The sequence below is a fragment of the Adiantum capillus-veneris genome, chromosome 29 (genome assembly GCF_014529385.1).
Source record: "Adiantum capillus-veneris isolate H3 chromosome 29, ASM1452938v2, whole genome shotgun sequence".
In the NCBI taxonomy this organism is placed as follows: Eukaryota; Viridiplantae; Streptophyta; class Polypodiopsida; order Polypodiales; family Pteridaceae; genus Adiantum; species Adiantum capillus-veneris.
In genome coordinates, this window is record NC_140959.1 from 28,555,992 (window position 1) to 28,628,080 (window position 72,089).

The window sequence follows — 72,089 nt, forward strand, 5'->3', positions numbered from 1 at the left end:
GAGCTTCAAGCATGAGCTACAAGGGGGGGTCGACCAAAGCAAGCTAGGGGGCTGCTTAGGGGGTATACTCTCCCACACACACTCACACACACTATCATTGTGCATTGTAAAAAGTGCAAGAGCTACCTCTCCTTCTCCAAGCAATTAGAGGTTGAGAGCCTACATCAACACTCTTGGCTATGGAGTGAAAATCTGACCAAGAGCCATGCTTCAATGCTTAAGCTTGCCATCTTCTCCATATTCATTGCTATCCTATTATGTATGCTAGCAAGAAGAGTTATGATAAGTGAGAAGCTAATTCTTTCTCCTATGAAATGTTTCTTCTTCCTCTTCCCTACCCTCATTCCTTGCTAGCTCTCTCCACCTTCGAAGGTGTTTGAGGTCTTGGGACTGAGGCTTGGGATAGTTAAAGCTTTCTTCAAAGTTTATGTTATGCTTGTGATGCATGAAGCTTTGCATCTTCATTGCATCACCTAGGTCACAAGGAACACAAAGATTGTATTGTAACAAGTCTCTCTTAATGGGAGAAATCATAATACAAATGCCTATTGGAGGGAGGACCGGCTCCACATAAATCCGCTCCTCAATTGTTGTCATGTTCTCTAAATTCTCTCTCTTGCAAAAGTATTGCTCATGCCAAGTTAACTAAATGCTATGTTAATGTTGCTAATATCAATTATGTTCACCCGCTATGCTCACAAAGTAATTTCTCAGAAGTACTCTCATTAATCTCCGCTACTCTTATGTTAATAGGCCAATTCCATTACATTGGTATAAGAGCATTTGGTTTCTCTTTTCTTGATTAAGAAGAGAGGTCCTTAAGAAGCCTATAAATGGTTGCTGTTGTTAATTATATTAGGGCAAGTGGAACTGGGATCTATTATCGGTTTTGTTGAGCCCGCTATGTGGGATATGGTGCACACCTCGGGAGCTTTGGACTTAATAATGGAGTCTTTTTAGACTTGCCTACGGCTTTACCATTATTGAGCCATAAGAAGTTCGAAAGGAGCTAGCCCTCGGCAAACTGTGCTATGTTAGACCTACTCCACTACTTTCTATTATTAACCACTTCGAGCCGTGGGTGTAGATACTAAGAGCCGGTTTTCAAAGGCTAAGAGGAGTGGCAACTAAGGTTTTGAGTTTCCAAAGCATACACTAAGTACGTACTCAAATTTTGTTAACATGACCGACAATAATCAAGAGAGTAGAATGAAAATTGATAGCTTTGATTTTGCACATGAAGGTGCTAATGATGATGCCCCCATGTTTGTCAATCATCTTGTTACTAGGTTGCAGCAAGCTATGGGCAACCCTGCTTTGCAAGCCGAACTTACACAAAAACTTCGCGATTATGGGATTTCCCTTCCTCTCCAAGAGGAGAGAGAGCTTAGGAGGCCTCTTGAAGAGACTCCCAAAAGAAGACTCTCTCCCATACGAGAGGAGGAATCCAAAGAGCAAGAAAGCAATGAAACTTTAAGTTCCTCTGAAGATGTGGCTCCATGAAGACAGTGGTCTAGACGATCCCCCATTCCTACCAAGAGGAAAAAATCAACACATAGTCCTTCTCCTTGTCATTCCGAATGGGAAGAGAGGAAACAAAGGAAGAAAAGGGCTAGAAAGAGGTCACCCTCTTCTCCTTCTTCTTCACCTTCCTCCTCTTCCAATGAAAGCTATGGCTATTCTCCTAGAGAATACAAGAGGGGAGGACATCGCAAATCATACCCTGCATGGTGAAGGTCACAAAAGCTAAAGAAGTTCAAGGAGGGAGGAAAAAGTATCTCTTTTCTCACCTATGATGGCATCTTTGGTGCTACCGACAAAGTGTTGGCCTTCATCCAACAATTTGATGCGGCCTTTGGAGATGAGGGCTTCACGGAGTCCTCCAAGCTACTCCATGTAGCTATGCACTTCCAAAAATCAGCTCGTCAATGGTGGGTTAGCCTTTGTGGCAACGATGGAGCCCCTAAGACATGGAAAACTCTACGAGTTTCCATCATGAAGCAATTCCTTGCAAGTGATGCAAAGGACAAAGTGCTTACCGAATGGCACATCTTGAAGCTTCTCTCTCATGAGTCTATCCACAAGTATGTAGACAAGTTTTGGCATTTACATCTCAAGGCTACTGTCTTTTAAAAGATAGACTTTGTCGAGAAAAAGTAGCAATTTTCTACGGGATTACCTGAAGAGATGGCTGAATATATCAAATCTTAACAAAGGCCTGGTTCTATCACCGAAGTAATCCATCACACCATGTTTGATTCATGCATCAATTTCCATCAAGGGGCTAGACGAAATGTCAAGCCCATGGAAAACAAAGACAAAAATGATGCAAAGGGGCAAACCAATGCTCAAAATTCTTCCCAAGGCACTTCCAACAACAACAACAACAATTGGTCCAAGGAGAAGGGAGTTTACAAAGGCAAAAAGAAACTCTCTCCTGAAGAGCTTGAAGCTTTTCGCAAGGACCATAAGTGTTTCAAGTGTGGGGAGCAAGGACATGGCTATTGTCCTTGCCCCAAGAAGAATGTTTGCAATGAGACTCCTAGGGCTTCCACCATTCAAGCTTCAAAAGAGGATGTTCATTGTAAAGGATCATCACTTTCCTATGCTTGGGAAACGTAAGAGAGCATGATGCCTTCATCTCGTTGACCTTGGCTCTACTCATAACTTCATATCAATGGAGTTGGCCACCAAGTTGGGCATTCAAGCTTTTGAGATGGGAGATAGGGTAACGGCGGCTGGCACATCGTTCAAGGGACAAAAAGACTCCGTTACTCCCTTGATTGGGAAGTTGAGGCTTCATGTCCAAAGCTATGTCGACAAAGAATACTTTTTCATCTCTCCTCTCCAACATGAGGATGCTATCCTAGGGGCGCCATGGTTTGATCACATGGCTGCCAATATGAAGTTCCTTGAAAGGAGAATCTATTTCACCTACAGGGGAAAGATCATGTATATAGATGCTAGTGAGCGTGATCGCACTATTCCACTTGTAAATCCTCCTACTTTTGATACATCAACGAAGAGCTTAGTTTCTGCGTATATGATTTTTGTGAAAGAGTCTCTAAAAGGTCCTAATGTTTCATCAATTGTAAATGGTAGAAGAATTAGACTTTTCTAATTTTCTAAAAGGATTTCAAGATGTGTTCATCGATGATATCCCTATGGACTTACCTCCATAATGATGGGGCGATGACCATCGCATTCAGCTCCTTCTAGGAAGCTCACGGCCTAACAAGCCTCCTTATCGAGTTTCTCAAGCTCAACAGGAGGAGATAATGAGGCAAGTACTGGAATTGGTGGACAAAGGTATGGTGAGGCCTAGCTCCTCTCCCTTTTGTTCTCCAGTCCTTTTAGTGCAAAAGAAAGATGGTACATACTGTATTTGTGTGGACTATCGAGCACTAAACCATATCACTATCAAAAACAAATTTCCCGTGCCTCGGATAGAAGATCCATTTGATAAGCTACAAGGCCCTACCTACTTCAATAGGATTGGCCTCAAAAGTGGCTATAATCAAATAAGGATAGTGGATGAAGATATCCTAAAGACCGCGTTTTGCACAATGTTTGGTCTTTATGAATATCTAGTCGTGCCTTTTGGTTTGACTAATGCACCAGCTACGTTCAATCATCTAATGGAGAAAATTTTTAGACCTTAGCGCAAATTTAGTGGAGTGTTCTTTGATGATATCATCATCTATTCGATGTCTTTGGAGGAACATAAGCAACATCTCAAAGTGATTTTTCAAGCATTGAGGGAGAACAAGCTTTTTCTCAACCAAAAGAAAAGCGAATTTTTTCTTCAAGAGATTCAAACCTAGGTCATATTATCTCTCAAGATGGTATCTATATGGATCCATCAAAGTTAGAGGTAATAAAAGCATTTACTAATCCAAGGAATCTACATGAGCTAAGAAGCTTTATTGGTATGTGCGCTTACTATAGATGGTGCATAGCAAAATTCTCTCAGGAAGCAGGACCACTACACAACTTGACTAAGAAGAACGTTAAGAATGTATGGACTACTAAGGAGAAAAATGCTTTTGATAAGCTCAAAGAAAAGCTTACCTTCCAACCAGTCCTCAAGCTTCCGAATCTCTCGAAGCCATATGAGGTCCAATATGATGCTTGTGGTGATTGCCTTGGAGCAATTTTGCTTTAAGAAGGGCATGCCACAACATATGAGAGCCGAAGACTCAATACCAATGAACACGTCTTGGGCATTTATGAGAAAAAGCTTTTAGATATTCTACATGCCCTAAACACATGGAAGCACTATTTATTGGGGACTCCATTTATTCTACAAACCGACCACCAAAGTCTCAAGTATTTCATGACGCAAACCAAGATTTCCGACAAACAAATGAGGTAAGTAAATTTTCTTTCGCAATTTAATTTCCATATTGCTCACATTGCTGATAAGCACAATAAGGTAGACGATACACTTTCAGGACAATCAAAAGTCATTGTGGTGTCTATAGCTACTCATAATGATCAATCCTCTATGATAGATAAGTATGCTACTGACCGTGACTTTAGAGACATAATGTCAGCCCTTGCTTTGGGGAAGAAAGAGGAACCATTCACCTTGCAAAATGGGTATTTTCTCTACGGCAATAGGCTATGTGTTACTACATTCCCTTCGTGAGAAAGTTATGTATGAATCCCATGCTCCTCGCTATGCGGGGAATAGAGGTATTCAACATAATGTTCGAGGAGTAGAGATGTATTTCTATTGGCCTACCATGAAAGTGGACATACAAGAGTATGTTTCAAAATGCGAAGTCTGCCAAAAGACCAAATATGATAGAGGGAAGCAACCTGGATTACTCCAGCCATTGCCTATTCCAAATTCACCATGGGAGAGTGTATTCATGGATTTCATCTTTGGATTGCCCAAGTGTATCCATGGGTATACGGGAATATGGACCATAGTCGACAGGTTTAGCAACCAAGCACACTATATTCCTATTAAAAAGACTATTAAGGCACACCAAATGGCAACTCTCTTCATATCACATATTTTCAAACACCATGGCTTACCAACATCCATCTTGTCACATAGAGATCCTAGAATGACCAGTAATTTTTGGAAAGGTCTCTTTAAAAATCTAGGAACAAGATTGAATTTCTCTTTGGCCTATCACCCACAAACGGATGGCCAAAGTGAGATGGCCAATCTTACGATACTCGATCTACTCAGGACTTATGTTATCGAAGTAGATCAACGATCACAATGGGAAAAGTACTTACACAAAATGATAAAATTGCATGTGCAGACATGGCTATAGCGGATACGGGGGCCAAAATGAGCCCAAACAAAAAATTTGAGCAGACTAAGCTCTTCGACCTTTCTCAAAATATTTGTCGACTTGCAAACGCTCGCCAAACCTCACTGAAATCGGAGAAGGTGAGCAGGTGTGTGCTGTAGCTGCTGGCGACTAAGCCCGAGAGGACGCAACCTGGTACCAATTGTTGGAATTAGGGTTGCAGAGAAACGCACACAGCTTGGAGAAGACAAAGGAATCTCAAGGCACACAACTGAGAGTGTATTACTTAGTGTGCAACGGAAAGATAGATAGCCCTAGAATGAGTGGGCGTATATACAATGCACGGAGGAAAAAATCTCCTAAAGAGGAAAAAAATGCACCGGCGGTCCTAGTGTGTTCACACACATCACTACCACACGTATATGGTAACAAGAATGAGATTCCAAAGATTCAATTAGTCACAAGCCAACCATCTACGCAAAGGTATGAGAGCTGGACAACAAATATTTGTGGTCAAGCTGAACAAGATCGACCCAAAATCAAGCATTACGAAACCCTCTTGGTTTCCAACCAAGAGCCATGCTTCAATGCTTAAGCTTGCCATCTTCTCCATCTTCATTAGTATATAGTTAAAGCTCTCTTCAAACTTTATGTTATGCTTGTGATGCATGAAGCTTTCCATCTTCATTGCATCACCTAGGTCACAAGGAACACAAAGATTGTATTGCAACAAGTCTCTCTTAATGGGAGAAATCATAATACAAATACTTATTGGAGGGGGACCGGCTCCACATAAATCCAGTCCTAACTTGTTATCATGTTCTCTAAATTCTCTCTGTGCAAAAGTATTGTTCATGCCAAGTTAACTAAATGCTATGTTAATGTTGCTACTATCAATTATGTTCACCCGCTATGCTCACAAAGTAATTTCTCAAAAGTACTCTCATTAATCTTCACTACTCTCAAGTTAATAGGCCAATTCCATTACACTAAGAAACATGGACTAATGACTAGGTTTTATCTTCTCTACCTCATAGTCGAGGAAGACTATGATTTCAAGAAAGAGGTAATGTCATAAAATATAATATATAACTTTACCAAATGATTTTCTCATATTAAACTGATCATTTAATATGGGAAATAAAAGGGGAACAAGAGTTAGGATATAGATATGTGCTTCTATACCTAGTATCTCAACAGGGGACCAAAAGGAGAAATGGTTGCATCTCAATAGGGGTCCAAAAGGAGACGGTCTACCAAAGAGCAATGTGCAATAAGTGCTTTTAGATTTATCTCAGCAAGGGACCAAGAGGAGAGATGGTTACATCTCAATAAGGGTACAAAAGGAGGTAGTCTATCAAAGAGCAATGTGCCTCTAATGGAGCTTAAGAGACCTTTAGGTTAGCTTCATTAAAGACCTCCAAAAGTTAGCGTTGAAAAGTCCTTTGACCTTAGGCAAGCTAGAGCTGAGTTTGAGGTGATGAGTTTGAGGTGAGAATCCTACCCAAGCATGAGGTGCTTGTCGGCTTCCTAACTAAAGTGCTTAAAGTGTTTGTGGGAATCTTGCCCAAAGCTTGATGTGATTTTTATGCTTAAATGACTAAGGTTCTGAAAGTGTTCAATTCAAAGATAAACTCTCAAGAGGCATAAATTGTTTCCATGCTTAAAAGATTAGGTGTTTGAAGTGTTCAATTCAAACAAAAGGACTTAAGAAGCATAAAAGACACATGTTAATATTTCCCCCATTTGTGCCCTCATGATGTGCTTTAATCCTATTGGTTGGATAGGCTTTAGAGGGTTCCAATGAGAATTTAGATAATAAAAGTAAATAATTAAGTTCTTTTTCTCAAAGAGGAAAAAGAGGACACATGTCCAAATTATATAATTAAGTAATACGAGAACGAGAGAGAGAGAGAGAGAGAGAGAGAGAGAGAGAGAGAGAGAGAGAGAGAGAGAGAGAGGGGGGGGGAGAGGGGGAGAGGTGGACCAAGCTTGAGAGGGGGTATACTCTCCCACACACACACATATTCTCTCATTGTGTGAAGTGCAAAGTGCAAGAGCTCCATCTCCTTCTCCAAGATTGTTGAGAAGTTAAGAGCCTACACCAAACACTCTTGGATATCGAATGCAAATCCAACCAAGAGCCATGCTTCAATGCTTAAGCTTTCCATGTTCTTCATCTTCATTACTATGCTATTATGCTATGCTAAGCAAGAAGAGTGATGATAAGTGATGAACTATTTCTTTCTTCTATGAATGATTCTTCTTCTCCCTACCCTCATTCCCCGCTAGCTCTCTCCACCTTTGAAGGTGTTTGAGGCCTTGGGACTGAAGCTTGGGATATTTATTGATTTTTGCAAAGTTTATGTTATGCTCGTGGCATGAAGCTTTCCATCTTCATAGCATCACCAAGGTCACAAGGAACACAAAGATTATTGTACCAAGTCTCTCTTGATGGGAGAATCTATAATACAAACACCTTTTAGAGGGGGGACCGCCGGCTCCAAGTAAATCCGGTCCTCAACTATCGTCATGCTCTCTAATACTCTCTCTCTTGCATAAGTATTGTTCATGCCAATTTAATTAAGTACTATGTTTATGTTGCTACCATCAATTAAGTTCACCCTCTATGTTCTCAAAGTGATCTCACAAAAATGCTCACTTTAATTCTCTCAATTCCGCTATTCTCAAAGTTGGGTGCTACCATTTAACGAGCCTTGAAAAGCGAGCGGGGGATACAAAGAGAGCGAGACAAATGAGTTGGAGATATCTTGTAGCTGAAATCCTAGTAATAATTGATTACGCTTAACTTTATTTTTATCATTCCTCAACATTAGGTAGGGAATTTACTGAGCATTTTTAATTCTAGAATAAATTTATCTCCATTTTCTCCTTAAGTTAGTACTTACCATATGTTTAGTACTTACCATGCTTGCCATATGTTTAAGGCATAAATATCCATGATTTTTTTGTCATTAAACCATAAACAAAAATATTTCAGACGTGAGGAGGATTATAATTACAATCTTCTACAGAGACACACAAATAATCCGCTCATACTTCTCATATGTAGATCATGACTAGAGAGTGTGTGTGTAACAAACAAACTAAACAACAAAGAGAAACTGATGAAAAACCAAAGAGATTAGAATAGAAAGCATGATTCTAATGTAAAAAAAAACACAAAGATTTAAGACCAAAGAGACCATACTATGGAAAAGACACCAAAGTAGACGTATTGCTTGAGAAGGACATATTAACAACCACACTCTACATATTAACAACCACACTTTACATAAATTGCTTTATCCACAAACACATGGTTACCATTCATAAGAGACAACAATTGGTTTTTCAAAATCGATAAACACCTGACATATCCCTTAAAATCAAAGCATAATTAGCGAGCACTACAATAAGATGCTATCAAAGTAAACATCCAGATAAATGTTTTCAAGTTGTACAATTATTTATCCTCCTCACACTCATCATCAACAAAATCACACTTTCTTCTTTCCCTCCTTGGAGTAGCAACAAAATCATCATCAAATGAGTCATTTTCCGCCATTCTTTGTGCCTCTAGCTTTGCATAAAAAGGAAGCGTACTGGGAAAGTGTTCCCACCAATAACAATCAATGTTATATCCACAATGATACCTATCTTGAAGCTTAACAAAGGCACAAAGAAAAAAGTAATTTTTCATGATATACACATTGATAAACAAACATACATAGAGAAAGAGCATTGACTGAAAATCAATCTTATTTATACTATAGCTACTAACTACATTATAAAAGGACTAGCTAACTTCAAAAGAAGGCCACAAAGAACATCATCATGTCTATGGCACACAATCCACCATCTCAAGACTAAAAACTAAATAAAGAAAGTACCAAGAGGTTACTTATAAGTCAAATATCCATGCAAGTAAGCATCCAAAGTAAGCAGCATAGGTCTAAGAGACACCCAATGCAAAACTTACTAGTCATCCATCAAAAAAGAATTTCCAAGCGGTTTGACCACAAACTCCTCCACTCCTCTTGTATGTTCTTTTTCCTTTGATGAAATTGGCCTCTTCTCACTTGATAGCTTAATAGGTTCCACCAAATCCTTGATGATTGATGTAAGGTCTCTACTTTCGAATTTCACACACGTTCTATTACGCATTTGAAAATTTTTTAACCATCACTCATTATTTAAGATATTCAAGTTCAAATTATGAATCGTAAGTTGAGAAAACCTAGAATTTAAAATTTACGCTACAAAATTCTGACATGTTTAGCTATATGAATCACTAACTAACTTATTGCAAGACTTATTTACTGATTGTAGAATTTTCTTTTACTGTTGTAAAGTTAATATAAGACTGTAAAGTTTAACTTAAAAATGTAAAGTAAATTATCATTAAAGAAATAGATAAAATAATTATAAAGACAAAAGAATACACAGGGATGACAAATGAAGGCACATGGACTCACTTGGACTCACATAGGAGGGGACAATGTGGGACACACTGTCACATGAAAAGGAGAGGCTAGTCTTGACTAACCTTAATGAGGGGGGGCTGTGTGGCCTTATCTTTTGATGATAATGACAAAGTGGTCAAACTGATGGGTACCACAAGGGTACCAAAAACGCGGGTATGATTTTGGGAAAAAAATAATAATTATTTTTTAAAAAAAATAAAAAAATAATTATTTTTTGGAAAAAAAAGTTGGACGTTTTCTTTTCTGCTATAAATAGAGCATCCATTCTCACACTTTAGACATAGAGATTGCCTCTATAGCGCTCACGAAGTGCTGCCACTTCTCTTAGAGAGAAAGCGTCCACAAACCACTAAGAGAGCAAAAACTCTAGTGGACTAATAAGGTGCGTATTAATTGAACATTCAATTAACTTTAGGAATGATGTATGTGTGCTATCTCCTACTCTAATCTCTCTAATAGATTAGTAAGATTCAATTAGCTATGTGTGTGTGTGTGATATCTCTTACTCTAATCTCTCTAATAGATTAGTAAGATTCAATTAGTTTTAAGAAGGATATGTGTGTGTGCGTTCTATCTCTTACTCTAATCTCTCTAATAGATTAGTAAGATTCAATTAGCTATGTGTGTGTGCATGCTATCTCTTACTCTAATTTCTTTAATAGATTAGTAAGATTTAATTAGCTATGTGTGTGTGTGCGCTATCTCTTACTCTAATCTCTCTAATAGATTAGTAAGATTCAATAAGTTTTAAAAAGGATATGTGTGTGTGTGTGTGTGCTATCTCTTACTCTAATCTCTCTAATAGATTAGTAAGATTCAATTAGCTTAAAGAAGGATATGTGTGTGTGCGCTATCTCTTACTCTAATTTCTCTAATAGATTAGTAAGATTCAATTAGCTTTAAGAAGGATATGTGTGTGTGTGTGTGCTATCTTTTACTCTAATCTCTCTAATAGATTAGTAAGATTCAATTTAAGAAAGATATGTGTGTGTGCGTGCTATCTCTTACTGTAATCTCTTTAATAGATTAGTAGGATTCAATTAACTTTAGGAATTATGTGTGTGTATGTTTTCTCTTACTCTAATCTCTCTAATAGATTAGTAAGATTCAATTAGCTTTAGAAAAGGATGTGTGTATGTTCTCTTTTACTCTAATCTTCTAATGGATTAGTAAGATTCAATTAACTTTAGAAAAGATGTGTGTGTATGTTTTCTCTTACTCTAATCTCTCTAAGTATACCTACTCTCTCTAGTTAGTACATCTTTACTATTAACTTATGCATAGTTAATTGAAAGTTAATACATAAGAGAACTCATTATATTCTTATTATACATGATGAAATTCTCATTCACCAATTTTATTGTCAATTAGATTAAGTAGAATTTTGAATAATACTAAAAATTGATTTAGTTGAAGTATAGAAATTGAAGTTAGAATTGGATTAGAAATGTGAAGCATAAAAGTAATGCATTCCTAAACTTAACTCATAGTTTACACACTTAATTTTTGATTAATTAAGATTAACAAATATTTGATGTATAGAAATTAGATATAGAACAACAACACTAAGTGTGAATCCGAGTTGGCGAGGGTTCAAATTACAGACTCTCTTTGGAAACAAGGAGATTACTAGGGAAATTGACACATTAGCCCAGCTGGATACTGCAGTTTTGTTTTGCCGTGGCGTGAAGATGACGCCCAGACTAGCACCGTTGCTGTTGTGGCGGGAGTACGTCCAGATTAGCACAACGAGTACTTGTCGAGCGGTATGGGACGCTCATGAGGACAATGGTTTTTATAAATAATGTATATACCGATCGGACATAATAGCACCAGTAGAGATTCTTGAGTGAACCTAATCCAAGGGTTGTTGGTTTAAAATTGGACGACTTCTTGTTTGACTATTGTTTGTAATACTGTTTGAAGGGCTGTTTTAACGAACCAATATCATAAATAAAGTAAAGGAACATGTATGTTTAAACAACGTGGTAGTAATTAGATAACAAAAGAAGGGTGAGTGTGGTGTGGAAAGTGGGAGAATGATACCCCGACGGTATCATTCTATGGACAGGTGGACCCGATGAGTCGAGTAACTTTCCAACGCTAGACTTTTTTTTTTATTAGTCATAAATCTTAAAAGAGACAAACCTTGGTGGCTGTGCTTCTGAAACATGGGAAAAAAGCGCACAGGTTGGTCACTCTAAGATTTATACTTTCAGGTATAATTGATTATAGATAGTTTTTAGATAGGGTTATGGTGGTCACGCTCCGCCATAGCGAGATAGGACCAATCCTTCACTAATGGTTCATGCCCGTGGCTACGTAGTAGCTAAGGCAATGTCCGTTGGTTTTTCCTTCTCAGGATTGGAGACCTATCAAAGGTACTCCGCTCCTCTTGACAAGAGGCAGGGACCTCACAATTGATGCATCATTGTCAGAAGCAAAGCATGTATATCCCAATATCATGGCTGCATGTGATAGTGGTGCCGTACCACAACCCATGTCAATCACTAAACCCCCTAGAGAACAACAAGTGCGTAGGACACAAGCCATGAAGCTCATACTCTTTTGAACTGCTCCACGAATCAATCTAGAGGATTGTGGATGTTGTGTCTTCTTGCTTTCAGGCATGTAATGAGCCCAAAAATCATCATCACTTTGCAATGAATTACCTTTGAAAAGAGCTTTACTATCCTCAAAATACAAAGTTGGATAGTAACCCATTCGATGAGCAAATATGAATATGCTGCATCGTACCTATGATGCACATCACAATAGAAAAGTATTAGTACTAAATCATCAAACCATTACTTTTAGAGCTTGGTATTATCAATTGTTATGCAATTACTCACACTGCGAGTGTTTTCTCCTTGTTTGCAACCTTCATATGGTATTTTGCTTCCCATCACCACTCTTCTTGCCACGACTAGACCTTGACAATATGCATACTTTTCAATCCAAGTGAGGCAAGGACCTACAAGTTTCAACCACAAAAATTTCAAAAAAGAAAAGAACAAAATAAAATCTTTTAAGAAAAATTCAATGTAAGTAGGATTATCATCCAATGGGCTAATCATGACCAACCAACCATCATTAGCAAGACTAGCAGCCCCTATGGAGATATCATAGCATACATGAGCCTCTATCAACATATCCCACAAAGGAACCTCCTCACCAACAACTATTCCCACCATACTTGTGGGAAAGTCTATCAAAACAAGTCCTGTTGCCCATTTCACTTTTTCCCCTCCATGATGATAATGATGGTCTTTATAAGCATGCAAGCTAAAAAACTCATGCATCTTCCCATATGCCTCATTCTTTCTTCCTTTCTCAAAATCTCTACCCATTTCAATATAATCACCAACACAACATCCAAAAATAGATTCAAAACATGTGTCTCTATAAGATTCTATCTTTGATGGTCCATTGTGAATATATGTCACAAATTCCTTTGCAAGAGTTGAGTCTTCTTCAAGTTACACACACACACACACACACAAATACTCTTTAGGAAATCAAAAGAGCACACAAAGATATCATGATTTTTATATAAAAAAACTCACCTAATACATTATCACTTTCTACAAGAATTTCTGCAATCTCTTGAGTATGAATGTCTTTCTCACCATAACCTAATATAGAGAAAACCCGTAAAACGACACACATTCAAAGAGAACCCAAAAGATTGTAACACTTGTATCAAATGGTTGAGAAAAGACTAATCTCTTGATTTGCTGGTGATGTCTTTCTTTGATGCCTCTTTGTCCAAAGTAGCCGTAGAAGCTGTGGATCTCTTACTAGCATGCAATTCATACATATCAATCTCCTCCTCCAAACGATTCCCCGAAGGAAAGTCTATCCACCATGGACAGTTTTCTATCTCCCATTTACTCAATCCTTGCATGGTAGAAGGAAACATGCATAGAGGAGAGTCACCCACTTTACACCATGCCTTGCAAACACTTGGGTTTTCACTAAGCAACTTCTTGACAACAAGGTGTTTAAAAAACCTAAAATAGACACATATATTAAAAAAAAACATTCACATCAATGGACATAAAAAACAATCAAATCAAAGAGCATTCAATTTACCTAAAAACGACACGTTGTGCCGCTTTTTCAAGTTCCATGGACTTATTCTCCTTTGTCTCATTACCACTTTTTACTAATTTGAGATCCCCTCTTGCATCTCTACTTCTCAACATTTGAAACATATACTTACGGGCTTCCAACTTCACTCCATCAAAGTACTTTCTTAAAGTAGGGTCTAGTGGCATTGTTTGTGGCTCCTCCATGCTTTCAAGTGAAGATTCAAGTAAGGACATGGCCACGCTTTTAACCCTATCCAAAAAGATTTCTCTCACCAACCAACTGTAACAAATTAACATGCAAAAACATGAATTTAGTATTTGGACATACCAATGTCTTCCAATACTTCTAAATGATAAATTGACTTACCCTTTAAAATCAGCTTCTCTTGTAGGTATCAAGTATCTTGGAGCTTCTAATAGTTTCAAAATTCTAACTCTTTTTTCAGATTGTAAATCAGAAGTTGCAAGCATTCTAAGTTTCTCCAGTGTCACATATGAATCTTTACCCTCAAATTGCAAATCAAACAATGTCTTTTTCCATTGCTTACCCAGTTTGGGATGTATGCAAAGTAAAACCTGACAGAAGTTTAATTATATATACCTAAATTCTCGAAATGAAAAATAAACTCAATTACTTGTTTTGTGAAAATAAACACACCTTGCCAATTCTATCCGAAATTTGTTTCTGAATCTTTGACTTCTCCTTTCGTAACGTATCCTCCCTTTGTTCTTCTAGCATAGTTCTTTCAATTGTTTCCGTTGCCGGTGCAACTTCCTTGTTGTATTCAACCTTTACATAGCTTACAAATAAAAGTTATAATTTCATATACCAAATCTATCTATACAAAAAAAAGTTTAATTAAGTACCTAAAACACAAGCCAAGTAATCTCTCGAAAATGGAAACCATGACTCTTTGCTTCTGCAACCTTTGACTAACTTATTCTCCTCCTCTTTTAGAGACTCAATATACTCTTTTGTATCACGCCCACATATGTTGTTGGTGTTAATTAGCACATCTCGAAGCAATGGTTTAATCAGTGCATGCTCATTTAGCCTATTGCATAAAGAAGGATATGATAAGTTATTAATTAAACCTTTGAGAGAACAATGCACAATCAAAATTACAAAAAAAAGTAACTTACACGTTCATGCGTTGCAAAGAAGCAAGAAGGGCTATCTCTGGAACCTTCCTTGGATCTATGAGAGTGCACATAACTCTCACATGTCTTGATTTATCCTCTTTAAAAAGTTCGGTTATAACTTCCATCCAAGCCTTTGTCCTGTGATTCCCCTCCCACACATAAAACATTTTCTTTGACATAAATTTCAGCTCTCTTTTTAAGGATACCTCTTTTCCAAACTCCATATCTGCTTCCAGCCACATAGGATCCCAAGAAGCCTTAATGATATCCGTTACCAAGGTTTCTTCCCCATTGCAAAGACAAGTGGAGACAACAAACGTTCCCTTCTCTGGCATATAGTTCTCTGTAGAAAATGCAATTTTAAGTGAGCTTACATCTTTTCGGAGACCTCTTACTTTGGCATGTGGCAGTAACCTGCATAGAGGTATGGGAGGACACCTATCAGCTGGCAATACCCTGCAACGACCAAGAACATCACCACCTGCAGCCAGCTGGATATTACTTGCTATAAGAGCATTGTTTCCATCTTCATCATCATCCTCTAACAATTCAGAGTTTACATCTTTGTCCTGCACGACATTTGTTGGTTGAGGTAAAGGGTTTGTGTCAACATCAATCTCTTCAGCTTCAACTGATACAAAAGCTAGTTTCTTCTTTAAACTTTTGTTGGGTGCTCAGCGGATGTTGACTTTGTTGTCTTTCTCTTTGCAGATTTTCCCATTGCGAACCTGGAATCAGAAGCTTTGAATTGAAACCACATTGCTTCATATCTTTCTCACTGATGTCATTTTTTGAGAAAAATAAATGAATTCATTGCTTCACCAGAGGCTTCAAACTTGCGTTTGGAAACACAAGATGCAACCCCATGGTGAGCACACAATTTGTTGCGAGAAACTTTTGGCTACTTTGGACACTACAGCTTAGAAAAGGATAAAGTGCAGTAAAGTTGCATGTAAAAAATAGAAAAGATTAACTTAGAGCCATGCTCCCTTGCCTTTGGTCACTGAGAGAACAACCAACAATGCGAAGTAATCTCCTCCCTCTTTCTCAGTTATTGTTGCGGGTCGATAAGCAAAAGGGACTCGGCAGCCATTGTCATAATAAGCAATGCAATGGAGGGCAGTTAGAGGGAACATGTAGCCCAAGTCATGGCCGACTCCCACCCTATTTCATTTTTAATGATCCCATCCTCTCTCTCTCTCTCTCTCTCTCTCTCTCTCTCTCTCTCTCTCTCTCTCTCTCTCTCTCTCTACTCTCTCATTTAGCCTAACCATTAAATAGATTTTACATGCGAACTTGGAACTGCTTGGAACTGCGAAGATCTGATAAAGTGCTGAAAAATCTGCAAGCTGTAAAAATCTGCGAACTGCAAAAATCTACGACCTTTAAAAATCTGCGAACTGCTGGACTGTAAAATTCTGCGAACAAAATCTGCGAACTGCTGGACTGCAGAAATCTGCGAACTGCTTGACTGCGAAAATCAGTGAAATGCGAAAATCTGAAAAACTGTTGAGCTGCGAATAGGCGGAAGTTTGTGAACTGCTTGGCTGAAATTTGTGAACTGCTTCTCCTCACTTGGCATTTCCAAAGCTTCTCCTCACCTGGCTTCTCCAAGTTGCGTTTCCAAACGCAAACGTCAAAGCCTTGGTGAGTGAAATTCCCACAGCTTGGTGAGTGAAACGTTAAATCCTTGTTGAGTGAAACGTCAAATCCTTGAGCGAAAATCTGCCCACAGCTTCTCTCCTCACCTAGCTTCTCCAAGTTGCGTTTCCAAACGCAAACCTCAAAGCTGTGGTGAGGACTCAAAACCTCAAAACCTCAAATTTCAAAGCCTTTAACTCCACACTTGTCTCACCAGCGTTGCCATGAAAGCGTTTCCAAATGCAAGCACAAAACCCTTGGTGAGCAAAATAAAGTCCCCTCTCTCACCGGCGCTCTGAGATTTGCTTTTCCAAATGCAACAATGAAACCCTTGGTGAGCAGATGAAAACAAAACGATTCATTTCTCCTCACCGGCCTTGTTAGAATAGCGTCTCCAAATGCAATAACACAGACCTCTGTGAGCAGTTCTTGGAGAGCCCATGTGAGTAGTTCTTGGAGAGTGCAAAAACAAAGTTCAGTTCTTTATTTAGCTACAACCAAAAATGGTGAGCTTTTGCCAAGAGCGTGACTTCTGCACAATATATTTTAAAAATCAAAATTATTTGAAAATTAAAATTGATATTCACAAAAAAATGCTTTAAAACTTTAATGAGCATAGACCAAAAGGAAATGTTTACAAATTTAAGTGAACATAAATCAAAAGCTACTTTCCTCGTAAATTGTGACAAAAGCTTTTACTTTCCTTGTGGATTGTGTTCTTTTATCAAACAGATGATTGCACGAACAGATCCTAGTCCATCCCTATCAAATAGATGATTGCACGAACTTTTTAAATGCCATCCCATTTATTACTAATGCCAACCATTTTCTCGACATTTTCTCAAGGCTCAAGAAAATGATTTCTATGGATCTGGCTTTGGATATTAAAAGCGAACCTATCTTGTCCTGAGCTCTGCATTTGTCTCTAGATGCTTCAGTCTTACAATGCCTCACTCAGTTCTTATTACATATGAAGAAAGAGTTCTCTCAATTAGATATGACACAGAGATGTGTGATATTAGTCTCAGTGCTCTAAAGGAGTATTTTCAACTTGCAGACCAAGACATTATTCTAACTGAAGCAACTTCTATAGATGATGTAGTTGTATCTCTTTCTATAGTTTCATTAGAGGATGGAAGTCATGGGTATAAGCTTCATGATAACAATGGAGGTGTTTACAAGCTAGAAAAGCGACAAGTACAAAAATTAGTAGAAAAAGAGATTAGCATTCTTTCAAGTCTTCAGAAGCTTCCATTGTTTAGCTCTCTTCATGTTGCTCTTTCTTCAACACAAGTTAGTCAAAATCTTGATGAGCTTTCGCTTGAATATGATGGCTACTGTTTGTTTGAGCTTCCACCTTGCAAAGATGGTTCTAACATGAAAGGCATGGAGCAAAGGCTTGATGGACATGTTTGGACAACATACAAGACCAGCTCTGTTGATGCCTTTAAAGGAATAGTGAGAATAAGTAGGTGTTGTGGACACTTAAAGTGTTATAACATTGACTGTGCTTGTGTAGATATGTTTGGAGTAGTGAATGAGACTCAGTGGAAAGGCAAGCTTCAATCTGCGCCACCTGTTGGACCATTGAACAAAGAAAATGGAGTTCTTCTTTGTAAGCACTATGGTGAATCACCAGAACGTATCAAAACTTGTCAGGCATTCATATACTACTGTATCCCTCGAGATAGAGATGGCACAACAAGATGTGCCATACACATGGGCTTTCATAATCATCCAGTGGCAAAGGGGTTATCAAAAAAGGTGGAGGAGGTTGTTCACAATAAGGTGTTCACATGGGCAACCATTGAGCCCTCTAGCACATGCAAGCAAATTGAAGTCTCAAAGGGACTTGATCATGGAGATGTTGATTCATGAGGATGGTGCTTCTCACAAGACTTCTTCAGAGGGTTACTTGCACAAAGTGCTAGATGAAATTACTCCCATCTCTCAAAAAGCTCGAATCAGAATGTCCATCCAGGCTGCTAGAAACGATTTTCTTCATTTCAAGAAGAGCTCAAGTATATGTGAAGGAAGTGGAGAAGTGCACCTACTGAGATGGAGAAGGAACGATGTAAGCAAGCTATACAAAACTATTGGACTGACAACCACATTATTGAGGGACAACTAAAAAGCTTACAGCTATGGCTTGCATGGTGGGATGCACGAGCATCACATTGGATTGATCAGTTTCTTACACAACACAAGGATTTGGGATTTGTACCATCAACTAACCTATCTGAATCTAAACATGCAAGTATTTGTGCTGCACATGGAGCAACAAAGTATGTCTCATTGTATGAGGCTACCGCTGTTGACCTATGCTTAGCAGTGCAGCAAAGTGCAAAATATAAGTCTTTTATGGATGGAAAATATCATGGTACTGGTCCGGACTTGAAACAACTAGCTGAAAGGCTAATGGAAGGACACACAACTCGAGCTATTGAGAAGAAGGTTATTGATTTGACTGGTTCTACAATGGATGCAGTAGGCCTTGCCTCTTCGGAGTATATGAGACAGCCCATGGAGCAAGTAAGTTTGCGTCGAAAAAGAAAATTGGATCACTCAGCTCTGATTCATGAGATTGACAGTCATAGACCTGAATATAATACCATCACAACCTCTAGAGCTATTCCACAATGTCAAAGCTTCAAAGTACAGTAGGTAAAGGAGTCTGTAGTTGCAGAGATCACTTGGGCCATTAGGAGAGCACCTCCTACGGCTAAAGTGAGTTGTTTTGGGTTAATCAAGGAGACAGGTTAGAAATACAACATTGAATCTATCATTTTTGGTCGCTAACCTTTCCTCTATGGTCTTAAATTTTTCTTGCTGATGTAGGTGAGAGGTGTGGGGTTGAGATCAACATAAATGGGGGAACAACATTGCATGGTGTTCTTGCCCCTTGCTTCAAGGGAAGAAGAAGATACCAAGGTGGCACACATGAGCAGGTCATTTGGTTTTGCAATAGCAATGTACAACATGCTTGGAATGTGCATGGATCTGTTATTTTTCCACCAGGTCCTGCACCTGGGGTGTGGCCCATCTCAAAGGGAACGTTTCTATCTTTAGAAGAGACAAGTTTATTGCGAAAGTCATGCTTTGTTTTGGATGATGGCTCTCAAGAAGGTGCAGTTGTAGAAAGCTTTCGATCTCAACCTCCTGCAAGTGCAGCATGGCCACAAAAGAGGGATGGTAGAATGGTCAAGTGGAGAAGCAAACTCACCAAAGATTTCAAGGATAAGATTGGCTTCGCAACTAAAATGCATGCAACTGTTCTTAGAGAGAGTATAATAGTCCCAAACTAAGTGCACGTTTTCTTCTTGGAATCAGAGGGATCAAAAGCACGTGGGATTTCATATTCCATCACAATAAGTCAATTTCCACGGTGTACATGTGAGGACTTTGTGCGACGCAAAGGCAAGTACTTATATTCCATGCAAGCATATATACTTTGTATTTTTAAGGACTCTTGGATTGGATGGAAATGTTCATGCATTTATGCATCAAGTTGCTCTCTCAAATATAGAGTTATTCCAAGCCTTGCATGGAAGACGTGTGCTAGTGGAGAACTAGATGTTTTAGGCCTTGTATGGAAAACATATGCTAGCGATTTAAGCATGTTTTTCTTTTTATCTATCATCTATATCCTATTTTGGCAACTTACTTTTTTTGTACTAGCTATCCACAACAACCTACTCTCCCCCCCTCCCTTTCCTCTATTCCCTCTTTCTCTATTTCCACTTAACATAGGTGGTGTATGGAGATCATGATGTTTAATGACAAACCAAGTTATTTAGGTGTACTTTTTTGCAGTCAAAAGCTCTTTGCAATGAGTCAAATCAAACCAGATTCTCTCACTTTTAGTCGGCAAACTTTAGGTGTTGAGTCACTAAGAAATTTGAAGAGTATTCTTTTTGGTCGTTTCCTTAATGCGAACTGGAAAAGTTTGCTTTTGTGCATTAGTTATTTTAGAGTGTCATTTTTCATGTTTGAACACTCTCTCTCTCTTTAGTCATGCTCTATGTATGAGAAGTGCGAGTGGATTATATGTGTGTCTTTGTAGAAGATTGTAATTATAATCTTTCTTATTTTGAAAAGCTTTATGTTTATGGTTTCAATGACAAAGAAGTAATGGATTTTTATGCCTTAAACATATGGCAAGCATGTCATGATTGTTGTGCAGGTATATAGGTAGTTTATGGGTTGGCCTTTGGATGACTATGGCCATTTTACTACTGATAAATTTTATGGGACTCTTTGGTTTCTTCTCACTTCAGTAACACGCTCTTGGAGCTAATCAATAAAAAGTGTGTGGTAAGTACTAACTTAAGGAGAGAGTGGGGATAAATATAACCTAGAACTGAAAATAATCAGTAAATTTCCTGCATGGTGTTGAGGAATAAGCAAAAAAAGAAAATGGAGCGTACACAGTTTGTATACAAACATGGAATAAAAATGAAGTTAAGCGTAGTCGAGTATTACTAGGATTTCAGCTACAAGATATCTCCAACTCATTTGCCTCGCTCGCTTTGTATTCCTTGCTCGCTTTTCAAGGCTCGTTAAATGGTAGCACCCCTCAAAGTTCATAGGCCATTTCCATTACATTGGTATCAGAGCATTTGGTTTCTCTTTTCTTGCTTAAGAAGAGAGGTCCTTAAGTAGCCTATTAATGGATGAATTTGTTAATTGTTTAGGGTAAGTGGGACTGGGATCTATTATCGAAATTGTTGAGCCCAAACTATGTGGTGCACACCTTGGGAGCTTTGGCTTGAATAATGGGGTCTTTTTAGACTTGCCTACGGCTTTACCATTATTGAGCCATAAGAAGTCTGAAAGGAGCTATCCATCGGCAATTCTACTATGTTAGACCCACCCCACTACTCTCTATAATTAACCAATTCGAGCTGTGGGTGTAGATCCTTAAGTGCTTATTTTCAAAGGCTAAGAGGATTAGCAACTAAGGTTTTGAATTGCCAAAGGATACACTGAGTATAATTAGCATGGCTAACAATAACCAAGAGAGTAGAATGAACATTGATGACTTTGATTTTGCACATGAAGGTGCTATTGATGCCCCTATGTTTATCAATTATCTTGTTACTAGGTTGCATCAAGCTACGGGCAACCCTACTTTGCAAGCCGAAGTTACCCCAACAACTTCATGCTTATGGGATTTCCCTTCCTCTCCAAGAGGAGAGAGAGTTTAGGAGGCCTCTTGCTGAGACTCCCAAAAGAAGACTCTCTCCCATAAGAGAGGAGGAATCCAAAGAACGAGAAAAAAGTAAATTCGTAAGTTCCTTTGAAGATGTGGCTCAACGAAGACAGCCATCTAGAGTGTCGCCAACTCCTCCCAAGAGGAAACAGTCAACCCATAGTCCTTCTCCTTGTCATTCCAAAAGGGAAGAGAGGAAATAAAGGGAAAAAAGGTAAGAAAGAGGTCACCCTCTTCTTCTTCTTCTTCACCTTCCTCCTCTTCCGACAAAAGAAATAGTTATTATCCTAGAGAGTACAAGAGGAGAGGACATCACAAAACTTACCATTCGTGGTGAAGGTCCCAAAAGCTCAAGAAATTCAAAGAGGGAGGAAAGAGTATCTCTTTTCTCACCTGTGATGGCACCTTTTCCACCAACAAAGTGTTGGCCTTCATCCATCAATTTGATGCAGCCTTTGGATAGGAGGGCTTCACCGGTCCTCTAAGCTACACCATGTAGCTATGCACTTTTAGAAATCTGCTCGTCAATGGTGGGCTAGCCTTCATGGCAACAACGAGACCCAAAAGACCTGGAAAACTCTACAAGTTTCCATCATGAAGCAATTCCTTGGAAGCGATGCAAAGGACAAAGTGCTCACCGAATGGCAAAGCTTGAAGTTGCTCTTCAACGAGTCTATCCACAAATATGTAGACAAGTTTTGGTATTTACATCTCAAAGCTATAGTCTTTCAAAGGATAGACTTTGATGGATCTATACGGCTACCATCTTGAGAGATAATATGACCTGAATATTAAATCTCTTATAGAAAAAAAATCACTTTCTTTTTATTAATGAAAAGCTTATTCTCTCTCACAGCTTGAAAGATTACCTAAAGGTGTCACTTGTACTCCTCACGAGAATTTGAGTGGCCTAAAGAATTTTGTCCATCGTGAGTTTGAATGCGACTGGAGCATTTGTCAGGCCAAAACTTGTAACTTATCAAATAGATCTTCTAGCCGTGACACGGGAAATCTTTTTTTATAGTGATCCTATTTAGTGCTCTATAGTAGACACACATGTGATATGAGCCATCTTTCTTTTGCACTAAAAATATTGGTGAACAAAATGGAGAGGAGATAGGCCTCACCATCCCCTTTTCCACCAATTCATGCACTTGCCTCATGAACTCCTCGTGTTGAGCTTGTGAAACTTGATATGAGGTTTATTAGTAGGCGGTGAGCTTCCTAGTAGAAGCTCTATTGCATGGTCATCATCCCCTTGTTTTGGAGGTAGATCATTAGGGATGTCATCAATGAAAACATCTTGGAATCCATTTAGGAAATTAGACAACTCTAATTCCTCTTGATTCCCTTTATTGCTACTTGTGAAAACATTAGAATCATTTACAGTTTCTCTAACAAAAATATATACGCAAAAATAGAGCTTTTCATTGACTTATCAAAAGCAAGCATATTTACCAGGGATATGGTGTTCCCCGACTCATTAGCATCTATGTACATGCTCTTTTCCCTGTAGGTGAAATAGATTCTCCTTTCAGAGAACTTCATGTTGGCAGCCATGCAGTTGAAACATGGTGCCCCTAGGATAACATCCTCATGTTGGAGAGGAGAGATAAAAAAAGTCTTCTTTGTCGACGTAGCTTTGGACATGAAGCCTCAACTTCCCAATCAATGGAATAACAGAGGCTTGTTGTCCCTTGAAAGTTGCATCGATAGTTATAGTATCTCCCATCTCAAAAGTTTGAATGCCCAACTTAGTGGTCAACTCCATTGATATGAAGTTGTGCGTAGAGCCAAGGTCAAAGAGAATAAGGGCATCATTCTCCCTTACTTTTCCCCAAGCATAGGAGAGGGATGAGCCTTTGCAATGAGTATCCTCTTTTGGAGCTTCAACCATGGAAGCTCTAGGAGTGACATGCGTACATTTCTTTTGGGGCAAGAACGATAACCATGTCCTTGCTCCTCACACTTAAAGCATTTATGGTCTTTACAGAAGGCCTCTTATTCCTCGAGAGAGAGCTTATTTTCACCTTTGTAAGCTCCTTTCTCTTTGGCCTTATTGTTGTTGGTGTTGCCTTGGGAAGAGTTTTTAGCATTGCTCTTCCCTTTAGCTTCATTTTGATCCTTGTTTCCCATGGGCTTAAAATCTCTTCTCGCCCCTTGTTGGAAATGGATCCTTGAAGCAACCATAGTGTGGTGGATGAATTTGGTGATAGTGCTAGGCCGTTGTGAGTTGACATACTCGGCCATTTCTTCAGGTAATCTTGCACAAAATCCTGGTGGATGACTTCTGTGATAGACATACTTGGCCATTTCTTCAAGTAATCTTGTATGTGTGCACACTATAGATGCTTCATAGCAAAATTTTCTAGAATAGCAAGACCATTACATGACTTAACAAAGAAGTATGTTAAGTATTCATGGACTGCTAAGGAGAAAAATGCTTTTGACAAACTCAAAGAGAAGCTTACCTCTCAACCAGTCCTTATGCTTTCGGATCTCTCAAAGCCATTTGAGGTCCAATGTGATGCTTGTGGTGATTGCCTTGGAGCAATTTTTCTTCAAGAAGGGCATGCCATAGCATATGAGAGCCGAAGGCTCAATGCTGATGAACGGGTCTTGAACATATACAAAAAAGAGATTTTAGCAATGCTGGTACAGACTTGATTCTACTGCCATGTGCAGTTGTCTGATTTGAAGCAATGGGAACCTTGAAAAACTGACATTAGTCGTGATTTAGAAGGAAAACCTCATCACCATGAGAAGTTTCAATTACTTCCATCTTCACTTGGTCACCACTTAAAGTTAAGGGATGCAAATTAAAGGCAGTAGTTAATTCAAAATGTTGTCTCACAGAGGCTATAGGCAGGGCATATCTGCTACCTTCAACCATAAGAACAAGCTTTTGGACACCTTGCGGTCCCTAGATAGTGATATGCCTAGCCATTACATAAAACTATTTTAATGAAAGCTAGAGCAATAGGATTACTGCTCAAGAACTGTGGGATAATTGAGTTACGATGCTGGGTAGTACAACCATTAACCAAAGTGGGGAAATTGGAAAAGACCAAATTTAATTGATTTAGCTGCAGCGTGTGATGGTGGAGACGTCGCAGCTGTCGAGCATTCAAGCACGTCTCCTATCAATCATGCAAAATTCCATTTTTCCACGTCACGTTCGAGTTGGCCGTTTTTACTTCAAATTAACTCAGGTATTTTTTATGATAGACAATCACTCTTCTTATGATAGACAATCACCACAATATTTGGGAAATTTTTGAAAATCCGAGCAGCAGTTACGGCATTTATGACAAAATATTGGAGGTCTTTAAAGAACTTTGAATATTTGAGAGGTTTTTTTGGGAATTTTATATAAATCAAAATTGCAGTAGAGAATAGTCATGAGCGACTCGCAAAGCTCGAAAAAAACCTATGTTTAGTGTAATCCCACCTTCAAATTTATAGATTTACCTCTTAATTTTTTTGTGAAGGTGAGAATACGTACAAAATTCTAGTAATTTCGTGTAAAAACCTTCAAATTTAGTCCATTTAACTCAAGTGCTTCTCATATGTAGGTTTGCCAAGTTTTTAAACAAAAATGTTTTTGTCAAGAACTACTTGAAGTGAGCTTTAACCCCCACCACACGACAGAGAGAGCGTGAGAGAGGCGTAGGACAAAGGGCAAGAGGCCTCGTTTCTTCTTTGTTGCAAGTAGCGCGGTCGGCGCACACTGGTTGCGGTAGCTCCCAGTTTCTAGCCCTGCTGTTTCCCTTGCTGTTGTCAAGCTGTGCATCCAGCTTGTCTGCTATTCATGCTGCTGTTCGGCTTCCAAACAGTCTGATTGCGCTGCCTAAAAATTTCTTTGCGCTCTGCATTTAGGATTGCCAACACAGGTACGGGTACGTTTTCATTGAGTAACATTTAAATACAAGAGCTATAAGGGTCAATGCATGCCTTGGTTGCAATCGAATTGATGCATTTCCTCATAATCAACAGCTTTTCGGCAAGGGCTAGCAAGTCTTCGCACCTCTCAAGGACGATAACAAATTGCTTCCAGCTTCTCAAAATGACACTGTTGAGGAAGGGAAAAATTTAAAGATATAATGATGCGTTATTGTTGTGTGCTTTTGTCGAGAGAGAGAGAGAGAGAGAGAGAGAGAGAGAGAGAGAGAGAGAGAGAGAGAGAGAGAGAGAGAGAGAGAGAGAGAGAGGGAGGTACCCTCAAGTGTTCGGAAAAAATGTGTGTCAGCTTAATTTCCTGCCATTTTCAATTTCCAAAATTCATGTTGGGTGCAAGGGGAAAAGGAGAAATTCTAGGCTAAAATAGAGGAAAAAATGTGTAACAAGTAACCTAATTTCTAAACATTTACTCTTTGCGGGTTGTCGCAATGACCGAATGCCGGCGCGTGGTCCTATCAACAGGCTTGAAATTTTTTCGTGGTTGGCTTGCTTAGCCAATTGCTTCCCACCGAATGGTGTTAAATGATGTATCATTATGTCCAACCAACTAGAGATTGTGCATTTTGTTTATTTTTTTGCTAATACAACTTTATTTTAAATGTAGAGCTACTTATGCCATGTCTGCAAGTTTAAAGACTTGTGTAGGTCAATTCACGACAAGGGCAATCGATGGCAGGCAAAAATTGTACATCTAATCAAAGAGGGCGTCCTCTTGCCAGGTGTTTCAAGGTTTTAAATATTTGCAATTAAATATTCTTATGAATTTTTTACATTTTTTAATAATGTTGGAATAAATAAATAGCCTTGGTTTCTAAAATGTGTTGGAGATGTATCTCATGGGCTATGCATAGTATTTGAAATAGTTTTGTTTCATTTTGTTATTCCATAACAATACTTTATGTTTCATTATGTGCTTCTGTCAACAACTGATTTCTTTTTGAAGGTTACTAAAAATGTTGAATTGTTTATTTACGTTGGATCAGCCCTAGATCCCATGGTCGTGCCCGGAGAGGGAGGAGTAGTGGCCAAATCTCTTATGGTCAGGTGGACAGTAGTGACCAAGTCTCTTGGGTTTTAGCTACTATCATGGTAGAGTAGCTAGAAACACAAGAAGAGGAGATTCTATCTATGGACATGGGGCAGGGATCTTTACATGAGATAGATGAGACACTAGCCCCTGAGGAGAATGGGTTGCAGATAGTTCCATGGGAGATAAGGGACGAGGTTAGTGCAGCAGCAAAAATGGACGATGAACAAAAAATCTTCATGCATAGGGGAGCAGATATGCTTGAGAGAACACGTATATTTACTTGCTTTGATTGTCCCTCTATTCCCTTATGCAGATTGATTCCATATGCAAGGGTGAGAGGGTTGAGAGACGATCTTAGTGGGTTGAAGTCTGCCTTCACAAAAGAAGGCTATATGCCAGAAAAAGGAGCTTTCATTGTCTCTTTATTGACATGCAAAAGAGAGGAGAGCCTTGTGACAGGTATGCCAATACTTTCTATCTTTTTGCCATTGTTCACATTCTTTGGATTTTGTTTAAAGTTTAACTTTTGTGTGTACTCAAGATGAGATCAAAGCAACATGGGGACCTCTATGGAATGAGATCAATGATGAATTCGAATGTGAATTGAAAAAGAAACCAAAGTTTCAAGATCTTGTCAATCACGTGTTCTATGTTTGGGAGGGGAATTATCGTACTGTGGCATGGATAGAGGCAATTGAAGAAAGGTTTTCCACTTCGAAGGAGAAGCATTGTCGTGTTTTGTGCACTGTCGTAGATCCTACCAAAGTGTCTGAGATTGCATTGCTAAGCAGTTTGCAAAGAATGAACTTGTAAGTGTTTCGCTTGTCAACTTTGCTAGTATTTAAGTTATCGTATATTTGAATGCTTACATGATATCAATGCTATTCATCCTCTGGTTGCCACTCATCTTCGTGATGAGATCGTTAATACCACACATATTTGTGCCGCGGATCATGTGATAAACTTAAACGGTTTACCCGAAAAGGATCAAAATCTTATTGCCGCCGTACTGTAAGGTCTCTACTTTCGAATTTCACACAAGTTCTATTACGCATTTGAATTTTTTTTTAACCATCGCTTATTATTTAAGATATTCGAGTTCAAATTATAAATAGTAGGCTGAAAAAACCTAGAATTTAAAATTTACGCTGCAGAATTTTGACATGTTTAGCTATATGAATCACTAATTAACTTATTGTAAGACTTAGTTACTGATTGTAGAATTTTCTTTTACTACTGTAAAGTTAATATAAGACTGTAAAGTTTAACTTAAAAATGTAAAGTAAATTATCATTAAAGAAATAAATAAAATAATTATAAAGACAAAAGAATACACAGGGATGACAAATGAAGGCATATGGACTCACCTGGACTCACATAGGAGGGAACAAAGTGGGACACGCTGTCACCTTAAAAGGAGAGGCTAGTCTTGACTAATCCTAATGAGGGGGGGCTGTGTGGCCTAATTTTTTTATGATAATGACAAATTGGTCAAGCTGATGGGTACCAAAAACGCGGGTATGATTTTTGGAAAAAAAAATAATAAAAAAATACTTATTATTTTTTTTGGGAAAAAAAAAGTTGGATGTTTTATTTTCTACTATAAATAGAGCATCCATGCTCACACTTTAAAACATAGAGATTGCCTCTATAGCGCTCATGAAGTGCTTCCACTTCTCTTACAGAGGAGATGTCCACAAACCACTAAGAGAGCAAAAACTCTAGTGGATTAGTAAGGTACGTATTAATTAAGATTCAATTAGCTTTAAGAAGGATGTGTGTGTGTGTGCTATCTCTTACTCTAATTTCTCTAATAGATTAGTAAGATTCAATTAACTTTAAGAATGATGTGTGTTTGCTATCTCTTACTCTAATTTTTCTAATAGATTAGTAAAATTGAATTAGTTTTAAGAAGGATGTGTGTGTGTGTGTGTGTGTGTGTGCTATCTCTTACTCTAATCTCTCTAATAAATTAGTAAGACTCAATTAACTTTAAGAATGATGTGTGTTTGCTATCTCTTACTCTAATTTCTCTAATAGATTAGTAAGATTCAATTAGTTTTAAGAAAGATATGTGTGTGTGTGTGCGCTATCTCTTACTCTAATCTCTTTAATAGATTGGTGAGATTCAATTAGCTTTAGAAAAGGATGTGTGTGTGTTCTCTTTTACTCTAATCTTTCTAATGGATTAGTAAGATTCAATTAGTTTCAAGAAGGATATGTGTGTGTGTGTGTGCGTGCTATCTCTTACTCTAATCTCTCTAATAGATTGGTAAGATTCAATTAGCTTTAGAAAAGGATGTGTGTGTGTTCTCTTTTACTCTAATCTTTCTAATGGATTAATAAGATTCAATTAACTTTAGAAAAGATGTGTGTGTATGTTTTCTCTTACTCTTATCTCTCTAAGTATACCTACTCTCTCTAGTTAGTACAGCTTCACTATTAACTTATGCATAGTTAATTGAAAGTTAATACATAAGAGAACTCATCATATTCTTATTATACATGATGAAATTCTCATTCAACAATTTTATTGTCAATTAGATTAAGTATAATTTTGAATAATACTAAAAATTGATTTAGTTGAAGTATAGAAATGGAAGTTAAAATTGGATTAGAAATGTCATGCATAAAAGTAATGCAGTCCTAAACTTTCACTCGTAGTTTATACACTTAATTTTTGATTAATTAAGATTAACCAAATTATAGACTCTCTTTGGAAACAAGGAGATTACTAGGGAAATTGACCAATTTAAAGTTCTAAGTGTATAACATAAGTGTAGTGCAAAAAAATGACTCCAAAGCGTGCTCGAACCCAAGGCGCTAATGATCATGAAGCTGGTACAAGTAACGGTGGAACTCCTGCGGAACATGTTATGTCTCCACCAATCGGATCAATCGGAGCTATGGTACAGGTTAGTATTGCAGTTTCAAGTTATGCATCATTGCATATGCGAGACCATAGAAATATATTATTTACCTTATGAAAAGAAAACACGGACCGAAACCACGGGGCTTAACCCCAAGAAACTCGGCATATGTTTGACAAGTAGGAAAGATTGTCTGGTTAAACTGGTTGCTATAGGAAAGAATGTTTGTCCAAAACCTTCGGTAGGGTTTCTCTCAAGTCTCTCTACTTATTAGCGCTGGTATTATGTGGCAGTTGCCGAGGCGTGAGATGACGCCCAGGATGGCACCACTGATGCTGTGGTGGGAGTACACCCAGATTAGCCCAGCTGGATACTGCAGTTTTGTTTTAGGACCAATCCTTCACTAACGGTTCATGCCCGTGGCTACGTAGTAGCTAAGGCAATGTCCGTTGGTTTTTCTTTTTCAGGATTGGAGACCTATCAAAGGTACTCCGCTCCTCTCAAAAAGGGGCAGGGACCTCACACGTACGAAAAAAGTATGCCAAAGGTTCCGAGCCTTGGTATCCGCTCACTCGACGTTACCTTGGCAGATTGGTCTATGATGTATGAATCAAATTAAATGCTTTCTTTTGTCATTGGTATGCGTGATTATTAATATAGTCTTGCTTATTTTGGGTTTTGGATTCAAATGACAAAAGAGAAAGAGAAGAGAATGTTGAATGTGAAGCATGGTTTGTCTGACGAAGACTTCAAAAAGGAAGAGGAGAGAATTCAAAGAGGTCACACACAAATATCAATATTGTATTGGGAAGGTACTTTATTTGTTTGCATCTACTCTTTATTTGTGGCAATGGTACAATATGTAATTAGAGTAATTGTCATTTCTTTACTCATATTGCAGTTACTTAACATTGTGGGTCCCAACCTTGGGGCAGATTGGCTAGCAAGGGTTTTGTCTTTGAAATGGGGTAATGATAGCTGGGCTACATTGGAGAAATTGAACTTAATAGCACTCCAAGATGCTCCCATTCAAAACAAGATTCATTGGATTTCTTTGTTTGAAGCAGAAAAGATTACAAGGAGTGCATATGGTCTTAAGAAAGGAGATCACGTCTTCCGCATGTAAGATTATCGTGGATAATTAATCTTGACTTTGTTGTACTGTCTTTTTTCTCTCTCACTCTTTTTGGGCTTGTAGATGGCTTCGTAGAGAGGGTTTCTTGGCACGAGTCTTTGAAAGAGCATTTCAGATTGTGTCAGATCTTATGGATGTGCCTGGCGTTGTGCCTTTGCCACATGACTCTACCGTCACATTCTATTTTGAGGAGATATAATTTGAAGCCAGGCCCTTTTGTTTCCAATTGAAGTGTCTCTTGGAGCAAAGACAAAGGATGTGGAGAAGCAGTCATTGAAGAAGGTAGATACATTACGAATGGCAGCACAACGTTTGTCTTTCAGGTGGACAATTTATTAAATGCAATTTTATTAATTTGTTATGTTTATGTCATGAGCTTCATGTAACTTGTTAGCTATTCATTGTAGACTCCTTATGTTTTTGGTATCCAAGAATGTGTTACCTGCAATGCCTTTTTTGGCAAGACATTGGACTCAGATGGCTACTCAAGACACATGCATGTACCCCTCTAGTATGCGCACCTTGAGTGCATGGAAGATTGAGAACTATCTTGCCTTTTTTGGCAAGATAGTGGACTCAGATGGCTACTCAAGACACATGCATGTACCCCTCTAGTATGCGCACCTTGAGTGCATGGGAGATCGAGAATTGTCCGTGGTGGATAGATATCGAAAAAGGACACGTTCTTGGTCGTGAAAGAGAGCTGCATGACACGATGTCGAGGGATGCTATGATACAAAATCCACTAGAAGATAGACGAGAGGAGAGACATGCAGGTATATTTCACTCTTTGGCATGCCAAACAACCATAAGTTAGTAGTATTTTGACTTAAAATGTTTTATTTAAGATGCACACAACTCTCAAAAGAAAAAGGAAACATTTGTGGATACGATCGTAGAGGAGGATGTGGGCTCAATGCTTGGTATGTCTTAAAAAAGTTTGTTACTGCTTTCAAAAAATATGCTTCATAGATGAATAATTTTATCTTGTTGTGATGCTCCAATGTCTTCTGGCAGCATCACAACAAAGACAAAGGATGTGGAGAAGCAGTCATTGAAGAAGGTAGATACATTACGAATGGCAGCACAACGTTTGTCTTTCAGGTGGACAATTTATTAAATGCAATTTTATTAATTTGTTATGTTTATGTCATGAGCTTCATGTAACTTGTTAGCTATTCATTGTAGACTCCTTATGTTTTTGGTATCCAAGAATGTGTTACCTGCAATGCCTTTTTTGGCAAGACATTGGACTCAGATGGCTACTCAAGACACATGCATGTACCCCTCTAGTATGCGCACCTTGAGTGCATGGAAGATTGAGAACTATCTTGCCTTTTTTGGCAAGATAGTGGACTCAGATGGCTACTCAAGACACATGCATGTACCCCTCTAGTATGCGCACCTTGAGTGCATGGGAGATCGAGAATTGTCCGTGGTGGATAGATATCGAAAAAGGACACGTTCTTGGTCGTGAAAGAGAGCTGCATGACACGATGTCGAGGGATGCTATGATACAAAATCCACTAGAAGATAGACGAGAGGAGAGACATGCAGGTATATTTCACTCTTTGGCATGCCAAACAACCATAAGTTAGTAGTATTTTGACTTAAAATGTTTTATTTAAGATGCACACAACTCTCAAAAGGAAAAGGAAACATTTGTGGATACGATCGTAGAGGAGGATGTGGGCTCAATGCTTGGTATGTCTTAAAAAAGTTTGTTACTGCTTTCAAAAAATATGCTTCATAGATGAATAATTTTATCTTGTTGTGATGCTCCAATGTCTTCTGGCAGCATCATGGCTAGGAAGACTATATCATTTGTTTATCTTGTGGAGTCTCCACTACAAAACATATCTAGTTTTGTTGACACACGGTGCATGGCCATAGTGGGGGACTACATTGCCATTGCTGCAGACTTTAGAGCGGGAGTCCGGAATCCCATATGGATCCCTGTACATGAGCATCTTTCATGGGCACGTTCGGAGGCTACACTATATACTCGCGCGGGGAGAGCCGTTCCATGGGCTGCTGATTTCATTTTCTTGGATCTCCCCTTTGGTGGGTCTCTAGTAGGCTCCTCTACTCTACCTCACTGGGACATTTGCAGTGAGGATCATGTGCGTGTTGGAGTTCATTTGGCATTCTCGATGCTAGAAGATTCAGGCTGGCTTCTAATCATGGTGTCTACGGTGGGTGAGATCCTTTTGTTTATGATCATGCCATAAGATAGTAATAATCATTGTAAGTGTTTGTAATAATTAATGCTTTGAACAGGAGAGGCCATTGGGTGGATGGAGAGGTTTTGTCGTGCTATAGAGATGGTTGTTCATCGACGTATTGTAGTAATCCATCATGGAGCCTATGGTCATTTTGAGAGTTTTGGCGGTCCTATTGAGGTGACACACTTGCTTTGTATTAATACTCTAATGATTTATGTTGTGCTTTCTCTAACCGTGCCTCTTTTGTTACAATGTCTTTGCTCTATGTTATTTATGGTTCATCGAGTAGGTATACGTCGACCGTGCTTCATAGCAGAGAGCACTGTCCTATTTTCTCGCCTTGGCATGTAGTCATCGGATTCTTTTATGATGCATCATGTTCCGGAGCTCTCTCAAGCTAGATCATCATCACGCGAGCCATTGCAAGGTGGATTGCAGCAGAGCCATTCTTTTGTTGCATGCTTTGTGGAGCTCCTTTGTTGGCGTGGAGGTATTTGCTTGAAGCTTGGATGTGGTACAGCCCTTGCACTGGCGGCTTGTGTGGGATCAAGACGGACATGTGTTGCGCTCGACATTGATGAGCCATTGATTTTAGGATATGTGCTACCATTACTCCGTCGTAGAAAGCGGAGGAGAGAGGATCCCTCCACCTCCTTAGATATTGATGATGAGGGTGATATGCCATCGCGTGTCAATCCCTTTGATGACTAGTGAGGCCTGCGTCTTACTATGCCATTGACATTGCTTATGTTTTTTTATCTTTTTGATGTCAACATTGGTATTTAGTGTTTATGGATATTGCTTCTATGTCTTGTTTAGTATTTTGTCTTGATGATGCATTTTCTTGTTGGTTGGAAGTTCCATGCCGGTCTACGCAGAGGAGATGGCTCGGAGCATGGAAGAGGACATGCAATACGATTCTGAAATCTGTGAGACACGTCGAAGACGGAATGTCTACATCAACGATGAGTGTGAGAATTGAGGGATTTGTAGCATATGGTTCTTGTCATGTTTTGATGGAAACTTTTGAGTCAATGCTCTAATGTTTTAAGTCGTTGATGAGAAGTATTCACTCTTTGGAACAATTTGGTTAGAATTTCAAATCCTCCTGTGAGGTGCCTTAAATGGCTAATGGGTTTGTTTTGAAATATTGACCTATGTACAAAGGAAGCTCTGTCCAATTTTTTTCAAAAACTAGTATTATGTTTTTCTTTGTTTTCTTGTTAGGTCATATGCATTGACAATGCATTGGAGGGGGAAAGTCTACATCGACAATGAATGTGACTAATTATAAGAATTGAGAAATTTGTAGCATTGATGTTAGAATTGAAATTCATGTCTTGTTATTTTCATATGGTTCTCATCATGTTTTGATGGAAACTTTTGAGTTGCTGTTCCAATGTTTTGAGTCGTGGATGAGAAGTATTCACTCTTTGGAACAATTTGGTTAGAAATTCAAATCCTCTTGTGAGGTGCCTTAAATGGCTCATGGGTTTGTTTTGAAATATTGATCTATGTACAAAGGAAGCTCTGTCCAATTTTTTCAAAAACTAGTATTATGTTTTTCTTTGTTTTCTTGTTAGGTCATATGCATTGACAATGCGTTGTAGGGGGAAAGTCTACATCGACAATGCATGTGACTAATCATAAGAATTGAGAAATTTGTAGCATTGATGTTAGAATTGAAATTCATGTCTTGTTATTTTCATATGGTTCTCATCATATTTTGATGGAAACTTTTGAGTTGATGGTCCAATGTTTTGAATTGTGAATGATAAGTATTCACTCTTTGGAACAATTTGGTTACAGTTTCAAATCCTCCTGTGAGGTGCCTCAAATGGCTCATGGGTTTGTTTTGAAATATTGATCCATGTACAAAGGAAGCTCTATCCAATTTTTTTCAAAAACTAGCATTATGTTTTTCTTTATTTTATTGTTAGGTCATATGCATTGACAATGCGGTGGAGGGGGAAAGTCTACATTGACAATGAATGTGACTAATCGTAAGAATTGAGAAATTTGTAGCATTGATGTTAAAATTGAAATTCATGTCTTGTTATTTTCATATGGTTCTCATCATATTTTGATGGAAACTTTTGAGTTGATGTTCTAATGTTTTGAGTCGTGGATGAGAAGTATTTACTCTTTGGAACAATTTGGTTACAATTTCAAATCCTTCTGTGCGGTGCCTTAAATGGCTCATGGGTTTATTTTGAAATATTGATCCATGTACAAAGGAAGCTCTGTCCAATTTTTTTCAAAAACTAGCATTATGTTTTTCTTTATTTAATTGTTAGGTCATATGCCTTGACAATGCGTTGGAGGGGGAAAGTCTACATCAACAATGAATGTGACTAATCATAAGAATTGAGAAATTTGTAGCATTGATGTTAGAATTGAAATTCATGTTTTGTTATTTTCGGTTGTCATGTTTTGATGGAAACTTTTGAGTTGATGTTCTAATGTTTTGAGTCCTGGATGAGAAGTATTTACTCTTTGGAACAATTTGGTTAGAATTTCAAATGCTCATGTGTGGTGCCTTAAATGGCTATTGGTTTGTTTTGAAATATTGATCCATGTACAAAGGAAACTATATCCATTTTTTTAAAGAAACTAATATTGTGTTTTGCATAGTTTTCTTGTTAGGCCATATGCATTGACAACAACGCCATCTTAGATATTCGCTCGGGTTCTTGTATGCTCGCTCATGCTTGCTCAGGCTACGGTAGAACTCATTTATCTATAGTCCTTCTATTCTCTTCAAGTGCAGGAGGATTCCTAATTTTTCTTGGCCTCTAATTATCAGGGGTTTGATTGCTCCCAAAAATACATGTGAAATTATTGAGCAATGCCTTCACATAATCTAAAGGTATGCCATGCCTTCAAATATCCCACATACCAGGTCGTCTTTATGATTTGAAGAGTCTCCACAATGTCTTGATGTGTATCGTCCTCTTCACACACATGGCATTCACAGACAATGTGCTTCCACTCACCTACACGTGGAATCCTTAATGATGATGGAGAACCTAAGGAAAGGTTGAATGAACGATCTCCTCACCAAGGAACTTTCATCTTCCCCCACCTTGAAAAATCAAGTATGCCACCACTATGACATGACTTCAACCTTTGCAAAGTCATTGTTTCACCAGTTTGTTGTGCATCCTTCTTAAGATTGTGAGTAGTTCATCAAATGAGTAGAATGTCCTTAAGACATAATGGTACATATCAATCAAAGAGAAAATTTGTGGGCTTCTTGGTTACTCGAAAACCCCACGATCCTGACTTGGTGGGATTGTGTTTGGGAGGTCACTATTGTCCTCATTACTTGGGGAGGCATAATCCATGTGCGTGGCATTGTAGTCATTTGAATTGCCACTTGAAGATATTAAGTGTCCTTCTTCTTCTTCTTCAATACCCATTAACTCCCTAAAACATAAAACATGCACAATCCATGGAAACCACCATTATGAAAGCCAATGTTCAAAGGTTTTCCTAGTGAAAAGGTAGTCCCCTTAATTTACTCATAATTTACAAGTAGTTTACAAAAAGACCATTTATTTAGATGTTCACACTAGGTTTACATTAAGTTCACTAAATAATCACACAAAAGAGAGGCATTTAATGGTTTAAAATTTGTGGGCTTCTTGGTTGCTCGAAAGCCCCACGATCTTGACTTGGTGGGATTGTGCTTGGGAGATCACTATTGTCCTCATTACTTGGGGAGGCATAATCCATGTCAGTGGAATTGTAGTCATTTGAATTGCCACTTGAAGATCTTAAGTGCCCCTCTTCCTATTCTTCTTCTTCTTCAATACCCATCGACTCCCTAAAACCTACACAATCCATGGAAGCCACCATTACGAAAGCCAATGTTCAAAGGTTTGCCTGGTGAAAAGGTAGTCCTCTTGATTTACTCATAGTTTACGAGTAGCTTACAAAAAGACCATTCATTTAAATCTTCTCTCTAGGTTTACATTAAGTTCACTCAATGATCACACAAAACCAAGGCATTTAATGGTTTAAACTAACTTTACACTATGTTTACACCACTGAAAACCAAGAATATAATAGGTTACACTAAGTTCACACAAAACCAAGGCATTTAATGGTTTAAACTAACTTTACACTATGTTTACACCACTGAAAACCAAGAATATAATAGGTTACACTAAGTTCACAACAAAGCCGGGTATACTAAGTTTACGAGACAATAGGAAACATGTTGGACCACTCCCCTCTAGCAACTACATAGTGTACAATGAGCTCACAAAAGGTAACTCAAAAAATGAACATACCTATGGTCCCCGTGTTGGAGCCAAAAAAGAATGGTTCTCACCACCTCTCCAAGTTGAATTTGAATGGGAGAGTGAGACTGAAGGAAACAAAAAGGGTGAATGTTCAATGGACCCTTAATAAAAGTCACAAAAGTGGAGTGCCATGAGATCTGCTTTTCGGTCAATGCCTGTTCAAGTCTAGCTCACAAAATCCTAGTTTATTTTGAGTTCACACCAAGTTCACAAATTGATTCGACAATCCTCATTGTGTCTGCTTGCTTGCGATGCCGCTTTACAACTATTGGTCCCTCTTAATAGGAGGTGTTAATTAGACACGACCCCCCCCCCCCCCCCCCCCCCCAAACCACACACACACACACACACACACACACACACACACACACACACACACACACACACACACAAACCAAAACAACCCACGTGACTGAGTTACACAGGAAAAGGGGGATGGGATCAGGGGGCAAAGATGTTGGAATAGGGTTGCAGAGAGACACACACAGCTTGGAGAAGACAAAGGAAGCCCAAGGCACACAATAGAGAGTGTATTACTTAGTGTGCAATGGAAAGATAGATAGCCCTAGAGTGATGGGCGTATATACAATGCCTGGGGGAAAAAACCTCCTAAAGAGGGAAAAAATGCCCCGGTGGTCCTAGTGTGTTCACACACATCACTACCACATGTATATGGTAACAAATCCCCCCTGGAGTGATGCGTTGAATGAGAGCTGGCACATGAGTAAAGGAAAGTGCCATGCCCTAAGGACATGATTAGTCCACAAAGGGGAGTAAGCCCAAAGCTTTGTGGAAAGATTCAAGATTCTCACGAGACAATGCCTTTGTGAAAAGATCTGCAAGGTTGTCCTGTGTTGGCACATAAGCCAAGCTGATCTCTCCTGCTGAGAGCCTCTCCCTGACATAGTGGTAATGCACCTCAATGTGCTTTGTGCGAGCATGAAAAACTGGGTTCCTCGCAACTACCAATGCGCTCTGACTATCAGTGAAGATAGTGTTGGCAGTGTCCTGTCCAACACCCAAATCAGCCATAAGGCGTCTGAGCCATACACACTCAACCGTAGCTGTGAAGACTACCCTGTAGTCAGCCTCACAACTCGAAGTGGTGAGAGTAGGTTTCTTCTTGCTTAACCATGATATACATGAACTGCCAAGCATGAAACAAAAACCACTTGTGAACACTCGCGTGTCAAAACAACCAGCCCAGTCTGAGTCCGAAAAAGCATGTAAGTCTGGCGGCAATGATCCCCCCTTGGGATAAAACAAGCCAAGATGTAAAGTGCCACTAAGGTAGCGGAAAATCCTCTTGACATCCTGCCAATGCTTAGACCTTGGGCTATGAATAAATCTGCTAACTTGTGAGCCTGCAAACTGAATATCCGGCCTCGTGTTGCATACATAAATGAGGTATCCAACAACAGTTTGGTAAAGAGTGACAACAGCAGGATCTCCAGCATCATGTAGACTCAACTTCAAACCTGTTTCCATGGGAGTGGCAATAGGTTTGCAATCCTCAAGTCCAAACTTACATAGCAATGTCTCTATGTAACTTTTCTGACACAAGGCAATACCACCATCACACTGCTTAAACTGTATACCCAAGTAATGATGCAACAGCCCCAAATCTTTCATCTCGAAAGTAGCATTCAAATCAGCCTTAAATTCAGCAATATTTCTCTCATTTGGTCCAGTGATCAGCAAATCATCGACATAAAGAACCACCATGAGAAGTACATCATCCTCAGGCTTTACATACAATGTGCTTTCTGTTGGACTGTTACGAAAGCCTCGTTTAACCAAATGAGTGCCAGCTTTCTCATACCAAGCATGAGGAGATTGCTTCAACCCATACACAACCTTCTTACATTTGAACACTTTGTCCTCTTGTTCTTTTATGACAAAACCACGAGGCTGCGTTACATAAACTTCCTAAAATATGTCACCATTCAAGAAAGTAGTAACGATGTCTGATTGATGTACATCCCAACCAAAATGAGCTGCACATAGAAAACGCACAGTAGTCATACGACAAGTGGGAGCAAAGGTCTCTTCATAATCTATGCCTTTTTGCTGTGCATAACCCTTTGCAACAAGTCGAGCCTTAAGGCGATCGATCTCACCATCCGGCTTGCGTTTCAACTTGTAAACCCACTTCATGCCAATGGCCTTTTTGCCAGGAGGCAAATCACATAAAGTCCATGTGTCATTCTCTAATTCTGATTGCATGGCAGCCATCCAATTTTCTGAATTCTGTGCTTCATCAAAAGATAGAGGCTCCTCAACATCATGTAAACTAGCATAACAATCTGATGCACAAGATGCGTGGCGAGAGCCTGAACGAGTACGACTAGACAAAGGTGCATCCCATTTACTGTCACGCAAAGTGTGCACTAGCCATTTTGGCATACCTCTAGCCTGCTCATTTTCAGCCCTTTCCTCATCAAGTACATCATGTACATCTGCATCAGTAATCTGTAACATTTTTAGAAACCCCCGCAGGTTGTACATTTGCCTCATTGGAACTTACATTCGTATTTCCACCACTAAAAAGAGGCAACAAAGTGTCATAAATGTCCTGTGAGCTTACATTACTGTCTCTAGTACATGACAGCAAGGGTTGAACAGAATCTTCCACAAACACTACATCCCGTGAAACTAGAATACGTTTTGTTTGCGAATGACACAACCTGTAACCTTTGCTTTCAGCACTAAAACCAACAAAAATACATTTGACAGCCTTATCATCCAATTTTGTACGCTGCACTTGTGGCACCAAAGCATATGCCAAACAGCCAAAAACACGCATGTGCTCAATAGAAGGCTTTCTATCATGCCATGCTTCATATGGAGTAATAGACTGAAAAGCTTTCGTAGGACACCTGTTAAGTACATAAGTGGCACACATGATGGACTCAAGCCAAAAAGAATGTGGCAAAGCTTGACTTTTGACCATACATTGTGCCATTTCCGTAAGTGACCTGTTTTTCCTCTCAGCAACACCATTTTGCTGAGCTGTATAAGGAACTGTACGTTGGTGTTTTATCCCACGACTAGCCAGAAATGCATTAAATTCATGAGACATATACTCCCCCCCTCGATCGGAACGGAGGGTGCCCATAGTACATTTTGAGACATTTTCAGCCATAGCCAGAAATTGTTTGAAGCACATAAAAACTTCGGACTTCGCTTTAAGCGGAAATACCCATGCATGCCTAGAGTAATCATCAATGAAAGTCACGAAGTACAGGTAATTGCCCAAGGACGGAGTTTGCATGGGCCCACAAACATCACTATGCACAAGCTGCAACCTGCATGTGGCCCGAACTGAACCATCCTTTGGAAACATTTAACGCTGCATCTTACCCAAAATACAGCCTTCACAAACATGTTTGACACGTGCTTCAAGAGGTGGCAAAGAAGCAACCATATCAGATTTCTTCAAACGCAGCAAACTGGCAAAATTTAGATGACCAAAACGTGCATGCCAAAGTTTTGCATCTGAAATAACCCTTGAATCTGCAACAACATTTGCAAAATTTTGTCCACAACTTGTCATTCAAAGTGAGCTTATACAACCCATGGCACAAAAGGCCAGATGCAACAATTTCATCACCAAAACTGAGATCATGAACTGTACATCTGTCATCCACAAATTTGACTACAAGTCCAAGTCTAGCAAGTGCGGATACAGACAAGAGATTCTTCTTGATCCCAGGTGCATAAAGTGCATCAACAAGTGTGAAGGAGCTGCCATTAGCAGCAGTAAGCGCAATCCTTCCAACTCCCTGAACTGGATAAGAGGCATTGTTGGCATAAGTGACTGAATTCCCATGAGGGACTCGAGAGAGGTAAACAATTCACTATGTGAGGTAATGTGCTTTGTGGCACCACTGTCGAAATACCACACATGTGAATCTACAACAACTGACAAGCATGCATCATGGACAACAAGATTGTAAGTGCACTCTGCACTAAAAGCCCTTTCTGCATCAACATCAGCCTTACAGTCTCCTTTTACAGAAGACTCAACAATGGCTGCATTTGTAGTGGAACCAGCATTTGCAGTGGAACCACCCTCTTTCTTCTTAGCCTCTTTGGCCTTCAACTTAGGACACGACTTGATCAAGTGATCATTAGCTTTACAATAATGGCAACGCATCTTCTTTTTGCCCTTATCACCAGAATTTCCAGACAAAGTGCTGCCAGTAGAAGCATTAGGAACAGAAGTTTTGCCACTCGCAACAGAACCATAAGAAGTGGCTGCATTACTGTTACCACCCTTTCTTTGAGAAGCAATAAAAACCTATTTAACTGCACGTTGCCTAGTCCCGTTTTTCCTGGAAAGTGACTCTTGCAACAACAATGTGCATAATGCATCAAACTTGACATCTTCTGGATTTCCTTGGGTCATTAGTCTCCAAGTACTAGCAAAAGTCTGGTAGGAATCTGGTAAGGCATCAAGAACAATCTGCACAAGGGAACTGTCTAAAATGACTTCACCTGCAGAAATAAGTTGCTCATTCATATCCTTGACACTAGCAAGGAAAGTGTCCATATCATCTTCCTCATGCATAATCCTCGACTCCAGCTTTTTACGCAGCAAAGCAATTTTAGCCTCATTGCGACTTGCATAAAGACCAGCCAAAATATCCCAAGCCTTTTGTGTAGATTTTGATGAGCAGATGTGAGGAGTAATGGTGCGCTTCACAGACAACGCAATCAATGCATGAGCCTGCGCATCCTTAACATCCCAACGAGCTTCTTCTCCCATAGGCAAAACAACTCTAACAACTGCAATCCTTGCAGTAAGACCTGCAACATCCTCAACATCGCCTATATCCTCAGATCCAGGACGTACATCAATGCCCTGCACAATGTTCTAGACGCCCTTTGACACAAGAACATGTTGCATCATATAAGCCTACATAGGGTAATTGTCCCCATCCAACCTGTCCTCAGCAGCAAACATCTTGAACACATCTGTGTTGTTGTTAGCCACGGTAAATGCTGCACCTGATGTGAAAACTGCCCGAAAATAGGAGAAACGGAGCGGGAACAACCTGTGCTATATAGCACAAACCGCAGAAGACTGTAAGGCACCTGTTATGCAGAAAATGGCACTGACAGAAATTCTACACAAAATGACGAAATAGCCTGTGCAGACCTGCCTGTAGTGGAAATGGAGGCCGAAATGAGCCCAAATAAAAAATCTGAGCAGACCAAGCTCTACGAGGTCACCCAAAGTATTTGTCGACCTGCGAACACTCGCCAAAGCTCACTGAAATCGAAGAAAGTGAGTAGGCGTGTACTGGAGCAGCTGGTGACTAAGCCCGGGAGGACGCAACCTGCTCTGAGACCAATTGTTGGAATTAGGGTTGCAGAGAGACACACACAGCTTGGAGAAGATGAAGGAAGCTCAAGGCACACAATAGAGAGTGTATTACTTAGTGTGCAATGGAAAGATAGATAGCCCTAGAGTGATGGGCATATATACAATGCTCGGGGGAAGAAACCTCCTAAAGAGGGAAAAAATGCCCCGGCGGTCCTAGTGTGTTCACACACATCACTACCACATGTATATGGTAACAAAAGGCTATAAATCATTGATAGCCTTCGATTTTTTAAAAGGCTAGCCATTAAAAAAAATCAACGCTCTCCTGCTTTAAGTTTTGGACCAGTGTGGTGATTCTCTTGCTTTGTAGGAGGGTATTTTGAAGTAGAGGGAGATGGCTAGCTCTCAAGTACCCTCTCTCTCTCTCTCTCTCTCTCACTCTCTCTCTCTCTCTCTCTCTAAGGCTCATGACAATTTATCCTCTGATGATGATGAGCATGATGCAAACCCTAGAAATCTACCCAACCCCTCAACCCTGGCTATGGCAGCGTGGAGGATGATAAGGGCCCCCCTTCGTTGAATGAGCCACCTTTCTGTTGGGTGTAGTGGCTATGGTGGATGCCAACGACGGCAGGCCATGGCGGCTTGGAGAGATGTGCAGAGAAAGAGGGGGATGAACGAGATGGAGAAAGAAATAGTCGACATAGTATTGGTTGTAAAAATAACGCTATTGTATTGTTTTGAAAATCTATCACATATATAGTTTGAAACTTTCCATGCAAACTGGCTCTCCTAGTTGCATGCCTTTGGGAGATTCTCCCACGGGTTGATACCACTGAACTCGGGCTTGAAAACCCAACACCCCCCCTCAAGCACGAACTACATACTTCACTCTCATGATACCTCGAGTTTTTAGTATACTCATCAATTGTGAGTTTGAGGCTCTCTCACAACCATGTATCCATAACCTGGTGCTTCTGTTAGGCTACCGTCAAATGGAGTTTTTGGTTCACTGCCAAACCTTGGGTTTAAGGTGTATCGAGTAACCTCATGAGAAGTGGGACAAAAATAGGACTTGAACAAAACTAGTATTTTGGGAAGTCTTACCACTTTGTATGTGTGGCAGTGTCTAACCCGTACAAAATTTGGACATGGCGGTAACTAAAAATTGATTGGCTTTTGATAAGAGATATTTGATTGTTTTTTACAACAGACAAAAGATGACAAATCTATGACACTAAAAGTGGCAAAATAGTTTTGAAAACTGTTACCATATACATGTGGTAGTGATGTGTGTGAACACACTAGGACCGCTGGGGCATTTTTTCCCTCTTTAGGATTGTTTTCCCCCCGTGCATTGTATATACGCCCATCACTTTAGGGCTATCTATCTTTCCATTGCACACTAAGTAACACACTCTCTATTGTGTGCCTCGAGCTTCCTTTGTCTTCTCCAAGCTGTGTGCGTTTCTCTACAACTCTAATTCCAACAATTAGTATCAAAGCAGGTTGCATCCTCCCGGGCTTAGTCGCAGGCTGCTCCAGCACATGCTTGCTCACTTTCTCCGATTTCAATGAGCTTTGGAGAGAATTCGCAGGTCGACAAATATTTTGGGCGAGGTTGTGGAGCTCACTCTGCTCAGATTTCTGGTTCGGGCTCATTTTGGCCTCCGTTTTCACTACAGACAATACTACACATGCTATTTTGTCATTTTGTGTAGAATTTTTTTCACTGCTATTTTTTGCATAACAGGTGCCTTACAATCTTCTACGGTTTGTGCTATATAGCACATGTTGTTCCCGCTTTGTTTCTCCTCTTTTCGGGCAGTTTTCACATCAAGTGCAACATTTACCATGGCTGACAACAACACAAATGTGTTCAAGATGTTTGCTGCTGAGGAACAGATTGGATGGGGACAATTATCCTATTTGGGCTGACATGATGCAACAAGTTCTTGTGTCAAAGGGCGTCTGGAATATTATGCAGGGCATTGATGTACGTCCTGGTTCTGAGGATGTAGGCGATGTTGAGGATGTTGCAGGTCTTGCTGCAAGAATTGCTATTATAAGAGTTGTTTTGCCTACGACAGAACAAGATCGTTGGGATGTAAAGGATGCGCAAACTCATGTGTTGATTGCATTGTCTATGAAGTGAACCATTACTCCTCACATTCACTCAACGAAATTTGCAAAACAGGCTTGGGATATTCTAGAAGGTCTTTATGCAAGTTGCAATGAGGCTAAAATTGCTTTGCTGCGTAAAGAGCTGGAATCGAAGATTATTTATGAGGAAGATGATATGGACACTTTCCTTGCTAGTGTCAAGGATATCAATGAGCAGCTTATTTCTATAGGTGAAGTCATTTCAAACAGTTCCCTTGTGTAGATTGTTCTTGATGCCTTACCAGATTCTTACCAGATTTTTCCTAGTAATTGGAGACTTATGACCCAAGGAAATCGTGAAGTTGTCAATTTTGATGCATTATGCACATTGCTATTGCAAGAGTCACTTTCCAAAAAAAAAAAGGACTAGATAGCGTGCAGTTGAACAAGCTTTTATTGCTTCTCAAAGAAAGGGTGGTAACAACAATGCAGCCACTTCTTATGGTTCTGCTGTGAGTGGCAAAACTTCTGTTCCTAATGCTTCTGCTGGCAGCACTTTGTCTGGAAATTCTGGTGATAAGGGCAAAAATAAGATGCGTTGCCATTATTGTAAAGCTAATGATCACTTGATCAAGTCGTGTCCTAAGTTGAAGGCCAAAGAGGCTAAGAAGAAAGAGGGTGGTTCCACTGCAAATGTTGGTTCCACTACCAATGCAGCCATTGTTGTGTCTTCTATGAAAGGAGACTGTGATGTTGATGTTGATGCAGAATGGGATTTTAGTGCAGAGTGGACTTACTATCCTGCTGTCCATGATGCATGCATGTCAATTGCTGCAGATTCACATGTGTGGTATTTCGACAGTGGTGCTACAAAGCACATTACCTCACATCGTGAGTTGTTCACCTCTCACAAGTTTGTCCCTCATGGGAATTCAGTCACTTGTGCCAACAATGCCTCTTATCCGGTTCAGGGAGTTGGAAAGATTGTGCTTATTGCTGCAAATGGCAATTCTTTCACACTCGTTGATGCACTTTATGTACCTGGGATCAAGAAGAATCTTTTGTCGGTATTTGCACTTGCTAGACTTGGACTTATAGTCAAATTTGTGGATGATGACAGATGTACAATTCATGATCTCAGTTTTGGTGATGAAGTTGTTGCATCAAGGCTTTTGTGCCTGGGCTATATAAGCTCACTTTGTATGACAAGTGTGGAGAAATTTTTGCAAATGCAGTTGCAGATTCAAGGGCTATTTTAGATGCAAAACTTTGGCATGCACGTTTTGGTCATCTGAATTTTGCCAGTTTTCTACGTTTGTAGAAATTTGATATGGTTGCTTCTTTGCCGCCTCTTGAAGCATCTGTCAAACATGTTTGTGAAGTCTATATTTTGGGTAAGATGCAACGTTTGAAGTTTTCGAAGGATGCTTCAATTAGGGACACATGGAGATTGTAGCTTGTGCATAGTGATGTTTGTGGGCCCATGCAAACTCCGTCCTTGGGGCAATTACCTTTACTTTGTGACTTCATTGATGATTATTCCAAGCACGCATGGGTATTTCCGCTTTAAGCGAAGTCCAAAGTTTTTATGTGCTTCAAACAATCTCTGGCTTTGGCTGAAAATGTCTCTAAATGTACTATGGGCACCATCCGTTCCGATCGAGGGGGGGAGTATATGTCTCATGAATTTAATGCATTTCTGGCTAGTCGTGGGAAAAACACCAATGTACAATGCCTTATACACCTCAACAAAATGGTGTTGCTGAGAGGAAAAACAGGTCACTTACAGAAATGGCACGATGTATGGTCAAAAGCCAAGCTTTGCCACATTCCTTTTGGCTTGAGTCCATCATGTGTGCCACTTATGTACTAAACAGGTGTCCTATGAAAGATTTGGAGTCTATTACTCCATATGAAGCATGTCATGATAGAAAGCCTTCTATTGAGCACATGCGTGTTTTTGGCTATTTGGCATATGCTTTGGTGCCACAAACACATCGCAGAAAATTGGATGATAAGGCTATCAAATGTATTTTTGTTGGTTATAGTGCTGAAAGCAAAGGTTGTATACAGGTTGTATCATCCACAAACAAAGTGTATTCTAGTTTAACGAGATGTAGTGTTTGTGAAAGATTCTGTTCAGCCCTTGCTGTTATGTACTAGAGATAGTAATGTAAGCTCACAAGACATTTATGACACTTTGTTGCCTCTTTTTATTGGTGGAAATACGAAGGTAAATTCCAATGAGGCAAATGTACAACCTATGGGGGTTTCAGAAAATGTTATAGATCAGCCTATTACTGATGCAGATGTACATGATGTACTTGATGAGGAAAGGGCTGAAAATGAGCAGGCTAGAGGTATGCCAAAATGGCTCGTGCATACATTGTGTGACAGTAAATTGGATGCACCTTTGTCTAGTTGTACTCATTCAGGATCTCGCCATGCATCTTATGCATCAGATTGTTATGCTTTGGCTCTGTCTAGCTTACATGACGTTGAGGAACCTGTCTCTTTTGATGAAGCACAGAATGGAGAAGATTGGATGCTTGTTGTATGACTACTATCCGTTTTCTATGTGCATTGGCAGCTCATTTTGGTTGGGATGTACATCAATCAGACATTGTTACTGCTTTCTTGAATGGTGAAATATTTGAGGAAGTTTCTTGCTCAACCATGATATACATGAACTGCCAAGCATGAAACAAAAAGCACTTATGGACACTCGCGTGTCAGAACAACCAGTCCAATCTGAGTTCGAAAAAGCATGTAAGTATGGCGACAATGATTCCCCCTTGGGATAAAACAAGCCAAGATGTTAAGTCCCACTAAGGTAGCAGAAAATCCTCTTGATAGCCTGCCAATGCTTAGACCCTGGGCTATGCATAAACCTACTAACTTGTGAGCCTGCAAACTGAATATCCGGCCTCGTGTTGCATACATAAATGAGGTATCCAACAACAGTTTGGTAAAGAGTGACATCAGCAGGATTACTAGCATCATGTAGACTCAACTTCAAACTTGTTTCCATAGGAGTGGCAATAGGTTTGCAATCCTCAAGTCCAAACTTACATAGCAATGTCTCTATGTATCTTTTTTGACACAATGCAATACCACCATCACACTACTTAAATTGTATACCCAAGTAATGATGCAACAGTCCCAAATCTTTTATCTTGAAAGTAGCAATTAAATCAGCCTTGAATTCAGCAATATGTCTCTCATCTGGTCTTGTGATCAACAAATCATCTACATAAAGAACCACAATGAAAAGTACATCACCCTCACGCTTTACATACAATGTGCTTTCTGTTGGATTGTTTGACCAAATGAGTGTTAGCTTTCTCATACGAAGCACGAGGAGATTGCTTCAACCCATACCAAGCCTTCTTACATCTGCACACTTTGTCCTCTTGTCCTTTCTTGACAAAGCCGCAAGGCTGTGTTACGCAACCTACTGTGGCCACTTCGAATTGTGAGGCTGAGTACATGGCAGTCTTCATAGCTATGGTTGAGTGTGTATGGCTTAGACGCCTTATGGCTGATTTGGGTGTTGGACAGGACACTGCCAACACTATCTACACTGACAGTTAGAGTGCATTGGCAGTTGCGAGGAACCCAATTTTTCATGCTTGCACAAAGCACATTGTGGTGGATTACCACTATGTCAGGGAGAGGCTCTCATCAGGAGAGATCAGCTTGGCTTATGTGCCAACACAGGACAACCTTGCAGATCTTTTCACAAAGGCATTGTCTCGTAAGAAGCTCAAGATTTTTGCAAAGCTTTGGGCTTACTCCCCTTTGTGGACTGATCATTTCCTCAGGGCATGGCACTTCCCTTTACTCATTTTCCATCTCTCATTCACGGCATCAGTCCAGGGGGATTTGTTACCATATACATGTGGTAGTGATGTGTGTGAACACACTAGGACCGCCGGGGCATTTTTCCCTCTTTAGGAGGTTTTCTCCCCCGTGCATTGTATATACGCCCATCACTCTAGGGCTATCTATCTTTCCATTGCACACTAAGTAGCACACTCTCTATTGTGTGCCTTGAGCTTCCTTCGTCTTCTCCAAGCTGTGTGCATTTCTCTACAACCCTAACTCCAACAAAAACTTGTACCGCAATCTCAAAGCAGATCTTCATGCGTGGCATTTGTTGATGTACCAAAAGCTCAAAGCAAAGTGTTGAAAAAGTCATCGGGGGCTTTTCGTATCACATAAGCTATGAATTTGGATTTACCTTTTTGCTCTTCTTCGGCATCACTATCCAAAACCAAGTTGTTAACCAGTAGATTAAAGTTAGCTTCAACATCCTCACCGTGAAACAAGAATATTTGCAAACAATTGTCTTTGCGGTGCTTTTATACTCTCTGCTGTGTAGGGTCGACATCAAAATCACCTAGGAGACGAAGGGGGATATCATATTGAAATGCTATAAGGAGTGTTGGCCATGGTCTTTGCAAGACAACGTTTTGATAAGCATGCCAAAAAACTTCCAGCAAATTTGCCCTTTGATGCGAGGTTGACGACTATGACCATTACAGTCAAACTTCTGGAAAGCTTGCCTTGTAATAGCATTTTGAAATGCTCAATGAAAACTGCCAAGAAATGACTGCGTTTTGAGAATTTTTTCTCCATTTCCCTTGCAGCAACCACCACAGTGAGCATGCCTTGCTGCCACAGTGAGCGTTTTGAGATGCTATTTCCACCGACAAGCTGCACTCACGACTTGACGTAGCCCCCTAGAGGCAGCATTTTGATATGCTGCTAGAGGTGCCACCTAGGGTTGCCTCTGACTCTGCGAACTGCTCCAACAACGGCGTGCTAAGTTGTCACTGCAAGTGCCAAGTTCTCTTGCATTTTGAGATGCCTGCCTGGGCTCTGGCAATGTCAATGCCCTCCTGGGCTTTGATACCAGTGTTGGGTGCAGTGGCTATGGTGCCAACGAGGGCAGGCCATGGCGGCTCAGAGAGATGTGCAGAGAAAGAAGGGGATAAACGAGATGGAGAAAGAGATATTTGACATAGTATTGCTTGTAAAAATAACATTGTTGTATTGTTTTGAAAATCTATTACAGATATAGTTTGAGAATTTCCGTGCAACTGGCTCTTCTGCATGCCTTTGGGAGAGGTTCCTACAGGCTGATACCACTAAACCCGGGCTTGAATACCCAGCACTTTCCATAATCTTCTTCCCAACCAATATAGCTCTAGTACTAATGAAGAGAATGTGACAATGAACATGCGTCGTGTCATAAAATCTAATATCTAACCAACCCAAATGATAAGTGATGAACTAATTCTTTCTCCTATGGAATGTTTCTTTTTCCTCTTCCCTACCCTCATTCCCTGCTAACTCTCTCCACCTTCGAAGGTGTTTGAGGTCTTGGGACTGAGGCTTCGGATAGTTAATGCTTTCTTCAAAGTTTATGTTATGCTCATGATGCATGAAGTTTTCCATCTTCATTGCACCACCTAGGTGACAAGGAACACAAAGATTGTATTGTAACAAGTCTCTCTTGATGGGAGAAATCATAATACAAATGCCTATTGGAGGGGGGACCGGTCCTCCACATAAATCCGGTCCTCAATTGTTATCATGTTCTCTAAATTCTCTTTCTTGAAAAAGTATTGTTCATGCTAAGTTAACTAAATGCTATGTTTATGTTCCTTCCATCAATTATGTTCACCCGCTATGCTGACAATGTTTTCACAAAAGTACTCTCTTTAATTTCCTCTACTCTCAAGTTAATAGGCCAATTCCATTACACGTTGTGTTCATCATCATCATCATCATTGTGGTGCCTTTTATGATGACAAGGTGTCTCCATTTCTGAGTGTGCCCTTATAACGTCCTTTCTTTTCAGCACCACCATAACTCTAGTGCACATGATGAGAAGCCAGTACCGCTATTAATTCATTACCTTTTGCTTCAACAACAAGGCTCGTTTGAAAGTTGGCATCGTCAAACTCATTATGACACCATAACCTTTAGCCTATGTAGCAGCAACAACATAGCACATCATGGCAATGGGGTTGGGCATGCTGCCATGGAGATGATAGGGATTCTTAAAAGCTTTCCGTTGTCATAGATGGTAGGAAATTTCACGGGTTTGGTACTTATCAACAGAGCTCTAAAACAGCAATTGGGTGCAAGTGAGCTGGCGTCTGCAATGCGGGCAACATTGTGCGTGCCTAGCTTTCATGGAGTCCTTGGTGTGCAAAGCAGCAGTGGGCCGCTTCAAATATTTCTCCACTTTTGTACTCATGACAATGGTCTACATTGATTTCCACTTTTGTACTTATGACGATTGTTTATCTTGATCTTCACTTTTGTACTTATGACAATGGTTTGTTTTGATCTCGACATTTGTATGTATGACAATGGTCCAAATTGATCTCCACTTTTGTACTTATGACAATGGTCTACATTGATTTTAGTGTTTGTAAAGCTCAAGGATTCTTCTTTGAATAGAGTACTCTATGATTCTTCCTTTATAATGGTGAAATTTTCAAATTCTTTCTATTGTCAGAAGTCATTGAAGTATCTCTTGACATGTTACATCACCTCATTGAAGTTTCTCTTGGTAATCACTTAGATAGTTGACAAGGTATGTTGTATTTGACATTACATTGCATTTGGCAAGGTATCTGGAGTACTTGAGATTACTTTTCAAGAAAATGCACAATGAAGTACATGGTGAAGTGATCTCGGGTAGTTGAGATTACTTTTTTACAGTAACAAAAAAGTACCTGAAAAAGTAATCTCGGGTAACTGAGATTACTTTTATCCTGGCTAAATTGAAGAGAAAACATTTTGATGGTATTAACAAAGGAAATTCAGATTCCTTTGGATTTGAGTTTCTATGTACAAGATCAATCCTAGTAGTGGAGGCAAGCATTTTAATATCCTCACTTGCCCCTTGCACACACAACGTAAATATACGCTCTTCATCAAGTGACATAGGATATTCAAATGAATTTATTCTACAATAAAAAGTCATTATAAACTTGAGCAATTTGTCCAAAAAGAGTAGACTCTATCCCATTGGAGCACATCCATTTTGTTAAAAGGGCAACAAAGCATGACATGTTTGACAAGAATCTGTTACTACTAGGGTGACAATGCGGACACCAAACACAATGTCTTTTGTTAATGCAGACTGATTGGCGCCCTTGTTGATGCTTTCTTCTAAGAATGCCTATTAGGCGACACAGCTTCGGAGGTTGAGTGTTGAATGGATAACTACCTTCTGAAGGAGTACGAGCGGAAGTGCGACGCGAGAGAGAGTGCGAGAAGAAGAGCACGACGATATGGTGAACTCGCTCTACTGTAATGTGTAGAGCATAGTGAGTTCTTATTAGGTTTTAACAAAAGAATATGTGTACATACCTGGCGGCCCGCCCACTTACCTGAGCGACCACATTGGGCTTTATACCCCAACAACCTCCCACTTAAAGTCCAATGTGGTACTTTAAGTGTGAGAGAAGCTACTATACAAGCTAATATGCAAGAGATGTAGAGAAGTGATGTACTACCCTACACCTAACTGCTTGTGAAAATGCGCAAAGCTCTCTGAGGGAAGTCCTTTTGTAAGTAGATTAGCAGGATTTTCTGTGGTGTGAACTTTGACAAGCTGAAGTTGTTTATCCTCAAGCATTTCCCTGATGAAATGATACTTCACATCCACATGCTTTGTCTTTGAGTGATAAACTGTATTGCGAGCCAATTGTATAGCACTTTGACTATCACAATATAACACAGGCATCTCTTATTTGATTCCCAAATCTGTTACTAGTCGATTAAGCCAAATTGATTCTTTGCATGCCTCTGATGCTGCAACATATTCAGCCTCTGTAGTAGACTGAGTAACACAATCTTGTAATCTAGAACGCCATGATACTGCTCCACCAGCCAATGTAAAGACATACCCTGACGTAGACCTTCGGTTGTCTAAGTCACCTGCATAATCTGAGTCTGTAAAACCCTTTACACTTAGCTCCTGACTCCCATAGCATATACGCATACTCTTTGTAGCTTTCAGGTATCTCAATATTCCTTTCACTGCCTCCCAATGTTTCTTGCCTGGGTTTGACATGTATCGGCTTATTACTCCCACTGCAAATGCAATGTCTAGGCGAGTAGCAATCATTGCATACATCAAACTACCCACGCATACGCATATGGAATCTTATCCATTTCAGCCTGTTCTTCCTCAGACACAGGACAATCTTGTTTGCTAAGTTTCACATATGGTGGCAATGGAACACTCAATGCCTTTCCCTTCTCCATATTGAAACGTTGCAAAACCTTGTCAATATACTCTGTTTGAGATAACCAAATCAACTTCTTTGATTTGTCTCTCTCAATGCGCATACCAAGTATATGACTTGCCTCACCCATGTCTTTCATGTCAAACGATTTTGCCATCTTTGACTTCAAAGCTGAAATTTCCTCCAAGTGCTTGCCAGCAATCAACATGTCATCCACATACAAAATAAGGATCAGCCAACTGCCATCCTTAGCCTTCTTTGTATATAGACAGTGATCGAACTCACTACGTTTATAGCCTTGAGAAAGCATAAAATTGTGGAATTTATGGTACCATGCCCTAGGTGATTGTTTTAAGCCATAAAGACTCTTTAACAACTGGCATACCCAATCTTCCTTGCCTTTCTCAACAAACCCTTCTGGCTGCTGCATGTAAATTTCCACATCTAAATCACCATGCAAGAACGCTGTCTTGACATCCATTTGGTGCAACACCAAATCTAATATGGCAACCAATGCAAGAAAGCATCTCAATGTAGTCATCTTGACCACCGGAGAGAAGACTTCATCAAAGTGAATGCCTTGTTCTTGCTTAAAGCCCTTGGCAACAAGCCTTGCTTTGTACTTTGGCTGACTATCATGAGCGGTGATCTTATACCTGTAAACCCATTTACAAGGTAGAGCCTTTTTGCCTTGTGGTAATTTAACTAGCTTCCATGTCTTGTTTTTATGCAGAGCTGTCATCTTTGACTGCATGGCCAATTGCCAATTCCCGGAGTCCTTCATTTGCACTGCTTCCTTGTAACATGAAGGCTCATTGTAATCAGTCAACATGACATAGTTCATAGATGGAACAAACCTATCAGGAGGTCGCATGACACGTCCAGATCTACGCACAATAGGTGGCTCAGGCTCAGCCACAACCTGTGGTTCCACTCTATCCTGTCCTTGCTCCTCTTGAGCCCTGACATTTTGTCTTGCATGTGCAGGTCCATCTTCTTGGAAGACAACTCTTCTAATCTCCTCAACCCTCTCTGGTTAAGAATGATATTTGGATTCATTAAAGTGAACATCATTGCTACGGACAACCTTTCTGGATTCGGGATCCCAAAGTCTGTACCCCATCTCACCAGAATTACCATAGCCTAGAAAGATGCAGCTTCTACTCTTTGGCTCAAGTTTGTTCCTAAATTCCTTTGGAACTTGAGTATATGCCTCACAGCCAAAGACTTTGAGATGCTTGTATGACGGCATTTTGCCTTACCATACCATCTCTGGCACTGAATCCTTCTGCAAAACCTTGCTAGGAGATCTATTTACAAGATGAACAGCTGTTGATACAGCTTCAGCCCAAAACCCATTTGGCAGTTGTGCATTAGACAACATACTTCTGACCTTCTCTTGTATGGTCCTATTCATCCTCTCAGCAACACCATTTTGAGGAGTATTGTAAGGAGCAGTAAGTTCACGTTTTATACCTTTTGACTCACAAAAGTCCTGAAAGGCCTTTGAAACATACTCTCCACCATTGTCAGTGCGTAAGCATTTAAGCTTCTTGCCACTCTGATTCTCCACAAGTGTCACAAACGTTTTGAAAACACTAAAAGCTTCATCCTTGTGCTTGAGAAAGTAAACCCATACTTTCCTCGAGTAATCATCTATAAATGTCATAAAGTAAGAAGCTTCCCCTAGAGATAGGTTAGGCATAGGTCCACACAAATCACTATGAACAAGTGCCAACTGTGTATCTCTTCTACTGCTTCTATGCTTATGTGGCTACTGTGTTTGCTTACCATACAGACAATGTTCACAGAATTCAAAATCATTAAATGAAAAGCCAGGCAAATAACCAGAACGAGACAAGATTTCCATTCCCTTCTTGGACATATGTCCTAACTAGCTATGCCACAAAGAAACGTTCGGCTGCTCGTTACATTGATTACATTTTTAGAGACATTTGATACATAAATCATGTAAAGTCCTCCAGACTTTACTCCATGTGCTACTGTCATAGAACACTTGGATATCTTCCACATGTTCTGTCCAAAAATGGTGACGTAGCCAGCATCATCAAGTAAACCTGAGGTGATCAAGCTCTTTGTAATTTCGGGAACATGTCTCACATTCTTCAGCGTGAAAGAAGAGCCATTCTGAAACTTCAATTGAACATCTCCAACACCTAAGATCTCACATGTTTGGCCATTGCCTAGCCGAACATGATCTTTAGTGGTCACATAAGAGGTAAACCACTCCTTGTTTGGAGACACATGAAGTGATGCCCCTGAGTCTATAATCCAGTCACTCAGTGCATTTCCATCAGATGCTCTAAGAAGAGCTGAGTCCATTGTATTCTTCAAGAAGTAGATGTCTCTTGACACTAGACTGTCATCCTCTTGACAATAGACTGTCATCCTCTACAACAGTGTTTGTCACATTTATTTCTTGAATCTTCACTGAGGACTTGTTCTTCTCACCATGGTCTTCAGCTTTCTCTTTGCCTTTTTCTGCTTTCCATTCTCTGCAATCTCTTTTCATGTGACCCTTCTTGCCACAATGGTAGCATTCTATGTCACTCTTGCCTTTAGCACTACGGTACTTGCTACGAGACTGATTCCTCTTTCCACCTTTGTACTTTTCATTGGTCCTTCCCCTGACAACTAAGGCTGTTCCTTTGCCTTTGTCCATTGTCTTTCTATTGGTTTCTTCAGTAAGCAGACTTCCTTCTACACCTGCTATGTTCAAACCATCTGGAGGTGCAGAATTACTCAAAGCTGTGCGAAAAGTGTCCCAACTTTCCGGCAATGTGATTAACAGGAACATAGCTCTAACAGGTTCATCAAACTTGACACCTTGAGCTGACAACTGACTGTAGATTGTGTTGAATTCATTCAGATGATTGGACATAGGTGTCCCTTCTTTCATCTTCAAGTCAATAAGCTTCTTAAGCCAGTATACCTGTGAAGCTGCACTCTGCTTCTCATAAAGATCACTTAGCTTTAACCATGCTTGATAAGCCGACATCTCGTCTGCTACATTGAAGTAAACGCTTTCTGCCAAAGTCAGCATAATGGTAGAAAGTGCCAATTCATACATTTCGCTCCATTCATCTTCGTCCATATCTTCTGGTTTTATCCCCTTGAGATTTATAGGTTTTATCTCCTTCTTTTGTACCAACACGTGCCAAATCTGCTTCTTCCACAATGGGAAATTGGTTCCATCCAGCTTGTTGATATTGTAAAGAGCAGTGTCCTGTGATCCAGCCATAGCTACGCTTCATAGTAGTTTACTTTCCTAGGAAAAATTCGACAGAGTTTCCCCTGTAAACTGACCTCTGAACCAATATCAACATGTCAAATGAACCAAGAAAGCTTCACATTCTGCAGAAATTTTGGCAGAGTCTCCTTTGTAAAATGGCTCTGGTGTACTAAAAAGAGACCAAAAAACAGCTAAAAAAACCACTGTCTTTCTAACACTGTAAGCTGTGGGTAAACCTGTCCTGCACCTGTACTGTCTCTGACTGTCCTGTCACTGTCCTATAAGCATAGACTGCGACAATGCCTCAACGGCAGTAAAGCAAAGATGCAATCCCAACTGTCTAACTCACAGTCAATACATCCTAGCTGCCTATCTAAGGGTGCTCGAGGGATCGCTCCAAGACCTGTATCACTGAAAGGATCTCAACATTCGAGAATCCCCCAGCTCAATAAAACCTCACTCGACCCTCAACAAAGGTTGCAGTAAATCTGACAGTACATAGACTTCCCACAAAGTCATACATCCACAAATTTCCCACTGTATGCTGTAACCGCTGCGGCGGTTGTTTGTTGCGTGACTCACAGCCAGCAAACCCTCAACAAACATACATCATCTCTGACAATACATCCCATGTGGAAGTACATGCAATGTCAGGATGAAATCTGGAATATCAAGCAGCAAACACAAGCTACCTGATGAACTAGTGGATGTTGCCTACAGTCTGTGTGTAGATGCGCTCGTGTCGTATGTGACACGCCTCCAAGAACTGTGAGCCGTCCTTCGATGTGTAGACAGCCACAAATCAAAACTCTGAGAGTGTCGATATCCTCAGCACCTATAGTCGTAAGCCGAAAACCCCAAATTTGCAGAGTCGGATCTGCACCGGCCGAGACCACATAGTCGAAAATGGCCTGCGCAGACCTTTGTCGAAGCCGAACGGTGGCTCTCCCATAGGATTTGGGGCCGTGTCTTCGCTTGTCGAATTTCACTCCAATCTGAGCTGGTGACTCTAGCCTCCTGCAGTGCTGCCCCGAGCCTCGATCTGAGCTCTGATACCAGTTGAAGGAGTACGAGCGGAAGTGCGACGCGAGAGAGAGTGCGAGAAGAAGAGCACAACGATATGGTGAACTCGCTCTACTGTAATGTGTAGAGCATAGTGAGTTCTTATTAGGTTTTAACAAAAGAATATGTGTACATACCTGGCGGCCCGCCCACTTACCTGAGTGACCACATTGGGCTTTATACCCCAACACCTTCTACATTATTTTTATGATCTTCAATACTTTTAGGTTGACCATGACCAAGATGATTCTTTGTTACATTTTCTTGAATTTGGCACACATGACCACCCATTGGCATGTCAACTTGAGATGGAGATGCCAAAGATTGAAGGTTGTCCCTAGTTAGTTGCATTTGGTGTATGATTAGCTCTTTTTCCTTTCCAGTCTTCTTTGACTAGCCCTCTTGGATGGATGAAAAAGCTGTACGGATAACTCTAGTGAGCATGAACACCTCTTCCTCTTGGACCAACTCATCATTGTGACTGATTACATTGTTGGCTTCTTTCATTTCATGGGATTGTCTATTATGGGAAGAATAATATTTAAGTGGGGTAGATGATGCATAGCTATCAGTCACATACCATATAAGGATTGACATTCTAAAATTCCAACCTAATCGCAATATAGTTGGAGTATTTGCACTCTAAATTTATAAATTGTGTTAGTATCTCATTCACAATCTTGAGAGTTGTAGGGTCATTTGAATATTGTTACAAGATTTTCTCACCCTCTCTTAGTCGTGTTGTGACAATCCTTTAATCTTAAATCTTCCAATTTCATCTACCACAATGAAATTTAACATTAGCTACATTCATCCTTACAAATAGAGATCAATGAGAAAGTTTTAAGCATTGGGGGAGAAGATTTTTGACCAATGCTTTCTTCGCATGGATCCAACATAGTAAGGCATGACAACTAATCTAATGATGAGTCTCATTCACATCAAACACCCAACAACATGGATTTTCATCAACTACCTTTAATATAGCATCCGATTCTTATTGTGATTTATCAATAATCAAAGTACTAGGATGATTATGACCCATTCTTGAGAAAACCAACCGAATGGTTAGCTCAAGGGAAATTACTTCATGCCAAACACCCACACCAGAAGTACATAGCATAAACCATATTGGAATCCCAACACCATGTTAATTTGGTAGCACAACTGCAAACAAATGTAGACCAAAAGCATTTGTTTTGAAAATATTATCAATAGCCCATGCATTGTTTTGAGAAAACGCATGGCTATCTCAAGCATCCACTAATTCTATAGAATGAGAATGAAAAGACTATCTTTTGCATCAATTGCCTATGGAATATAGGATTGAAAATATAGCACCTACAAGAGAGAAAATCTTAGTGAGAGTTATACAATATACTTAGAGACCTCACATAGCTCAACATATGTGACCTTTTTCTATTTTGCAGAGATAAAGCTTTGCTATACAATGTGGTCCAATCATCATTACTCACTCTATCCACAATAAAACTTGAGAGAGGTCATAACTTTCCAACTTGCATATGGTTGCATGAGTAGAAATTAAAACTTGGTTTTGAAAAGTACCTTGAATGCGAGCATGGATAGATCATGTGATTAAGTGTGGAAGCCCTAAGTTGCATCTGAATTTTTTCTTTGGACATTGACATTTGAGCAACGTGACGAGAGATTCCAACATCAATGCAACATTTCACAACAAATGGACGAACTTGTAAATGATACAGATCACTTCCCTACGATGGAATATGTTCCCCATGAATTGGGTTGACTAAAATATGGACATAAGGACTTCCTTGTGTGAACTCTAGCTGTACCTTGAATGCATGCAATCCATAGCTTAGGTTCCACTTTGTGAAATAGATAATGCAAACTACATTCTTATTGAACTAAGCAAAGATCACACATCTTTATAGCTTCCAATGTTATGGGGATGTCTTTACGTAAAGCCCTAACCATCAAATCATATGCTTTTTGTTAAAAGAGTAATATGTTGAAGAAAAAAATTATAGAGGATTTGGAGAAACTCTTGCTTGCTCTTTAGTTTTTTTTGTTTGATCAAGGTCTTCTTTGCTTGTGCTAGCTTCAAGAGAATCTTCATTACTCTCTTCATCGTCAAATATCCATTCCATGTCACAAAACCATAGGGTGTACATAATGTAATGAGAAAGATAAAGTGCAAAAGGTATGTATTGTGCCTGGGTTAAACAAGTTACACCCACGCAATTATTTTTAAATCTCTAGAAAAAAGTAATCTTGGGAAATTACTTTTGGCCCGAGATTACTTTTTGACGAACGATGCTCAAAAGTATGTAACTTTAAAGAACTTGTACTTTTAAGATATGATATTTAATGAGGATCTACAAAATTCCTTGCAAATGATTGCGCCTACCTCTGTTTTTCATTCTAAATACATAGAGAAACATCTTGCAACCACTCCACCCGAGATTACTTTTATATGCAAGGTTGCTTTTTTGGCATTTCGTCAAAATCAACGCTCCTCCTTTGTAGATGCATGTGTTGAATGATTATCATCCTTGATCCCATCCCCCGAGGTCCATAGTGACCGGGAAAACTGTGCCTCAGCTTAGCCTTGAGCCGGTTGAAAAACCAAATCATCCGGTTGAAGAGAGGGTAGGAAGGAGAAAATCCTTTTGGAAATGTAAGAAAATAGAGTTAAATTGCAAAAAATGATGATTATTTTGCAAAAGTTCCTCTTTCAATCATCCCAAAATGGCGGCTCCCGCCACCATCCCTCTCTGCTCTCTTCTCCTTGCCATCTTCCTTAGCCTCACCTGTTGCGGTGCCACCACATGCATGTACTCCATCTTTCCTAGGGGAGAGAGAGAGAGGGAGAGAAGGGGAGAGAGAGATGTATTTATGAGCCATGGTCCCAATGTGATTAAATGTTGCGATCGGTCATCGCGAGTCGGAGGCTTTGTTACTGGCTTAATTAAAGGGATAGCTTCTATTATGGCTATTTAAGTGATTTACTGATGGTACATGTTTGCAATGTTTGTTTGTTGCATCAATGGTTTGCCTTAACACTAGTCCTGTAATTGGACACTTAAATGTCGTGAGACACTAAAGTTACCTGTTTTCCTACCAAGTTTTGGCAAGTTATTTGTCTAGCTAGAAAGAAGTTTTTTACACCTTGCTTCTACCATAGGTTGATTATGAGGGAAAGAAAGCACTAGATTTTTCTCCATGTCAAAATACAAGCCCTATGGAGAGAATTATGGTAAGTTTTAAGTCATAAAGTTTAGTAAAATTTCAAGTTGTTTTGCTCAAAAAATCATAAAAATCTTATATCTTTTTGTAGAGATGGATTTTTATAACCTTGATTGTCTAAGCGATTTGAAAAATGGACAAAGGGGAGGGATGCTTCTTGGCATTGGTTGATTAAAGAGGAAATGGGAGGCTAAATTGAGCGAGCTTTATGCAAACAATACCGGTGTTTGCTTTTGTCACGCCAAATAAGGCAGAGGATGAGTGGAGTGGAAAGAGCTGTGCCAAATGTGATGTACTTCGAAAGCAGTTTGAGGAGCTTACTGTTTGGAACTTGGAATGCATTGATTGCAAACAAGTACAGGGACAAAAAGCTCTAGGATGTTTTCAACGGATGAAGTGATGGCTTCTGTCCATATGAAATCAGCTACGTGTGCATCTTGAAGGCATGCAGGCCAGGTAGCTTTGAACTATTTTCAGTAGTTGCAAAGAGAGGGCATCTCTCCAAATGCAATCACCTACATGTGCAACTTGAAGCATCATGCAAGATGTTGGTATGGTCAAATGTGTTCACAATGATATGGTTAGTTACGGGTTGTTGAGAGAAAACATTGTTCTTAGCACTGCCTTGGTCGTCATGTATGCCAAATGTGGTGTATTTCATAAAGCAAAAGAAGTGCTTGAGGAGCTTCCTGTCCGGAATGTCGCCTCATGGAATGCACCAATTGCGGGATATGTCCAAAGTTGAGGCAGGTCCAAAAAGCTCTAGGCTGTTCGTAGAAAATGCAAAGAGAGGGAAACTCTCCAAATGCCATCATGTATGCTTGAGGAGCTTCTTGTCTGGGATGTCATCTCTTAAAATGCACCAATCACAGGATATGTCCAAAGTTGAGGCAGGGCCAAGAAACTCTAGGCTGTTTTCTGCAAATGCAAAGAGAGGGCAACTCTCCAAATGCCATCATGTATGCTTGTATCTTGAAGGCATGTGGCATTATGCAAGTAGCTGATATGGGAAAAAGAATTCACGATGATATTGTTAGCTAGGGTCTATAGACACTACACAAGCAAACATGGAGAGAAAGAGAACGAGTCTTTCTTTTTTGAGCTCACTTAAGGACTCTGCTAAGAACAAGGATTTGTACCAAGGCAGAAACATGCCGATATTTGCGCTAGTGGGTTACTTGAAAATAACGATACTTAGCCAACATGTTAGTAAGTATGTATGTCAAGCATGGTGTACTTGTCCGAGCGCAACAAGTGCTTGACGAGTGTTGTGGCAGTTACGCCGCTAGCGATGGCTATGATAGCGAGAACTCAACCGACAAACAAGAATGTCAGACGAGGACGGAGCTTGACCCGCAGGTGCATGGAAACAAATAGGTGGGTGTCAAATCACCTACTTGACCTTCTAACGACAATCACTACCAAGGAAATAAAATCTAAGTTCTCAAATACGCAAGTGACTGAAATCCGTACTACGAACGAATGCTATCCGAAACATGATCTAGGGTCATTGAATCAGCCTCAAACCTAAAGGGGGGTCTCTACACTAGGTAATGACAATACCCTATGAATCTACAAGACAAGCTCAACCTGTAACCACTCCATGCGGTAAACGCGTATGAAGACAGGCCAAAAAATAAAGGTGACCGAATCTTGACTCCGATGGTACTAATGTGTAGTTCTACTCGCTGCGGTTCTATAGATATATGGCACGCTCAATTCTGACACACAGGTAGGGAGAAAACTCACATAGAAGCTCGTGGGAGCTCACCTCGTGTAGAAGCCGAATGCACGCACGCTTAGTATTGGTGCGTAGCTCTCGCCGTTGCTAACACAATGGCGTTGTCGCTTGTCCAATGGCGGCTCCGGAGCTCATGTAGCAAGAGGATAGACTCTCTCTCTCTCTCTCTCTCTCTCTCTCTCTCTCTCTCTCTCTCTCTCTCTCTCTCTCTCTCAGACACAGCCACGATGCTCAAAAACTCACCTTGATTTTATGATTCAGAATTGTTCTCTTAGGTTTACAAAAATTGGCTCTTATACCTCAGCCTTGGAGGTGTGAAAACATCTCTAATCTAATTACATAAGTAGGTGAAACTACTTGGGGAATACAAGCTGGAAACTCAATTGAGTCCCGCTAATTACAATGAATCGGCTCCAGGAAGAAAATGAAATGTCGGAAAGACATCTATTACAATAAGTGTTTACAAAAACATGAGTGTGAGCAAAATGTATAGGTGTGGTCCTTCGCTCAACACTCCCCCCCTCTGCGTTCATGTCGTCCCTGACATGACATCTTTGCTTTGTCTTTAGTGGAGTCCCATCGATTTCAGCATCTGAAGATGTGACTCGTATCTCAGGTTTCCAATGGTCAGTGTAGGGCCGAATATCTTACTTTCATGAGTAAAGAACCCAGTGTAGAATGCCTCCTCAAAGGCATGCAGGTGGAAGCTCGGCATAAATATGATTCTCTGATAAAAGAGGTGTAATACTTTTGGAGATGGCTGCAAGGCTACATCATACATCATATCTGTCATTGTGTCGGCCGTTGACAACAATGTTGAGCTGGTAGCTTTGTCCAGCACGAACACTTCAATGCAAGACAATAATGTTCTGCAAATCTCTTTGAGCATTTGACATGAAAGGTCAGGAGAGCCAGTAAAGAGCTTAATGGTACCCGTTAGGGTTTTCACCATGTAGGCCTTACTTATTCTCTCTCCCACCTTCGATCATGGCATCCTGGGGTAATTAAGCCAATTTGGCTTCTTTGCTGTGATTCTGCCATGCTCTTGCCAACTCCTGACTCGTGGCACTGGAAAAAATGTTGCATCCTCTCTAACTTCCTTGGGTGCCTCCACCAAATAGATTAGGTAGGTTGGGTACTTTGTCAACCACCCTTTCCTCCATCTCGGCTGGGAGTCTACTATCTTCTTTGATTCTTTATCTTTTGTGATGTCGCCTTCGTATAGCGTGACATACTGCTCCTCTTCTATCCTTTTCTTTGTTTTCAACACTTCAAACTTTAGTAGAGGAAGGGGCAATGTAGGTTGCATCCACTGATCTTGCAGCACCTTAGTATCCAACCCTTGAAGTCCGATGGAGAACAAGAGTCTTCTTTCCCACTCCATGGCCGCCTTTGCACTCTCCTCTGTTGCCTGCTCTATTTGCTCGTGCAATCTGTTTTCCTCCTCCTCAGTAAGTCTTGATGTTGTGCCCTCTTCTTGTGTTGGGACTGGATCTTCAATAGTTGTGGCTTCCCTGGTCTCTGGTAGCTCCACGGCTGCCCCGCCAGTTTCTTCTTGCTGAACCTCTGTATCTTTTATCATTTTGTCTTGCAGATCTTGGAGCTGCTTTCGGAGGGCCTCATTCTCCGCTCTCAGTGCTTGGTTCTTTGATGTGAGTAATTCTTCTGTAGCCAATGAGCCCTCTGCAATGTGCAATGTCTGCACTTCCTCTAGCCGCAATTCTCTTTGCAAGCTCCGGATTTGATCTTCCTGAACGGGGACTATTGCTCCCTCTGGCTCTACTCTTGCTCTGCTAGCTCTTGGTGTGGATCTAAGCCTTAGGATTGTTCTCTCGTGTAGCTCCATACTTTCTTGTAGCTCAATGAGCTCATCCTTTGTAGCTTCCAATTCATCTTCAATTCTTTCTTTGGCTTCTTGTGCACTGGCCACCTCTCTTGAAGCATCAGCAAGTTGGAGGATTAGTCCATCTCTTTCATTTTCTGCTTCTTCTTTGCTGTCCTTCATTGTCTTTGATCGAGCTTTGATCTGCTGCAATAGGTGATGCACTTTCTGGATATCTCTTTCATCCTCATCTTCAAGCTCAAGTGCTCTTTCCACTACAGTCTCCTTTAGCATCAACTCATCCTTTGCCTCCTCAGGTACTAACCTCTGCTCTCTGTCTAATCTATTCTTGGTCCTCCTCTCCATTCCTCTCCGTTCTTCTTGTACTATGGCAATGCCATACACAACCTTGAGGGCCTCTTCTTGAGTATATCCGGTGTCTATTAGAGCATCATATTGCTCTTTCTTCTCTTGAATTGGATCCGTTGTCTTCTCCTCTTGCTGTATTGCGGGCTTTTCTAGCACATCCACCTCAACTTTAGTAGTCGTCTCCTCCACTATCTTTTCCTTTCCTTTAGGACTTGGCTCCTCCACCTTACCCTTGCCCTTGTCACCTCTTTTTAATTCAGCTTTAAGGTGCTGAACTTCTGCTTCAGTGTATGGCTCTACTTGTTGCTGCCTCAAGATAGCTTTTGATTCTTCATAAGCCTTGATATATTGATCGTATTGATCAATATTTGGTCTTGTTGAGCTGGCTCCGACTTTTGTTGGGTCTGGTACCCACTTTTCCTCAAAATCTCCTTTTAAAGATCACTCGGCTCTAAACTGTTCAATCAGCCTCTCCATTTTGGTGCCTTTTTGGCTCTTAGTTTGCTTTGGAGCGGGTTTCTTCTTGGTCTTCTTCTTGAGGGGCTCGTCTTCTTCTTCTTCTGGCTCGGAAACAATTTCTAGTTTCCGCCTTGCCCTTGTTGACACTCTCTTTGTGACCTCTGGCTGGCCTTCATCTTCATCTATCTCTTTTAGCCATTGGTTTTGCGAGGGAGCCTTTGGCCACTGGTCCCTTGCTCCGATAGCTTCATAAGCTATCTTAGTCAACACTTCGGCTCCTCCAATGTACTTTGGCTTCTCGTTCTGCAAAGCAATTACCTGCTCATGAATGTGCTGAGCATAATTGACTTCCTTCGAGATGTTGCTCTTTATTGCCCAAGTGATTGTTGTGGCAAAAGCATGTGGTGGTGTGGTATACTTTTGTGGCCTTTTGCTGCATATGTGTAAAAACTGGTTGTAGAGTCGGCAAAGCTTTGCCGCTCTCGGATCTGCCATGTCTTCATAGGTGGCATTTTGCTTCTTTGGGCCATACACTTCTATGGATTCCCCATCTTTCTCTGACTGAGAATCCTTTGTTGTGCAGCTTCAGAGCATCTGCGATGAGCTGAGGAGTGATAACCACTTCAACCTTTTCCCGTACAAGGCTGTGAGTGTAGCCTTTCCGTCTTTCTGTATGGTGGTTGCCAACTCATACACTCTTTGAGTGTCTACTCCTGATGATCTGGAAGTGAAAAAACTATGGAGATCTGCCCTTTCCAGATATCTGCTTATCTCCTCTGTTCTGCTGTAGTCCACCAGTTCTTGGGGAATCATTGGGATATCCACTGTTTGTCCCCGTGGGTCTTTGAAAGTACCTTGGTATATCTTTATCCCCTGTTCTTCTAACACTGCTTCTTCTACCCAAGTCTTTGTGGGCTTGAGAGTCTCTCGAGGAATAGAAAATGGCTCAGCTTCTGCTATTGCTTCCTTGAGTGTCGGTCTCTTTCTCTTTGCTGACAACTTCCCTGAATCCATGGATCCTGTAACTCCAATTTCAGAAGTTAGCGTTTTTTTTCAGTACTGAAAGCCGAAATTAAGCTTTTAACTATCCAAATGACTTAAAAATTGAAACATAAGCTATTCAGGGCCTAAGGATGCAATGCATGTGAAAAAATGTGCAATTTGGGTGCAAAATCATGCTAGAGATATCATACGCGTATGATGTCTTTTGTGTCAAAATGGCTTGATATTGGTTGTGCTTGTAGCTGATAGTGCATACATTCATTCTATATGCCTGGATTTGAATTTGGGTCCCGTTTGGTCAAGTTATGGCCATTTTACAGGCTCTTTGCAAGATATTGAGAGGGAATTGGATTTTGTGATCCAAATTGGATGAAACTTGGTGGTTTGCTCTCTATTGGCATGTCGATCACTTCTGTGTGGTATGCAAAATCAAGTAGGGAGACATCATACACATATGATGTCTTTTTGGGTAAAATTGAACCATTTTGCATTGTAAGCTTGGATTTGGCTTTATATAGGCTTAGAAAATGATTTTATGAAATTTGGTTATAGTTTGGACCAAAATTGGCTCTGGAGACATCATACACGTATGATGTCTTTTGTGTCATTTTTGCATGAGATTGATTCTTTGAGATCCTCATATGATAGTAAAGGGCTGTGTGTACTCAAATCTTGACTTGAAGTTGAGTATGATGAATTTTGGCAAAATTAGGCTTTAAATAGAGGATTTTCCGCTAATTGGGCTAATGGAGTGATCCCCTTGACCAAATGGTACCAAACTTCATATGTGGCATGTATTTGATATATATAATGGATATATGATGAGAAATGATCAATTTTGGCTCTGTATGTGCAAAATGACATCATACGCGTATGATGTCTTTTTGGCCAAAATGGTACTTTTTGGTTCCAGATAGCTTGTGCATGTGTTGAACAACAATCCTACAAAGTTTCATTAAGTTTGGAGCTATTTTGGCAAATTTAGGGCCATAAGTCGGTTTTTTGCCCTACTTTGCGTCTTTTTAGTTTCCAATTGGTTTTTCAACTCCAAATATCATGATACTTTGTACATTTGATGTTGTTAGCATATAGAAAGAGGCTATGCATTCATGTGTTCAAGATGATGTGAAAATCATGCTGTGAGACATCATACGCGTATGATGTCTCTTCTTGATAAAAAGTGTTTTTTGTGCCAAAACATGGTTTGTGCTAGTGCCCTAGGCCCTGCTAACTAGTTTTCAACCTTAAAAATCATTAGTTTAGTTAAAAGCCCCCTTTGTAGGCATTTGAGTCTCCGAAGTCGTCTTTTGGTGTTGGAGTTGATTTTCCTCGATCTTTCTCCTCAAGAGTTGTATCCCGAGCTCATTTGAGGTGTTGGGAAGTTGTCTATGTGGTTGGACTCGACTTTGGTTCCTTCTTTTCCACCTTTAGCCATTTGGTTGCCCGAAATTGTCTTTTTCACCATTGGTAAGTGAAATGGCTTTCTCTTGGGTTTTGCTTGTATACATGTGTCATTGATGGCTATTTGAAGTTGCTTGTGAAGTTTCATGGCCATTGGTCGTCCATTTTGGCCGTTATGCCAAAATGACGCTTTGTGTGTCTGCCGTGCCGAATCGGTTGTTTCGACCCACTTTTGGTGGTCCAAACCTGGAGATACTCCATAGTTGCATTGTCCTCCATGTTGTTAAGTTTCTTGTGAAGTTTTGTGTCGTTTCGATAAATTTTTCCTGTTTTTGCCGCTTGCAGGCTCTATTGACCTAGGGTTTTTTCAGTTGGTCTTTCTAGTACTTTGAAAGTTAGGAACTCATCTTCTACACTAGGGTAAGCCACCTATTGGTTCTTGCATGGTTTGGTTAGACTGTTGTGCCTCTACCTAGCATTCTACCCATTTCCCCGTCTGCTCTTGTTTCTTTGTTTTGGTTAGTTTTCACGACAAAAGTTAGTGGTAAGCATCAAAAGATTATGGCAATGAGTCTACCTCTCATATCTGGAGTCCTCTGAGCTCTCATAGCAGTCGTAGAAGGCTATAGAAGGTCGGATGCTCCTTTGTGCTCTTTGCTCTCTCCAAGTGGGTAATAGTGCAAATGAGCTTGTAAGTGAAGTAAAAAATACTTAACTCTGGACTCCACGGCTCACTTGTTACCAAATTTAACATGTGCTCCTATCTCGTTGTGAAATGCACTTTAGGCTTTGAAATTTCTCAATTTGGACTCCGTTGTTTTGGTTACTACCTGGGCTATACAGGTGGTTGGGCAGCGTATTACTACACTTACACATCAATGGCACTAGCTCTTGGAGACAAAACCCGTATGGAAAACATCTCATGATTTGTTACAAGGGTGATGTGCCAAAAAACAAAATTGAACCTTAAAAATCTTGATATACTTCAAGTAGCAATTATAGAAATATAGAAATTTTGTACAATGTCATCCACTCAGAGTATCTTTCTCTACTTGTGGTTCACATACACCATTGTATCTCTCCACCTTCGTTGACCTTCACGAGCACCGGAGTTGTTGTATGCCATTGATCTTTTAATTTTTATTTTTTGTAAATGTCTGATGGCTTGTGCTGTTGCTGAAGAGGCCAAGACTTCTTTTGCCTGCATTCGATGAATGATTCTATGATAGAACCATTCAAATAGTTCTCTCAAACTGTTAGCCTTGATTTGAGAGCCACCATGTCGTGTGTGCCTGAAATATGCATTTCTGGCCATGTAATGAGACTTTTCCATCCCTTGGGTATTCCATATTGCCGGGTTCCCATACTTTTGTATAAAATATGGTAAAAGATTGAAAATGATGTGCTGGATATGAAAACAGATTACTTAGAATGTTTTACACTCACATAGTTACACATAAAAGAGAATCAAATACACAATAATACCATGTAGTGAGTAATCTGGGTGTCTGTCCATGCTGTCTTGAATGATTTCTTGAGAAGGTTCAAACTCTCCTTGAACTTGTGCATATCACCTTGTGACCAGTCATCTTTGTCGCACATCAAAAATAGCATGTCTATTGATCGCCAAACCTCAGCCTTCATGTTACGAGTAGTTGGTTCTTGATCTTTGACTACAATATGTAGCTTTTTCCAGTTCTGATACTCTACCTTGCTAGCATAAGATGTGTTATATATTTTTCCATGTTTTGTTAGCTTCGAATCTCGTATTCCTTGGGGTTTAGATAAAAACCTCCGTGCCTTCACCCCACCGATGGATGGTTTGCATGGGACATCCTTCTCAGCAGTTGATCTCTTTTCATCCCGCTGGATTTTCACATTGCCACCATAAAGCCCCATATCCGACAGTACAATTTTAAGCACTGCAGGGCCACCTGTTGCTCTGCTGAGTTCTTGATTTTCCAAGCAAACCCGATATATAAGTAGACCAATTTCTCCACAATTCTACAAAGGGTATGCAATGTACAGATGTGGACATTCACAAGTGGTATTTTCAAAACCGGTCAAAAAGCCGGGTCCTCCATGTGACGTGTTGGAGCTTTTCTCCACCACTTTGGGTCCATGACCTTTGCAGGCTCCAAGCAGAACAAACATGGCGACTTTGCCATTGCACCCATTTCACAATTATGCATGCACTTTAATGTTTTGAGGTCACCTGCAAGATGCCATTGAACTTGAAAGTCTCCCCTTCCATCTAGACGTAGTACCTCTCCCTAGTTAGTCGTCAATCAATCACCTCCGGAACATTAGTTTGATGGAACACCCAATATAGAATGTCATGATCTTCTTTCTTTACCTGAAACACAAAATAAATGAGACTTAAGTAGATGTGAACATTTGAGCTCAGCTGAGAATCTTGCTTACCTCAAAATCACCAAGCCGCCATATGCTAGATTCTGATTGAACACTAAAATACAAAGGATCATCATTGGGACACTTTGAGAGGGCTCTATTCATTAAAGTAATAGTAACACGCTCTAGATTCTTGTCTTTAACAAGTTCACACTCATCCAGTTTCAACCCAAAATGTAATACCCCTTGTGACTCTTCAAATGTGATGTTGTAAAACTCCACCATTCTCTTCTGCAACATCTGTAGGTCCATAAAAATATTATTGAACTCATCATATGCCATGTTTGCTCCATGGCCACTGTAAGTTTCTTTAATATGAAACGGCTGTCCAATATATTCTCCCTGTGCGTCGTTCAGTTGAAGCCTCTCTTTCCAAACACTTGAGGTTGATGGTAAAAGTTTGGATTTTATTCCCTTCTTAACAAAGATGGATGAGATAGATTTCTGTATAGCCGAATATCCTCTTTTGCTTACACCAAGTGAATCAAGTGTGCCTTGTATCTCTTTTGCAGGCACTGAGTTCTTTGAAATAAAGCGGTCCACTACATTTCGCTGAAGGACCTTAAACTTCTTGTCATGTACTATATCTGCTGCAAGGCTTCTACTTATAAGTGGCTTCAATCTCTTTCCTATATTGGCTTTGGGGTCAATGTTTTCCTTGTCAGGATAGATTGAATCTCTACATGAAGACAATGCATAAGTAAATAACAGAAAATTTACTTAACTAACACTATTTAGGCACATGAAAACAATGCATAACTAGAAAAACAAAAAATTTACTTAACTAAGACTATTTAGTCAAGCAAGAAGCATCACCTAATGCTCGGATTCTTTTCTTGAGACCTCCTGATGCAACCTGCAATGTTTCAAGATTGCGCAATTTCTTCTTTCGGATACGACCACCCAAGATGGTGTCCTTCATTTGACAACTTCGTACCTTTCCTTTCAGTTCTTGTACCTCTGTTTTGTGTTGAAAAATGGTAACCTGATCTGTAGAATGCAAATGTGAAAGACGAACAATCTCACATTGTTGAGCTTGGAGAATGACCTTATAAGTTTCAGCTTCCCTTGTAAGAGATTTGCAATAACCCAGAAAGCCCTTTTCTCCATCACCAACAAAGGTCAATAAGCTTGTAGGATTGACAAATGGCGAAGATGCATTAGTCATTGGATTCTTAGGATAGAGAGAGCCTCTCGTCCAGATATCTATGTGTTTAGCTCCCTGAACTCTGAGCGTGTCTATGGATGCGGGAGGTAAATGTGTGTTTGCTTTACTCCGCTTAATCAATGGTTGGTACTCGTTGTCCAAATCAATGTGAAGGTGATATTTGGCTTGTTTCTGTGTAACATTTGTGCCATTTGAGGAGTGCGCCATTAGCCAAAGGTGCAGGTTTAATGAAAAGTGAATAGGCGGCTACGGCTTCGTCCCTCCATGTTAGCCTCATTCCCTCCATGTTGACGAGGTTCATTCAATGCAACTGAAAAGAAGATTATCCCTCAATCATTATGGACGAATGTTCAGAAGGGTAAAGAATCTACTTAAAGTACACTTTTTGAACTTTTACCATGACAGACCCGCCTCTATTATCTGCCATATTTTCTAGAGAGAGAGTGCAAAAAATATATTTTCTTAGAAGGCCCTCCAAATGACCTCCGAAATTTCCTAATGTTGGGTCCGTAAACACTTGGTTCAAATCCCCCGTTTCGTCACCTCTAGAGGGACACCTTGTGCTCACCTTGTGTTCACGTTGCTAGGGCTCTTGCCCTTGGACACTTGAGTGCATCCTCCGTGCGTCACCCAAGGAGGAGGTTCCTAGCTGGTTGCTACAAATTCTCTCTGTCGTTCGTAGCACGTGGTGCATCAATTAGGTGGCAAAGGTGATGCCTACGCGTGGCTCTTGTCCGATGGTACGCGGCCCTTGACTATCGTTCCTAGCATGTGGTGCATCAATTAGGTGGCCATGGTGATGCCTACGCATGGCTCTTGCCCGATGGTACGTGGCCCTTGCCCAACAATGTTTTGTGGCTAATATTTGGAAGGGATAAGCACCTAGATTTTACAGGTAACATATCTCAAATTTTAAGGGTATTTTGCTAGTGCCACATAGGCACTAGCCGCTCAAAAATCACCAACCAATAGGCATTTTATCCCTCACTGCTAGTCCTACCTCACCTATAATTTTTCTATTCATATATAGGTGGTTAAAGATCCATTTTAGGCATTCTTGCAGAATGCTTGTGATGTAAAA

The 72,089-nt window shown here is 40.1% G+C and overlaps 2 protein-coding genes and 3 pseudogenes across 2 annotated transcripts; 4 read left to right on the forward strand and 1 right to left on the reverse strand.

Moving 5' to 3' along the window:
* Positions 1-12,573: 12,573 nt before the first annotated feature.
* Positions 12,574-17,080, reverse strand: LOC147418962 (uncharacterized; annotated as a pseudogene).
* A 566-nt stretch (positions 17,081-17,646) lies between these two features.
* On the forward strand, positions 17,647-18,516 carry LOC147418963 (uncharacterized). Its single transcript, XM_086505761.1, has one exon. The coding sequence runs from the start codon at positions 17,647-17,649 to the stop codon at positions 18,514-18,516; it is 870 nt and encodes a 289-aa protein (XP_086361887.1).
* Positions 18,517-18,696: 180 nt separating this feature from the next.
* LOC147418964 (uncharacterized) lies at positions 18,697-19,750 on the forward strand (annotated as a pseudogene).
* A 5,198-nt stretch (positions 19,751-24,948) lies between these two features.
* On the forward strand, positions 24,949-34,052 carry LOC147418965 (uncharacterized). Its single transcript, XM_086505762.1, is given in 15 exon segments — positions 24,949-25,062; positions 25,502-25,684; positions 25,686-25,743; positions 26,446-26,529; positions 26,800-26,849; positions 26,954-27,034; positions 27,154-27,172; positions 31,128-31,168; positions 31,253-31,268; positions 31,511-31,621; positions 32,475-32,545; positions 32,627-32,685; positions 33,313-33,355; positions 33,472-33,482; positions 33,929-34,052. Coding segments are annotated over 15 exon segments (1,065 nt in total).
* A 15,723-nt stretch (positions 34,053-49,775) lies between these two features.
* Positions 49,776-51,596, forward strand: LOC147418966 (uncharacterized; annotated as a pseudogene).
* The last annotated feature ends 20,493 nt before the right edge of the window (positions 51,597-72,089 follow it).

Bases quoted from the DNA above. Each gene is read 5' to 3' on its own strand.
- LOC147418963 (XM_086505761.1), top strand. From the start codon at position 17,647: ATGTGTGATATTAGTCTCAGTGCTCTAAAGGAGTATTTTCAACTTGCA.